Source organism: Serinus canaria, chromosome 3, assembly GCF_022539315.1.
Source record: "Serinus canaria isolate serCan28SL12 chromosome 3, serCan2020, whole genome shotgun sequence".
Lineage (NCBI taxonomy): Eukaryota > Metazoa > Chordata > Aves > Passeriformes > Fringillidae > Serinus > Serinus canaria.
The window spans coordinates 104,593,393-104,665,481 of record NC_066316.1 but is presented as its reverse complement, the minus strand read 5'-3'; positions in this window follow the sequence as shown (position 1 = coordinate 104,665,481).

Genomic DNA, 72,089 nt, shown 5'->3' with positions numbered 1-72,089 from the left:
ATTAACCTTATTTATCATTTTCATTTGAACCAGAAAATTAACAGGAGTGGAGAAAGCAATCTAAGTAAATGAAAAATTTATATTATGTTCACATCACTGTATACCAGAAATGCCAGTGTATTTTATTCAACATTTCAGATATTATGATGCATGTCCCCAGAGCTTCCATAGGAATTTATTTTATCATGCAAGCAAATGATGATTTTGACAAATGACTTGACATAATTTCCTTTCTTTTTTGAATTATCAGGTTCTGGGTTTTCATAGAAGGAAAAAGATTTTGATTGTCCTGTTGTCAAGGAGTGACAATGGGAGATGGATGACTAAATATTTTTTGAATATACAATATTGCATACATGTATCATGAAATGTGTTGAGAAGCCTGTTTAATGAACTATATTTCCTAGTTAACTTTTGAAGCATTTTAGAAATATGATGAATTCTATTTATTTTGAGATACTAACAAATCATGGTTTCCTCAAATATTTTGTAGGATAATATTCTAACTACTGTTACTGAAGTATATTTAGTGAATCATCTATTATTCCCTTAGATTTCTGAGGCGATATAGATTCTAGTTTTTTATTGATTAGCTTTGAGTTTGTCAGGTTGTCATCTCTCAGTTTTTTTCTAAGTACAAGGGAATGGTCAAAAGACACATGCAGCTGTTTACAGAGGTAAGGCAGAAAAAACTCTTCAATAATATTTTAATGCCTCAACAGAGAGGTGGTTGTATATTGATGGCTTTCCAGATCTTTGTTGAACTTTAAATTTGTCAGCTGCTTGCCTCCTACAAAACCTCCCTGTCTCATCATCATGTCTGCTTTTTCTCATAACATGAATTGCTCAACATATGTAGGAAGTGCTACTCAGAGCAATTTGATCAAGAAGTAAACCCCCAAAGCAAAAAAACCAAAAAAATCTTGGCAATATGATTTAACAAGAATAGTATATGAAAAATATTGATTTTGCCCCTTCAACTGATAAGAAAATTGCTGGATGAAGTGGTAATCAGCACTGCCACCCTTAAGTGCTCAGCTCAAGGAGGGGAACTCATCAGGCTGATGCACTTTCCTTAAGGTCTCTCTGTAAATGGACAAGGGTTATTTGGTGTCTCTACTGAGATTAGCAACACCCACCATGCTGAACAGTAGGAAATGTGTGACATTAAGAAACATAACAGATAAAGGATCAAGAGATACCAGAAACCCTCTCTCTTGACATTGGGAATTCTAAACTGGGTGCTCCTATGAAACCCAAAAATGTGAGTGATGTGGACAGCATGTCAGAGTTTCCTCGTAAGGAGGATGTGGTAGTTGTGATTTTTGGTTTGGAACTGCAGTTACATTGGGTTCTCATCCTGGAAGGTTCTGAATCTACATGATGGAGAAAAGCCATTTGGCTGTGGAGTATTATAAGAGAATGTATTTCTATTCCTCTCATTAACTGGCCCCACTGTGCAGGCAGGAGCACAAATGATGGGATCATGGAGGGAGAAAGAATTGTTTCTCCCATATGTTGATAATTCATTGACCTAAGGATGAAGCATGCTAGGCTGTTTATACATTTAATGCCAAAACAATAATGAAAAAATAGGACATGTCCCTCTTTCCTGCCAATTTTTTTTTTTTCCAGAAATGACTGAAAAGCAGATAAAAGACTTATTATAGACTGTGCCTACTGGATCAAAATAAGCAAATCTGCTTCTGGTTAGCTATCACGCTACAAGAAGATCAATGCAGGACTGTAGCTCAGTAATTATTTCTTCTCTTTGACTCCACATTCCTTTAGCTGATCAATGCATGAAGCTAAAGTAGCAGCTCTGCAAAGAATGACAGATGCATATCAAGAATTTGTAATGTAATCTATGAAATTCACTCACAGCAGGATATGATTTACCAAAAGCCTATTGATTGAGGAATAAATGTTATTTTACATTTAAAAGAATACATTTCAATAATGCTGGCGCTTCAACTCCTGGGTTTTGATGGGTCCTATTTTCATTCAATATAAAAAAATTCCTGTGCTTTTATTACATCATGCATACTACCCAAAAAACCTATCAAAGTTTCTTCAGAGGTGTGACGTTCCCCATTTTGCTTGTAGTTTGAGGCAAATGCAGTTACTGGCAGGGACTTTTTAATTCTTTGAAAAATGCTGTTTTGGGAACAGAACCTTCACTGTCTTTAACGACCACAGATCTATAGATCAAAGGCACAGAAGCCAATTTGCCAATTAACACTACGTAAGGTCTTGGATGAGAGTGCTGCCTTTTTCACAGAGCTCATCCCACAGGAGCACAGGACACACCATGCCCTGCTGGAATTAGAGAGCCATGTCAGAAAGGTGTTGTGTTAAAAGGCAATGAGAATTTGTCTTGGAGCTCATTAATGAATTCTTCCTTCAGTACACCGACCCATTGCAGTCAATTCTTACAATTCTTTTTTTTTTAAATAACTCAATCTGCTTCTCCTTAGACAGTCCAAGGTTAACAGTATTCCTTATAGTCTCATAATATTTTGCTGATTGGTTATATACCAATCATTTTTTCCACAAAAGAGCTTTCAATTAACCCCCCAGTGATTGGGCGGTGGAATTTCCAGATTAGTGTTGGAGAATTCCACCTCCTGTCACCAGGGGTTTAATTGAAAACTTTTCTGAGAAAAAATAATTGGTGCAAAAACATCAGTAAAATAACCTAAAATTCAATGAACTCTGTTAATTTCTATTTAAAGGAAAGACAAAAAAAAATAGGAACATTGAACAAGTAATAAACAATATTATTACAGCAAAACCAAGATTAAAAGGAAACTTGTGAAATGGCTCTGCTAAGTCACAAAATGCAGGAAAACTTACCCTTAATTTGAGTTACCATAAAGTAAAAGCAAGCAAGAGAAATTAGCCTATGTTAGAAACTGTTTCAGAATGAGGTGATTTGCTTCAGATTCAGAGACATAAATCACATTTTAATAATCTCTCTCCCAGTATGAAGCCTCCATACAATCTGATATGTAGGGGTTTTTAAGTAGGTGCTTTCTTTGCATAACAAGAAGCTGCAATAAATTAAGTGGAGCCCAGGAAATCTTATAATGCAGCTGTGTAAGGAAAGAAAAGGTGCAACCTGAATATACTATTGCAAATATATATATATCTTTGCTAATAATGACAAACATCCAATGTGAATGAATGCATCTGTGTGCAATAAACCTGTCTGAACATTGTATCTTTGGTATTGCTCAAATACATATTTTTCTTGCATTAAGTATAACAGACTTTGACCCGCAAATTATGAAAAAGATTAAGATATGCATCAGCAGAGAGATTTATGTCTAGTGTTGACAAATTATTCATTAAAGTTTGATGCAACAGGCCCAGAGAGAGTATTAAATAAGATTATTATGGCAGTTCTTATAAGTGTATTCATCTTGACTAAGAAGAGGTCGTGATAAAGTTTAGGACTGTTTACTTACAAAGCTTCTTTAATTAGGAAAAATAGAAATAAATGTTCTCCATTTGGCTTCTTTCACTGATTTCATCTTTATTACTTCTCTCTCCCAATATTGTGAAAGATCAACATCAATAAAAGTAAATCTATTACATACAATTTGACAAATCATTTGCTTAATGATTTCTAAATATAGAGAAAATATAAAATTTCCTTCTGAAATTAACAGCACTCTTTTCCTTGTGAAAATAAGCAGACATAGCTTTGTATCTGAAGTGATCATTAGTGAATAAACAAGGTAATTATCTCTGAAAGGAGCTACTTTCAGTGAAAAACAACCATATATTTCTACTGCAAAACACAGCACTCTGTGTTCTATTCTAACATACATTATACTTTTCTGCTGTCAGGTGAAAAATCAGCCAATGGCTATTTGATTACTTTGGAAACATTTGAATTGATTTTTATTACCTGATTTTGCACATTTATAAGGAAGATATATGACCCCTTTTCTTGGAAGAACTGAACAACTTCTCTCTTGGTTTGATGGAACATGTAGCAGGCAGGTAGAAGGAAGAGAAAACCACATTACCAGTGGAAAAAAATGCTGCTGACTTTGGTGGAAAGGAGGAAAATATAATTTTTAAAAACAGGTTTATTCTCTACTAATGTGGCACCTTGCAAGGGTCCAGAGGAACAGGAGTTCCCTCAATAATCACTGAATACATCAAAATCCCTGCAAATAATAATATTTGCAGTACATTAATAATTTATAGCAATTTTTTCCACAATGCTTTTTGTGAATATGAACTGTAAAAATAAAGACTTGATTATTTTGTACTGAATGCTGGTCATCCTAACTGAGACTTCCATCCAGTGGCACTCTCTGTGCTGATTAAGGCTCACAAATAACCTGTTTGAACAGAAAGTGTGGAAGGCAAGGCTTTATGAGCCCACTCAAAGAATAAACACCCCTGAGCTGTACTCTGCTTTCTGGCCTGGCTTTCACCCAGCAAGACATATACTTTATTACCTGTACAAATCAGAGCAAAACCACACATAGAATATTAAAATCTCTTCTGAAAGGTTACAGTGGGAAGGAAGAATGTCCTCTGCTTATAGAACTTCTGTTATCCCAATTGCATCATGGATTTCATTCTACTACAGAACCAGCCTGTACAGGCACTTTAACAACTGCTCACAGGTGATTTCCTGCAAAAACTGGTACAATGGAATGTGGAATTTGCTGTTGTGAGTGGCCCCACAATTTCTTGAATGATTTAGAACAAAAGACAAAGGTTAAAAAGTGGCTGCATTTTTTATCACTGTTCTTCATTTAAGGGTAGGTGCTTTGTGGTTTTGGTTATTTTATCAGGGTTTTGGGGTTTCTTTTGCTTTGTTTTTTTCCCTGAGCCTTTGTATTGCCTTTATATTATGCATTTTTAGACTGTATCAGTGACTGTCCTATGCTTCAGTGTGACATGTTGCACAAGGTAAGACTAAGTGTCACCACAGGCATGAAAAAGATGGCATCTCCTTTTTATTTTTATTTCTACAGTAACACTGAACAAAGAAAAAATCAGAGAATAAAGAAGGCTTTTGTGATATGCCTGTAGGAAAAATTTCAAACTTAGCTTCTAACTACATAGGAATATATACTTTCTTGATGAATTCTGTTCTAGAAGGAATAAAACCCCTTTGTCCAAGTATTTTCTCTAATCCTCTCCGCGTCATAGCCGATCTCGCTCGCCTACTCGCTCGCCTCCATCTCCTCTCCGTCCTCTCCTCTACCTCTCCGATCTCCTACGCTCCTCTCCTCTCCTCTCCTCTCCTCTCCTCTCCTCTCCTCTCTCTCTCCTCTCCTCTCCTCTCCTCTCCTCTCCTCTCCTCTCCTCTCCTCTTCCTCTCCTCTCCTCTCCTCTCCTCTCCTCTCCTCTCTTCTTAATAGCTTTTAGAAAAAGTATTTATCTAAAACCTAAGAAAAGGATAGAGGAAAAATGTCTAATAAGCAAAAAAAAAAAAAAAAAAATTGTCCTTTATATGATTTGAGCAACAGCCCTGGGAAACATGCAGTTTATAGTAGATGATATCGCCTTCCTAATCTTCAAGATTTTTGGAGTTCTGCTTCAAACCTGCATGGAAAGCAGAGATGTCACAATGAGATTCCTTAAACAAAACCCTTTTCTTATGAAAGTAAGCCTTTGTTCTCTGTTTCTCTGGATAGTTGATTGTCTCCTTGGATAATTAACACACTGTCCTGCTCTTGTAGCTCCATGAGAATGATACACAGGCACAATCGTGCACCTTCTCATTAAAGCTGACTCATTTCCAGGAATTAAACACTTGAAACAGTGGCAAAGGAAACTCTGAACTGATCAAAATCGGGTGTCTAAGACCTCATTCTACAGCTATCTGAAAGCATGAGTGGATATATTGGTAAAACTGATCAACTGAGCCCACTTATTTTCTCCAGCATTATTGTAATGGAAAAGTTGAACAATCAGAAATACCCAGTAAGGAGTTACAAAACTCATATTCTGGTGTAAAACTGAGCTTCAGCAAAGGAAATTTTATGCACTCTATGTGTGCAGAATATATGGCATGCAAGTCCCATACATGTCACATGGTCCAAACCCCAGTATTCTTCCCACGCTAACATTTGGAAATGTTCCTGTTGTGCCAGAGATGTCCTAGTGCTGAGCATATTCACTTTTGCATTATCTGTCATGCAGTATAATTCTAGCTATAAGAATTGTTATCTATATTTGTATGTACATTCTTATTTCTGCTTTTTATTCCATCATTTCTTACATTCTACTCTACTGTTTTGACCTTCATTCCTCCATTTGTATATATAATCCCTCTCATATTTTTTATTTTAAATAAATTCCTATAATCCATTACTGTGTAATAGCACTTGTCATCAATAGAAATGAAATCCCCAACACATTGAAAGAAAGAGAATTTTCAGGTACTGGTTTCTAGTAGCAAGTTGTAATAGAAGCAGTGGGGAATCCTATTTGCATAAAAAAATCCATATTTGATGCAAACTGATGCAACTTTCACAATGGGTATAAAATTTTCCTCTACCCTTGCACCATGGGCACAAAGTAGATAATGCTGTATGACAGTGCTACAGAATTATTTTTCATGAGCTTTAGTCTGAGATCTATAATAAAAGTAGGAGTGCCTTGATAATTAACAAGACTGGTTCCAAGCCTCCAACTCTCACAGTGTAATATTAGAAATTAAGTATAATGCTACAAATCCTGATCACAGGAAAAAGGTACAACATTTGGTGAGGAGAGTGGAATGCTTCATTGTGAAAAAAAAGAATACTTTCAATGAAGTTTGAATAAAATACTTAACAGTAAACAAAAAAATATTTAAAATAAATGCTGTTAGACCTGACAAACTATATCCTCATGTCATTCATGGATCCAGGTATATTTTTAGCTTCTGAATGACTGACAAGTGACAGAATCTGAAAGTCCAGGCATAACTGAGCAACAAATATATGAACATATAGATAGGGTGTGTGACGGAGTCTGAAATCACTAGATTTATCAGCACTCCTCCACCAAACTAAAAGTGGTGATCCAAAAAATTCCAATTTCTCCACTCCATGTCAGCAAAGCACTGAGATTTTCTGGCAGTACTCATGGCATGATTCCCGTATCTTTGCATATGGTAAAGGAAGTCAGGTTTCCCCACTGAATGCATCAGCAGAAAAACAAGCAATTTCATTAAGCTCTGGCTGAATTTCACTGGGTGTTTTTCAAAAGCAATATATTCCTAATAAGCATTTTGGTCTTGCTGAATCAGCTCCTTCTGGGAAGAAAAAACTCCTAAACAACTTTAATCTGTACCCAATAGATATTTCACCTTGAGGATTTGTCAAGTTAATAGAGCCTACCCACTTAGAGAAAGAGGAAGGAGGCCTTTCTAATTGGTGCCTAACAGCTTACACTTAAGGGTCATTAAGACGAAATACTGGAGATAACAGTCTTAATGGCTCCAGTCCACTCTCATGGGGGAGCACTCAAGGTAGCCTCAACAAAAGGGAACAAGACTGAAAGACCCAAAGACACAGCAGGATCTGGGCTGGCTAAGAGGATGAAGATTGATTTAGTTCTGCCCCAGTAACTTAAGAGGAGAATTTATCTCATTTGACTGGTAGTGAAACATAAGATTAGGTGTGAATAACTACGAGGTGGATGGAGATGTAGGATATGAAACATCATTGTTTTAAAGTATGTGTTTTCTGATATATGTTGAAAACTGCTAAATAGAATTGTTGGGTTTTAGGCAAGAAGTTGGCCGAAAAACACTAACTAAAGTTTCTGAATGGAATAAAGCACAACTGCTTGAAACCCATTCAGTCCAACCCACAAAGTGAAAAGCATTTAAAAACAAAAATTGAAGACACTGAAGTTCAGCTCCAGACCTGTCTCATGGCTGTAATATGAAATACAACAGCCCCAGTAACTAAGGCCCATCAGCTGTGCAGACATCACGCCCCATTGGAGACCACAGTTGTGCTCATCACCCCAGAGGTGCAGAGGTTCAGCTCACCCTGTCCTGAGATGGGTTGTTTCTCATAACTCTTCTCTGTAAATACCCAAGACAGCTATAAAAAAAAGGTGAGGCTGAAGGGTCAAACAATTAGCTTTCCTATTTGTGAAGAAATAGCTTTTCTAAGCTTATTAATGGAAAAATACAGGATGAGATCGCCAGTTACTATAAATCAGTATAACTCTTCTGATTTCAGAAGGACTGTGCTGTCTTATACAAACAGAGATTGCATTGTCTCTAATATTGAATAATAATAAAAAGTCTTACACTGAAATAGTCTTGTTACATTAGCTGAAATACATGCTGAAATGCCATATGCACATTTTCCTAAGCAAATTTAATTCAACTTTCATACATCTTCCTGTTTCCTTAAAAGTTATTTGTCTCCTGTAGGATGCCTGCCTATTTCAGTTCACCTGATAGATAGTCCTCACTGAACAGATTCCAAATATTGCCGAGCTCAGAAAAGTTCAGCTTATCTGTTTTCCTCTCTACAAGCCTTAGACTTTCACTCAGTAGATCCCATAATGAGTCTAAAACCTTGTGCTTGCTAAAGCCTGCCAACTACAAAGATATCCTGCAAAAGGCTTGAGGGTTCAAAAGCTGTGGGATAAATTTTCCCTATTTCCTTCTTCTGGTGTATGACCTACTCTGGTATATAGTTTATCTGTCAGTCAAGTATGTTAAATTATGAGGTGAATCTCCCCCTCTACTCTGCTCTTGGGTGGCCCTACCTGGAGTACTGCCTCCATCCTGGGGACCCTTAGCACAAGGAAGGAATGGATCTTTTAAAGCAGGTCCAGAGGATGGTCACTAGGTATTCAAAGGGATGGAATATGTCTCCTTTGAAGAGCAGAGGGAGTTTGAGTTCTTCAGTCAGCAGAGGAGAAGGCTCAGGGAGATCTTATTCTAAACTTTTATCATATAAAGTTGGTTTATAAGATGGAGAGAGACTTTTTACCAGGGTCTATAGTGGCAGGACAAGTGGTAAAAGTCTTAAAGTGAATGAGGGTAAATTTAGGTTAGACATAAGGAAAATATACTACAATAAGAATGGCAATGCACCCACCACTGCAGGTTTCACAGTGCTGTGGATGCCCCATCCCTGGAAGTGTTCCAGGTCAGGTTGGATGGGGCTTTCATCAACCTGGTCTAGTGAAAGCTGCCCATACTCAGGGGAATTTGGGTCAAACTAGATGTTTTTTGAAGGTTCCCTTTCAACACAAACCATTCTGATTCTACAATTCCATGATCTCTATTTGCAAAACAGTATACCTGAGTTATAGCAAAAATACTGTAATAACAAACAAAAACCAAAAAACCCAAAACCCAATAACAACAACAAAAAAACACCCAACATATTTCAAAATCAATCCTGACATTTTTTCGAGTGCTACTAACACTGCAGCACTGAGGGGCTTTGGCTCACAGCTGTAAGCACTGTAAAACTTTCATCCCTTAGGAATGTGCAAATTAAAAGTGATATATAACATTTACCATTGGTTACTATGGACTTAACCAGAGATGTTAGTACATTAACCATACTCCCAACAGAGCCATGTAATACTTCAGCCAGCATTCTGCAACTCTGATAAGAGCATTTCCTAATGACAAAGGATAATATTTAGTTTTAATAACATATCCTCTCTAAGTATGTGGCTTTTTGGAGATTAATCATGTGTGGAGCGTGATTATGGCTACATTTCATAATCAAGACTTATTTAAGAAAAATCATCTAAACAGAATTTTGTGCTAAGGCTATTCTTGACATCAGAACAAGGAAATCTAAGTAAAGATGTCATAGCAAATTGAAGCATAAAGTTAAGGAAAGCAATTTTGCTTTCACCTTCATAACAGTCAAATAAAATAATTTCTCAGGGTAACTCAAATGCCAAAGTCCTTTGTTGTATTCAACTTCATACGTTTCAAGTCTGGGGCTTCACTTTTCGCAGCATGCTTACAATTTCCATCACATAAATCACAGAAAATGAAAATGGATAGTATACACAAGCAGTTCCTTATGACATTTCCAGCACACAGTCTTCATTATGTTTCTTCATTTTAAATAAAAATTAACTATGCTTAGAGCTAAGCAATTACGTCAATACATTATGCATATAAAACCAAGACCAATCTTTCAAGCACGTACACCTATTTTGGACTGCACTAACTATCTGCAAAGAGAGAGGATGATGACATTAATACAAAACTGGTTCTTCCTTTGTTGTTGCTATATGCCAGGAAAAATAGCTGAACAGATAATGATGTTAGAGGGATGGCCTTCCAAACATACATGCTTTTTATTTTTTATTTTGTAGATTATGAAGAGTGTTTCTATTTTCTTATATTTCACTTGTTTTTCTGTTTAGAACCAGAAAAGTCACAAAATAAATGTTTTGTTTAAAAATAGTCAAATAGTCTAGCATAAAAAATGAGAGAGGGAAAGCATTTGAATGAAAAAAAATTTATCATCACTCTCACCATTAGGAGGCTAAAAAACCCCCAACACTATTTGTGTTTTTCTCAGAACACAAACCCAGACATTCTGTTTTGGGGAATGTTGACATTATTTGTATACCCTTCTTTTTAAAAAAACTCACTTCAATTTCTCTTTTCCTATTTCCTTCTCTTGCAATTTGTTTTGTTTAGCTCACTTTCTCTTATTTTGACTAGAAATCTTAATGGGTACATTTCACAGAAATAGGCACAATCCTTTGAAAAGATGCTGATATGAAGAGTTATCATTTTATAAGTGGAATGATACCAACAATTTTTTGACTGAATTTACTTTGAAGTCCCTCACTGTTGCCAAAGTGGCTTTGATCCTGAAAGATCTTCTTTTCTATGGATTTCACAGAAGAACTGGAAAACAGACATATTAAAGTCCAGAAAAGGACCTTGTCTTACTTATAGAATAGATATCTTTTTCTCAAATCATTGTGTAGACTTCTTAAAGCAAAAGAAGATTAGTCCAAGGAAGCAGGCAGATTTCATGCAAGATTCATTTAAAGGATCCAGCTATATAAGGTGGAAGATTTTTTCCCCTTTAAAATTGTAGTTTTATCTTCATTGACTATCAACAGAATATAAAAGGGTAACTTAGACCATCAGATTTTCTGTTGATATTTCCTGTCCCAAGTCAGTGTCTCGATAATTGACAATGCAAATGTATGTGACTATTGTTCTGGGATGCAGAGTTCCAAGCTCTTACTTAAAACAGAATAACTAAGATTGCACAATAAATAATAAAAGTATATATGTGAGTATAGGTACTACATAGGAGCATACATATTTACACGTGTATTCATCCCATTTCCATACAGTCTCACTTCATATGTGAAATGATTTTAGTATCATGCTAATTCTGCCCCTCTAAGAATTAGAAGTGATTTTTAATGTCACAAATAAGCATTCAAGGATAATAATACAAGTATGTTAAATGAAATGTCAAATGACTTACAAAAAGCTCTTAAAATTAATAAATATGTATGAGATAAATGAGTCTGGTTGTCAAGTATTCCACGCAGTGATACAAAAGATTTCCTTTTTTTCTTCAGCTGGATTCTCTTGCCACCTAAATTCAAATGAAATTCACTGGGTCAGTCATGGTTTTGCACTATGGTTCCCAGGAAAGGCATATTTTCCTCAAAAGGAGGTTGGGATGTCACAAACATGAATATCACCTACTGCAGCCAATGGAGCATTTAATTCTTGCTCAGCTGTGCCACTCCTGTGGCCTGTGGTCAGCAGCTGAAGGAGGGACACCAGTAAGAGATTACCTATTGCAGGTTTCTGGAATTTTTTCTACTGCTTAAGTTACTTCATTTAAGCAGTAGAAAAAACTCCTTTCTAGCTTAGGACACCTGGGAAATATATGTAGTCAGAGAATAGTGTTAGTCACCACTTGGACATTATGAGAAAACTGCTTGCACAGAAAGTTTTACAAGTAGGAACTTGAGTGAACTCCAGTCAGTTTCAATTTAAACCTCCAGAAAAATAGGAACAATGGTATTTAGAACATTTTCTTCTAGAATTGAAATTCTAATTTATCAAGTGTTTTGTGATCTTTGGTTAACTGCAAGATTCAAAGTGCTATATGGCTCATTATTTTAATGAAAAATCTCATGTAGGTAAGAGAGGTGTTACTCTTAATAAAGGGAAAATATGTAGGAAACAAACTACTGCATTATGAAAACATATGCTGGGGTATGAGGTCGAATACGACTGTAAGGAACCTTCAGTGGGAAAAATATGTATTCTATAAGGTAAATCAGAAGCATGGATAGTGTCCTCGAAGATTACAACCATATGTTCACTTCAAAGGTTGAAATGCTGGTGACAGCATTTCTGTATACAAAATATGAGAAAAAATTTATGGCATAGATTTTTGCTTAATTAATTTGAATACTTAATGTCTTCAATATAACACAAAAACTCAGCAGAGAATTTCCCTACTAATTTTTTCTTTCAGAGAATCATAGAATGGCTTGACTTGGAAGGGGAACTTGTACAGATCTTACCCTCTCTTCCATGGGGACCTCCCCCTGGACCAGGTTGCTTCCAGCCCCATCCAGCTTGGCCATGGACACTGCCAGGGATGGGGCACCCACCATCTCCCCAGGCAACCTGTGCCAGAGCTTCACAACCCTCACAGTAAATAATTACTTTCTAACATCTAAGCTAAACCTGACATCCTTCCATTTGAAGCCATTGTTCCTTGTTTCATCACTTCAGGACCTGGTAAAAAATCTGTCTCCATCTTTGACGTAAACAGCATTTATGTATCTTTAGGATGCAATAAAGTGTCTGAGCTTTGTCTTTTACAAGCTGGAGAATTTCAACTCTCTCAGCTTTTCTTCACAGGAGGCATATTCCATTGCTTCAAACATTTCCATAGCCCTCATCTGGACCTGCATTAAAAGTTCTGTGTCTTGCTTGTACTAAGAATCCCAGAGCTGGATGAAATACTCCTTCTGAGACTTCACAAGAGCAGAATAGAGGAGGGCAATCGCCTCCCTTGACCTACTGTCCACAGTTCTTTTCATGCAGCCCAGGATACAGTTGGCTTTCTGGACTGTGAACACAAATTTCTAGCTCACACCTCCTTTTTCATTCACCAGTATTCCCAAATCTTTCTCGTTGGTGTTGTGTGGAATCCATTCATCACCCACTGATAGGGGTGTGTGCCTTGACTCGTGCAGGACCTTGCACTTGGCCTTGCTGAATTTTAACAGGTTCACATGGTTCCACTTCTCAAGCCTTACAAGTTCTCTGGAGATGACTTACCACACAGCTTGGTGTCATCTTCTCCTAATATATGAGGCATTCTGTGCTGCTAATGACTCTGCTGGCCCTTCACTGCATCATTCCTAGTCTTGAAGTGTCTTTGCTGTAGGGGGGAGGACAAGATGAGTTATGGTGGCCTCCAAAGCGAACTCACAGGTGGCAGACACCAAAGAATTATCACTTCCTTCAATCTTCTGGTATAATATAGTTTAATCTGCCTGTCAGCCATAGGGGTGTTCTGCACACTTCTTGTCCATCATGACCTAGTCCAGGTCCTTTTCCAGGGGGTTTTCAACATGGGAACCTGCCCTGGTGCAGGGGGTTATTCCATCCCAGGTGAAGGAGTCTCTGTTTGCCCATGCTGGGCTTCATGGCATTTCTATAAAGCCAATTATCCAATTAGCTTGTTGAGAGGCTCTGCCTTTCCCCCATCCACAGCTTCACTCCAACATATTGTCACACAAAATTTCTGAGAGTGGAGTCCATCCTGTTAACCTATGATTAATAATTATATTAGACAGTATCTGTCTTGATATTGACACCTCAGTGCTAAAAAACCACCGCTGGCTGAAATTCAAACTGCTGATCACTGCTCTGGTGCATTTTATTCACTTTTGCTTTTCATTTCCTATTCATGTAACCACAGACTCCGGTGGGTTTATATTTTTTTATATAAAAAGAATGAAGTTTATATGAAATATAGGTGAAATGACAAGTTTTTGGAGACAATGAATCCAAATACAATATAATTTTGTCTCGGGGTTTTGACATTCAAGTACGCAAATTATGGATAAAATCCTTTGTGTACAACATTGTGTCTAAGCTGATGATAGAAAAAAGCCAATTCAATGGCATAAAGAAATACTATTCTCTGTTTCCTGGAAAAATGTGGTTAAATTAACATTAAAAAAGTAGAAAACTATCATAATACTATTCCAATACTATTCTGATAAAATATATCAGAATGGTTTCAAATTTCTTTACCTTTTGTTCTATCTACAGCAATGCAAGAATTACATTAAACATTTTCACCATGATATAATCACCTATAAGCCAGTTGCTGATGATTATTGCCAGTTTAGCCTGCCACTGATCTTATATTTAAAATGTGCTCTATGAATTACAGACTTTGTAATGATGTAAAATTAGGATGGACTAGAATTGCCAAATTATGCCAGCTGAGACAATGGTAATTTTCCTAACCCTTTTTTTCCTGTCTCTTTTATAGGGATCTTTTCAAAGTGGGATTTAAATAACCCTCAAAAATGCAGTTTTCTGGATCAACAAAAGTTTGTAATAGTACCTCAGAAAATTTTCTGTGAACTGAGATATAACAACGGAAAAAAAAATCAAATAAGGTAGGTATTGATTCTTGGAGATGGATTGCAAATGTCTGGTCAGAGTGAAAGAGAGGGAAGGAGTTTCTGTGTACTTTTGTCCCATGATATGTGAGTCACAAGAAAAGTCACTTCAGTATTTGATCTTTCTCCTGAGTAAGTTCTCCATGCTCTCACAACACAGAAAAAGAAGGGAGAAATAGAATGATTTGCCCTATCAAGTGCAGAAGGGAAATCCCATTTCTTGAAGGGGTGAGATGTTCTATTATGTATTTAATATATGTAAATTAGTGTAAAATTTGAAAGTATGTGAAGAGATATTTATCGGAGGGGAAAAAATGCATCTCTGCAGACCCTTAAGCAGTGACATCTTTGACCACGATTGCCCCATCTTTGCATTGGGTGTTCATTTGCATTCTAATCTTTGTGGATATAATGTTGTAGCTCTTTTCAGATTGCAATATTTATGCACAAATCTTATTGAAATTAGGACTTCCCTTCTAAGCAAGTTCTTCTCAACTTCTGAGAGTTACAGAATAAGCTCATAGAGATTCCAAAGAATTCAAGATATTGGATTGTGTGAAGGGATAACTGGATGAAATTTTGCATTAAAGAGGATCACAGTTTGGATGATCTAATGGTTCCTTCTGGCCATAAAAACAACTAATCTATGAGAAAAACACTCTGAGATCCTATGATGCAAAGCACAATGAAATTGGCAAGTGTTTTCTTGATGTTCCCATTACAAATCCCCTGAGCAATCTATCTCCCTTGTCTTCCTCTCACCACCTCCTCTATCAGATTCCAGAAGAACACACGCTCCGTTAGATTCACTGCTGCTAAAACCATTTTGATAGCTGGCTCCACTCAGTCCCATGCTAAATCCAGTGTTTAAGGCTGTGGGAGTGTTGAATTCATAAATGAGGACACATTTCTCCAAGGCATTTTGCACTCTCTTGTTCCATCAGATTGCTCAGCTAAAGGCTTTTTCAGGACTTTATCAGTTATTAATAATTGTGATGATTCATGATTTATTCATAACCATTTATACATTTGCCATATGCTCCCTGCACACGCAAACTGTTTTCATGAAGCACACAAATGTGGCACAGTGCTTCTTACAATTCATACCCAGTAAACAGATGAGAGAAAAAGATTAGTGAAATGCAAAAAGACAATAAAATATCCTTCAATGGCTTCAGTTTGGTGCTTTGGAATTAAACTGTGCAGAGTAATCATTTTTAGCAGTATCAAAACTAAAATAAACAGGAGGAAGAATAGTGTGAAAAGTCAAGTTTGACACCAAAACCAGCACCTTATTCTATTTCTATTCTGTCTCCCATAATGACAATTACAGGGAGCAAGAGTAAATCCACTCATCTGGTAAGGTACAACTCAGGACAAATAATGAGAGTATCTGCAGTATCATCTTTGATGTTCTTTTCTTGCTTCCGTATTAGTCTAAGTATTCTTCTGCAATGAAACACTGTAATAGTTGCTTGGACTGAGGGAGAGAGGGAAAGATCTGACATGCAAATCCTTCAAAATGGTTAATAGCAAACTCTGAATAGATAATGTTACTCATTGATTAAAAATAAGAGGCTTTTTATGGTGATGTCACTAATCAAAAAGTCATTTCTCATAGGCCCACTATGACACCTTCTTCAGTGTGCTGCTCTCCAGATGAAGTGCCTGGCTTTTATGAGAGGGTAATTTTTTAACATACATAATACTTTCCTGGTTTTGAGTGAGCAAGTTCATTAATGGTGAGGTGTGCCCTGTGGAGGAAACGATCAGTGTCCCAGGGCAGGGTCCCAAAACAGAAGGGGCAGCTTGGGTCTGACTCACATCTCATCCTTCTTTCTGTTGCATTTAGTTGAAGCTCTTGGAAGAGAATGTTTAAATTTTTACTAACAGCCTTGAAAATGAACATCTGAATTTTTACTAACTGACTGTAATTGCTTACTATTAGCACTCTGTAGCATGGTCTAAAATACATTCAGGCCCTTGTCATGCTACAGAATGCTATGGAATGCATCCAAGACTCCAAGAAATGTTGTTCCCCCATGGCAGGATCAATGTTACCTGTTTCATTCCTGCATTTTGACTGCCCACCTGTTTCTTGAGGACCTTCACTAACTTTACAAAAATCTGAGACAATACCTTCCTTTGTTTCACTTTCTTCACCATTATATTTTTTTTCCCTCTTGTGTAAAATAAATATAACTTGTTAAAATATTATTTCTTTTTTATCCCACCATGAAGTCACATAAGTGATATTTTCAGAAATCTTTGACATCCCTAATAACATTCAAGCACTCTTTCTTCACAGTGCTTGACAATCCTAAGAGTTACTGGAGGCACCTACCAAATGTAGAAACCTTTCATTACAAAACTCATAGGAAGAACACCTGAAAGACCTTGAATTTTCACTGCACCTTTTACGTGAGTGGAAGTTAGATGATGGTTTTCAAATTCAGAAGCTCAGGTCTTCAGTACGATAGAACTCTGGAGAGAAGTTTTGAAACCATCTTCAACCCTTCATTGCTTCCATAAAGAGCAGGTCCAGTCATACTTTCTGGTAACTTCCTGAATTTCATATAGGTTTACAGAAAACAAATCTATTACAATTTTGCGCTTCTTATCTGAGAAACAAGCAGACCCAAAGAGCTCCACACTGGACAAAACAACAATAGTTACCCTATTTGTTTCTTCCTGGTATCCTTAAAAAAACCAAAAGAACCAAAAATGAGGCAATGGTTATAAGGTGTCATGGTTTAACCCCAGTCAAAAAGACCAAAACTTTGGTCTCAAACTATGGCTTTATAAAAACACAATGACATTGCACTTTACATGTCCTCACTGGAATGCCTGTACAATCATGTTTCAGTGAAGGTCACAGACAAAGGTTTACTTAGACATTTCCTCTCCAGGACCAAAGTTATTATAATGCCTAGCTTTTTTTTTATTTCCTATAGTATATAAAAGAAACTACCAAAATACATAAAAATAGCAAGAATAATCTTTTAGAAGAAAAATGAAAAAGAATAATTGAGATGCGTAATTTCAACTCATCAGAAATAGTTTCAACTCATCATATGCATGTGGGTGGAAAAATGCTATTTCATTATTCATTTGCAGCACATATATAATCATTTCACAAATTCAAGCTGATCTTCATTTATCATCCATATGATAGTGAATTTCTACATCTTGGGTTGCATTTACAGGATGGAGAACAGTTCATTTAGAATATTTATTTGTAATATCATTTTGCACTCTGGGAGTTATACATTAGTTTTAATCTGTTTTAACAACAGTAATGCCAAGATAGAGAAAATAGACAAGATATTTGAGCACTAATTGGGCTTCTTGTTAAGTTATGACTTGGTAGTTTTTAAGAACTTGGCTGCAACGAATTTTCAGGCATTACTGTCTGTTCCTGTCCATGCTAATCAGTACCCTGTAGCACAGTGGGTCTTACATTTAATGGAGCAGCACGGAGCTCTTGCCAGCATTCAAGCAATTGATTCCATAGAAGGGGCACAATATAAATCAAGCACAGAGCAAAACTGCTGTGTTCTACAAGCTTGGAATAAGAGCACCCTTTGTCATATTCAAGGCACTCAAAGACTCTCCTGCTGTGCTTATGTTGATTGTACTTCCTTTATCTTCTGCTCAGGTTTGTTTTTCTCCCTTTTTTTTTTCCAGTTCCTTTAGAGTTATTTTAATGTGGGTTCTGACCAACCAAAGTTCACTACCATTTTTTCCCTTCAAAAGTTTGAGAAGCTGAGGAATGGGTTTTTTTTTCCCACCTGATTGTTTCTTATAATTGTTTCTTCCTCATAAATACACAAAAAAAAAAAAATCTAGTTATCAGCAAAATACTTAATTTATTTGACCTCACTCAAATTTTAAAACTCCTTAAATTCTTGTTGTCTCAATGTGTTCATCAGATTTGTACACAATGCATTACTCAAAAACTGGCTAGTAACCCAGATATATAATTAAGAATAAAATGTTATTCAGCTGAGGATAGATGATAGATAGATAGATAGATAGATAGATAGATAGATAGATAGATAGATAGGTAGATAGATAGATAGATAGATAGATAGATAGATAGATCGATCAAGTGTCCCAAAAGTGTGTCTACCTGAATTCTTGTATTTAATATTTTATCAACAACCCGCAAGAAAAGTATAAAATTATAACTGATGAAGTATAAGAGTAACACAAAGAAATTAAGACTACTAAAAAATATCTCAGCAATAAAATTTTATGCTACTCAGAATTACATTCTTCTGAGGGGAGTCAAATGTATCATGTACCTGGGAAACAGAAGGGTTTTAGACTACTCCTACAGAAAATATTCTAGAAAGCAATAGCTTTGAGAACAACAGATGCTGTCACACAGACAAAAAAAAAAAAAAAAAAAAAAAGAATTTAAACACTAGAAAACAACAACAGGTAAAAGTAAAACTTTATGGGCATAAATAGTATTTACTTTTGGTTATAGCACTTGAGGGAAAAGAAAAGAGTATTTATTTCTAGTGCTCACCTTTCACTGCCAATACTGGAAAGTTTTGGAGGTTCAGAAGAAAACTGCAGGAATAGAATAGAGCCTGAATAAAAAGTCTAAAGAGCTACATCAACATTGCATCCCAAAAGCGTTTACATGGTGACACAGTCACGGTCCATAATAACCACATGGGACAAAGAGAACAAAGTCATAACAAGAGGCAATGGCCAAGGAAAGACATTTATTAACAAATAGAGAAATAGCAAAAGCATTTCCTGTAGGAATTACTGCCTCTCTTTTTTTTTTTTTTTTTTTTTTTTTTTGGTGAGTTTTGTGGGTTTTTTGGAGGTTTTTTTGGGGTTTTGTGTTTTTTTTTTTTTTTTCCTTTTATTTTCTCCACAGGCTTCTGGACAGGTCTGGGAGAAAGCTGAAGCCAGAAAAAAATTATATCAGAACTCAGATGCATGTTTTAGCAGTGAAATGAATATCTGAGCTACTTGATGGAGGAAATCCTGGAATTTGCTGGTAAAATTTTTTTCTGGGGAGAACTCTAGTGCTGGGGCGTAGTCTACACAATGTAAGCATTGAAATCTACATCTGAGCTCTCTTTTTTATCTAGAAATTCTTTGTATTTATAATTCGCCTTCCATGGTTTAGAAATCTGTCCCATGAATTAGACCCAGTGTAATGCAGTGCCTACACCTCAGATATCCAGAGCATATGTATGTGTTTGACTCACAGACATCAGTTGATCAGCTGATGTAAGACAAATGACTCATCACTTCTTTAAATTAAGTCCATTGATCAGAAGATCTGGCCTTGACAAAAACAATAATTGAAGAAAATGATGGGATTTGTGATATTCACGACACCAAATCAGAAATGTCTTGTGCTAGCTTAGCAGATATGAATGTAAGAACTCCCTAAGGATCTTTCCTTCTTGAAAGTAAGAAGGATGAAGAAAGATCCACCTATTATGTTTGTTTGATGCTTCTTTTTTCTTGTCAAATGCCAAAGCTACATTGCTCTTCTAAATCTGACTATATGTGATTGCAGACAATCTATACAGGATTTCTTTTGTAAGTGAGATGAACAGAGAAGGGAAAAAGCATCCTTTCCTGCTGATGTTTCTGAGAAAACAAGAAAAAATGTAATTCCAGACTTACATTTTACCTGAGCCTATAGCACTGGTAATAGATAAAAAAAACATGGTATAATTTTTTTCTCAGGGCTGTTACTGGAAAAGAAAATTGCCAGTTTGTGAGTTATGAGTCTGGAGATGGGGCCAAATTTGTCTTGTATTCACACCAATGGAACCTAATTGAAACCAGTGAATTTGCACTAATGCAACTGTGAGCAGAAATTGACCTCTTGTGCCTGCTGGAGCACAGCCCAAAAGCCACTTGACTTACTTGTGCTTAAGCTTTGCTCTGCATGAATGTCTACTGTTTTACTAGCAGTAAGTTATGTAATATTCATGGTTTAATGGTGCATATTCTACTAATAGACTGGGTAGATGCCAGCAGACTACATCCAAGCAGTACTACACATTTGCTTTGTTGACCTCTGTACTCATTCAATCACATGAAGTAGTTACAGCTGGGACTCCAGTAAGGAATTCCAACTTCCAAAATGTTCCCACTGCCACTATGCAAATGCTAGCAAAGAGCCTCTGTTGTAATTAGCCTAGATTTCCTTACAATATCTAGTTACAAAGGAGTACCATGAATATTCATGGCCAATTCATTTGAATTATGAACATTCATGAATAAATCATTTGGCTGAGAACAGGGTACCGTATGTTGCATTTCATGGCTCCTGTGATTTATTCCATAGTGTTACAATTTGTAATATTAGCAGCTATCATAAAGTTTATTTTTCAAGCCTTCATTTCCAGCTGTGACCGTGGCACTCTGGGGATCAGATAAGCCTTTTCTTATACCCCGTAAGGTCAGATCACAGCCTAAACACATAATGCAGATTTACTGCTCTTCTACTACACATTCTCATTAGTGCTTCTGCAAGGTGCCTTTGTTCTCTGAGTGTATGACACCAGCCTCAGACAAAGGGGAAATGCAGCAGAGTTTCTGGGCTGACATTGAGAAGGAAGACACAGTGCTGGAGGAAGCAGTGGAGGAGAGTGCCCAGAGACTTTGTGCAGTGTCCATCCCTGGGGGTTTTCCAAAGTGAGATTGGTTAAAAACCTTGAGCAACACAAGAACAGGTGTGATGTTAACACTGATATCTGTGAGCTAAATGGTTTTTATATGGCCAGCAGTAAGGAAGCAGAAAGTTACTTATATTAACAAAATTTATCATATCTCTGTTTTTGCTTTGTCATAAGAGAAGACAAACAGTATCCGTAGAATTTATTGTAATACCATCCTTTAGAGAGAGGGCCAGTCACTTTTTCTTGTATCTTGTCTATTATCTTCAAGTACAGCAATTCTGCATTTTGGCATTCTGAGAAATGACAGAATTATTAATGATTTATTCATTACTTTTGCTGGTCATTAGCTGAGTATGAAGGGAAGAGACAGCATCACATGACTAAACACTGCTCAAATGGTGGAGAGCAAAATTAGGAGACTGAGAGATTCACAGGGAATAACCATTTATTAGTAATTGAGTTCCTCCCATGTGGTTGAATAATAAACAAACGCAAGGCAACCAAGACCTCATTATCAATAATATTTGAGCCAGAAAAGAGAATATGTGTTTCTGAATAAACTAGCAAATGTGTGAGGCTTAAGCATTCCCTGTTAACTGTGTAACTACAGAAGCACGGAATCAGCCCATGCTGTTCTATAAATCCTTCATTTGGGTATGGTATCATGGCCTGAGGACAACTTGCTTGCTGACAGGTATTGCCATCTATATTTACTTGCAAGAGATAGAGATGCTTCCATTAAAATCAGTGTACTCTGAAGAAAAATATTTAAAAATTAACAAACAAAAAATAGCCCACCACCCCAGAAATCTCACAAAAACATATCACAAAGCAGATACAAGATAAAGGAAAAAAAAAAAAAAGAATAGTGATTTATAGAGTTAAAAGGTCTATGCATAGAAAGTGGGAAACAAGAACTTGAACTCCTGATTAACACTGGCAATTACTGTCTACCCCAAGACCTGCTTGGAATAACTCCCATAACAAATTCCTTTCTAATCAAAGTCACAGTTGGTAGATCACTGATGTTATGGCCTTTTAATGCTTCTGTGCTATGAAATGAAGATTCTGATATGGCATTTCTGGTCATAATTTCACGAGTCTCAGACATATAATAGCTGGAAAGAAGATAACTTGTAATTGATTTGAGTTTGAAAAACTGTATTAGAAGTAGAAAAAAAAACAAACTGAAGAGCTCTTTTTGTATTTTATATAATTTCCTTCCATGGCCACTTAGCAGACACATGGAAGAGAACAGTGGTTAAATTATTTGAATTACAAGGAAGACAATAATAGAGAATGAAGCCAAATGCATGACAGGAAATCACCAATTCAACTTTTATTTATTTCAATCGCCAATTGAGCCTATATTTACAGAGGTTAACTCTTTTAGCATCTGTTTTGATTAAAGAAAAAAATCAAAAATTATAACATTGATTTTCAAGTTATAAAATGACTGTTCAGATGTAAAATAGGGATGATATAAACTGAGGAAATTCTGCCTTTATTGGCTTTCTGTGACAGCTGAACTGATTCTAAATGTGAGAATAACAGGTCATCTTGCAAGCAGGCTGAATTCAATGTAAAAATAAAGTGTTTCACATATTGAAATACAGAAGAAGCCCCTGCTTTCAGAAAATAAAATTTTAAAGAACTTAAAAATCTATGCTTTGAAGATGCAGAGCTCTGTTATTGCTGCTCCTTCTCATTTTGGAAGAGAACTTACCAGTGACTTGTTGATTATCCAAACAGTTGACCTGAAATTTGCTCAGGTCTTTGGGAAGACCCAATTTCTAAATTCTGCATAAACAGAGTTCAACAGCAGGGCGTGACAAGGCACCAGAATAAAGAAGATTAGACGAGAGTAGAAAAGACCAAGGGTAAACATAACACATTTCAGTATGTAACAGCACTAGAAAAAGAAAAGTAAGAAAATGTTTCCAATATGTGCTGGAAATAAATGGGAGCTTCAGTAAAGGCAAGGCTGTACATTAGAAAATGTTTTTAAATAGGGATCTTTTAAACTCACTCAAAATGGGAAAAGGACAACCTTATACTGAAATGAGAAAAAAGTAATGAACAGATATATTGGGGTCATCTAAATGATAAACAAACCTTTTTTTGCCAAAGTTTGTGAAGGAATAAAACCACTTTTTAAAAGGTAAAAAATAAATATACTCTTTGTATTTTTGAAGGGAATTGTTACCAAGTGGTTATTACCTTTTTTTTCTCTTTATTTTATTTTCCTAAATTGTATGTGCTCTAATGGAGTAGATCTGTCTGCCCCAGTCTGTTGTCATTATTTCTTGGGGAATGCCTTGGTAGATCTCCCTCATCTTGCCCTGAACCTTCCCAACTTTCCCCTCAAATATATCTGAAAAAATATTGTACCTGGTAGTTGACTTATGGTTGAAGGTAATCAGTATTCATATTTAAATTGAGCAAAACCTTAAACAATTGCAGGGTACTGCCTGAGGGAATTTGTCTTACTGGAATCAGGTATCAGAACAGCTGATGAACACAAGGAGAGCAAAAGGCTTACAATTAAAAAGAATGCTCGATATTTTAGTAAGATACCAAATCCAGACAGAAGGGACACTGTTTTCTTTTTTTTTAACAAGAGGATGTATTGCCCCTAGGTTAAAAAAAAAAAAAAAAAAAAAAACAAAACAAAACAAGAAACAAACAAAAAACTAGAAAAAGACTGAATAAGAGAACTCTTCCCAATTTCAACCATGCAACCATGACCTGTCAGACTAAAAGCAAAGTTGAAATCAGACATGAAAAATACTTCTAAAAGCACTGTACTTTGGTTATACTTTTCAAGAATTGAGCTTGGGGTAAGATGACTTTTCAAAAGGGTCAAATTTTAGAAAATCACATTTTTAAGAGCTTTTTTTTTTTTAATTCTATTTCTCTTGAAAGATTGTTTATTCTTTTATGAGGCCAAATGCCAAGCCTAAAGATACTCACATGTCTCATGAAGAAAGCAATTTCTGGGAAGGAAGTGGTGGAAGGAAGGAAGGAAGGAAGTGGTGGAAGGAAGGAAGGAAGGAAGGAAAGAAGTGGCGGAAAGAAGTGGTGGAAGGAAGTGGCGGAAGGAAGTGGCGGAAGGAAGTGGCGGAAGGGAGGAAGGGAGGAAGGGAGGAAGGGAGGGAGGGAGGGAGGAAGGGAGGGAGGGAGGAAGGAAGGAAGGGAGGAAGGAAGGAAGGAAGGAAGGAAGGAAGGAAGGAAGGAAGGAAGGAAGGAAGGAAGTGGCGGTAGTGGCGGAAGTGGCGGAAGGAAGGAAGGAAGGAAGGAAGGAAGTGCTGCGCTGCTGCTTTGAAGACCCTCGACTCCCCACACGGTGGGGAGGAGGGAGCGCCGGCTAGCTGGGGAGCACAAGCAGCGGCTAGCAGCGGGGGGCACTGCCTAGGCGAGCCAGGGGCGTCCAGGCAGCACCTTCGGCAGGCTGGAGCAGCGTTCGAGGAGCAGCTTTGGGTGAAGGAAGCGAAAGGAAAAGAGGACCTTTACTCCGGGATGCAGTCCAGAGAGGGTTTATTGTCTCCTGGGGGAGTCCAGGGAGCAAAGGCAAGGAGGGACGGTGACAGTAACTTATAAAGGGGGTGGAACATAGGCAAAGATACAATACATGAACCAATGAGGGAAAACTGAGGAGGGGTATTGCACTTAACAGACATGAAAGGCAACGAATGATATTTGAGCCAGGGAGGGGCCCAGAGCACCTGCCCAATCACTTCCTAGGGAAGGGAGAAGTCTCTGGAAGGATGGGCAGGGCCCTGGGAGATGGACAGGGCTTGGGAGGGGAGAAAGTCGTAACAAAATGGAGGGTTGCCAGGGGAACGGGGGTGGAGACAAGGGGTTGGCAGCGTGCCCAGACAGGGAAGGTACTATCTGGGGAAAGGGGGAACCAGGGCTGAACCATCAAACTGAAACCTGGGGTTTAAACTGGGGAGAACATTACAAAATGGGGAGAACAATACAAATTAGGGGAGAAACATAACTGGAAATTGGCCGCGCACCGCAACATCTCACCCTTTTTTAGTTTAAAAAAGGAAACGAAATTAAAAACCCAGTCTTTAAAAGTCAGTCTCTGAATCGAGTGATGATTGTTGTTCTTCAGTATCATCTGGACTCGAGATTGCAAACCACTGTGGGGATGGAGGAGGGGGGAGTGGTTGCATCTCTTCGTAAGGTGAAGTCTCTCGGCTCGAGTTCAGAGCTGCTGGGAGGGAGACGTGGTTGATCTGCGGTGCGGCGGTAGATAGAAGGCGGAGGAGCAACTTATAAATGATTGAAAATCTTGGGATAATACATAGGAGGGTGAGACAGAACAACAAACTTAAGCTTGCGGGTCGGGTTGTAACTGAAATAGACGAAGAAAATAGGTTAGCACAGAGGGTTCTGGGGTGGATGGTTCAGCTCGGGGGACACCGGACACGACGTTGACTTTGCGTTTCCGCCGGAGGGCGGGTTGAGTGACTTGAGGGGCGGTGTTTGGATTGTGTGCCTTCCCTGGAAGGAAGGGCTTTACCCACTTCGAGGGGACCCATTTGAGCCCAGCGGGGGTGGACACGCAAGCGTATCCACGGCCCCAAGTCACTAGGTCAAATGGCCCCTCAACCTTCCATGTCTCTGGATCCTTAATGAGGACGGGTGGTCGGTCTCTGAATTGGGTTGTGCTCTGGGTGTTAAAGTGCCTTGCGATGGGCGGGTTGAGGCACTCGAAGCTGCAATTTAAAAAGTTGATCGTGAACAGCGCCCTGGCCAGGCGGATTTGAGGGGACTCTACCTTCACTGCCCCACTCTGATGTTCGAGGGTTCTTTTGAGGCTCTGGTGGGCCCTCTCAACCATGGCCTGCCCTGTCGGGGAGTAAGGGATGCCGGTTTTATGACTTACTCCCCACTCTTGCAGGAAGCTTCGGAACTCCCTGGAGGTGTACCCTGGCCCGTTGTCTGTTTTGACCTCTTTAGGGATCCCCAACACAGAGAAGGCATGCAACAGATGTTTTTTGACATCTGCTGTCTTCTCCCCTGTGTGGGCAGAAGCATACACGGCCCCAGAAAAGGTGTCCACAGAGACATGCACATACTTGAACTTGCCAAATGAGGGGATGTGGGTGACATCTGTCTGCCAAATTTCACAACTTTTCAGCCCCCGCGGGTTGGCGCCGGCATTGATGGCGGGAAGTTGAAATGCCTGGCACTGTGGGCATGTGGCCACAATTGCCTTTGCCTGGTCCCTAGTCAGCTGGAATTGGCGGACCAGGCCGGGCGCGTTTTGATGGAATCGCTGGTGACTAAGTTTTGCCTGCTGGAAGGCATCGGGGAGCGGGGCCATTTCAACAGGGGCAGCTAGGGCATCGGCACGCCGATTCCCCTCTGCAATGAACCCCGGAAGGTCGGTGTGAGACCTCACATGCAACACATAAAATGGATGCTCTCGCCGGGAGACCAATTTTATGAGGCGCGAGAGCAATTTGAACAGGGTCACATTGGAGACCTCCTGGAGAACTGCGTGCTCTGCTCTGGACACTACACCGGCTACGTAAGCCGAATCAGTAACCAAATTGAAAGGCTCGGAAAACCGTTCAAAAACCCTGACAACTGCGGCCAACTCAGCAATTTGAGGTGAACCCTCAACAGTGGCAACATCGGTCTCCCATTGCTGAGTTTGGGGATCTTTCCAAGTCACCACGGACTTGTGAGATGCCCCGGACGCGTCGGTAAAAACAGTCAAGGCTTTTAAGGGCTTCCGGCTCTGAATTCTTTTTAGAGATAATTTGAATTGGTTATCTTGATTGAATAATTTGTGTTTGTGTTTGTGGACCGAAATTTGTCCGGTGTAGGAATCCAGAGCGAATTGAAGAGCTTCATTCTCCATGAGGAGGTGTTCCAACATGGCTCTGGTCAGTTGGCCTGATTTAAGCTGGAGTGGCATGTGTATGCATGTGAAGTCGACGCCGGCCAATTCCCTGATCCGGAAGCGAGCTTTCCGGATCAACTCAGCCATCAGCTCTTGTGGCCGCGTCATTCTTTTGGACCGGTGGTGGCTGAGGAACACCCACTCTATGATTAAGAGGGGGTCTCTCGAACCAGGGTCCTTAGATGTTACAATTGAATCATCCCACTGAAAGATCAACCCGTGGAGGTGTGGCAGACTCCCTAGGATGATGAATTGAAATGGCAAGTCTGGGTGGTAACGATGTGCCTGTCTCTGCGAGATGATTTCTTGCACCTTTTCTAAGGCTGCTGCAGCCTCTGGGGTAAGGGTCCTAAGAGAACTAAGCTCTTCTCCCCCTTTCAAAAGATTGAAAAGGGGGGCTAGGTCTTCCGTGGGAATTCCCAGCCAAGGTCTTACCCAATTTAAAGTCCCACACAGTTGTTGGGCTTCCACTAAAGAGGACACTTTAGTGTTGATTGCCAATTTTTGCGGAACAATGGTCCGCTTGGTAATTTCAAGGCCAAGGTATTTCCAGGGCGGCATCTTTTGAATTTTGTCTTCCTGAAGCTCGAACCCTGCAGAAGTCAACACATCGGTTGTCAGGGCAAGAGCATGGGTAAGTGCATCATCGTTAGGAGCACAAATTAAGATGTCGTCCATGTAGTGTAAGATGATTGTGTTTGTTGCTGCCGCACGGACAGGGGACAGCAGGGAAGAGACGTACCGCTGGCAAATCACCGGTGAATTTTTCATGCCTTGAGGCAAGACTCGCCAGTGGTACCTCTTCGCTGGGGCTTCACGGTTGATGGTGGGGACCGTGAAGGCGAAGCGCGGGGCGTCATCTGGGTGTAGGGGAATTTGAAAGAAGCAATCTTTAATATCTAGTACAGCCAGATTCCAATTTTGGGGGAGCATGGTTGGGGACGGCATCCCTGGCTGGAGAGCGCCCATGTCTTCAATAATATTATTAATTTGGCGGAGGTCGTGAAGGAGTCGCCATTTGTCTTTGTTAGGCTTTTTGATAACAAAGACTGGGGAGTTCCATGGAGACATGGACTCCACGATGTTACCTTTTTTCAGCTGCTCTTCCACGAGTTCCGAGAGCGCCTTTAATTTTTGTTTATTGAGCGGCCACTGCTCTACCCAAATAGGTTTGTTTGATTTCCAGGCCAATTTTTGGGTAGGGCGCTCTTCAGTGGCCGCTACTGAAAAACCTGGGGAGCACTAGGTAGGTCAATTTTGGCTCCCCACTGGGCTAAAACATCTCTCCCCCACAGGGGTTCCGTGTAATCTAAAACAAATGGGCGGATCGAAGCCAATTGCCCATTAGGCCCCATAATTTGAACCACGCTCTTTGATTGTTTGGCCAATTGAAAACCCCCTACACCTTGGATTCGTCCAGCAGCGCTTTGCAACTCCCATTGTGACGGCCACTCCTTCGCAGGAATGATCGTCACATCTGCCCCCGTGTCGAGCATCCCATTAATTTTTGTGGATTGGCCATTCCTGGTGATTTGACACGTGAGCCGAGGTTTGTCCTGGCCCAAAGTTTGGGACCAGAACACTTCAAACAATGGTGGCAAAGTGTCAGGGATGGGCTCACAATGCCTATTAGATGAACAGGCAGGAATGGCCTGGGCGATGGCTTGGCCCTTTGGCAAGGTAATTGGGGGATGCGCACAGACAACAGAGATATTGAATGTGTCTGTGAGTGCAGGCAGCACCCCCGGAATGATGGTGATTTCCGGGGGAGTGAAATTTGTGTCTCCTACAACGACACACTTACATCCGCGCTGGAGCCAGGTGTTCGGTGCCTCGAACCCGACCATGGCAGGTGTTGGTCGTGAATCTGTGATGTCCAAAGGATCCACGAGGCACAACCTGAAAGGGAAGGCACACGAAGAATCGGTTAATGTTGGCAAAGTCGTAATCGGTGGGCATGTCATGTCCGGTAGGGAAGTGTCTTTAGGCGGGTTGGTAGGGGTATGGGTATGGGAATGGGGTCCCCTCCCTGGGTCTTTGGGCCTGATGTTAAGGCATCCCGCCTTATTTTTATCGTCGCGCAGGGGGGGACTGCGCTTCGATATTAGTTTTTTTGATGATTTTCACTGGATGCTGCCTGCTCCTTGCGAAACTGGAAAAATTGTTTTCGCAAGGGGCAGTCGGGCATCCAGTGCTCCGGGTCGCCACACAAGTGGCAGTGTCCTTGGCTGGGCCTCTTGTTCTTTGGAGAAGCTGGTGGCTGTTGGGCAGCCATCACGTCGCTGTCGTAGGTGGACTCAGCGAATGAGACGCGGCGGGTTGGGGGTGGCGTCTTCGGGTCCTCCCTGGCCAGAGATGGTGCTTTCTTCTGGCATGCTTCAATCATAGATTGGATCGTCGGGGGAGGATCCACGGGGAGGCTCAGAATGACTGCCTTGCATAATGCATTAGCATTGGCGCTTGCCAACTCGGTCAGGATTCCCAGTCGAGCGCTCTCCGCTTGGACTTGATGGTCGATAGCCCTGCGGAGACGCTCGACAAAAGTGATGAAAGGTTCCCCCGGCCCCTGATAAATTTTGGTAAAGGTCGGCTCCTGGACGGTAGGGCGGAGTGCTAAGAATGCCCGTTCGGCCATTCTAGCACTCTCCCGGAGCGCTTGACGGGGGATGTCCTGGGCTTGAAAAGCCCCGTCGGCCCAATTCCCAGCACCGACCAGTAGGTCGGTACAAACCGTCACACCACTAAGGGTTGTGGCTGTGTTAGGGTTCTCCCACAGCTGTGGGAGAATGTCCCTGACTCCCTTTTTCCACGCCTCCTCCCACACTAAAAATTCGGTGGGGTTGAGGAGACATGAAAAAAGCGTCCGCAAATCGGCGGGAACTACATTAGTCTCTAACAAAGAGGCCCGAAGGAGTCCCCGGAAGTATTCACTCTCACGAGAGAACTCCCTTTGGGCCTTGCACAACTCCTTAATCGTGGAATGGGGGAATGGGGTCCATTGCGCTCGGGGAGGCCCTACACTGTCGTGGTGGTACGTGACAGGAGCCGCTGTGATAATTGGGGGGAGGCCGCCACCTCCGGCATTGGTGGCGTGGGAACCGGAAGGCGGGGCGTGGGAATCCGGAAGCCGGGGGGAGGGGCTGACCGTGGGAATCAAGGCGGAGCTTGGGGGTGGAGCTGATGGAGTTGGCTCCGCCTTGGGGGCAAGCGTGGGAATCGAGGCGGAGCTGGGAGGTGGAGCGGATGAAACTGGCTCCGCCTTGGGGGCGAGCCCAGAAGGCGGGTTTTGGAGAGAGGGAGGGGGAAGGGGCGTGTAAGAGGGTGGGGGATTAGGAGGGGCTTCGGGATAACTCGGGGTGGGGTTAGGGAAGTGGGGGAGGGCGGAGAAAGGATTGGCGGGAGAGAAGAAGGGATTGTGGGGAGAAGAAGGGTTGGTGGCGGGAAAAGCCATGTGGCTGCCACCATTTTGGACTCCACGGGAGCCATCTTGAGGTACAGTCTGGGGGCTGCCACCCTCAGGGACTGCGAACCGAACTTTGGACGGACAACTGGGGACGTGGGGGAAAAGGAATTGGGGGATTGGAAAGAGCCCTCCGAAGTCTGGCCAGGACTTCGGAGGCGGGGGGTCAGGGAGCCCTGAGGAGAGCCCGGCGGGTGGTGGAAAGCCGGCGCGGTGCTCTCGCGGGCTGCTCTCCTAAGGATCCCTCGATTTCTAGGGAGAGAAGGGGTGGAACGAGGGTCCGGAACACGGGGACAGGGAGAACAAGAACCGGGGGGTGGTTGTTCTCTCAATTTCCTATTTTCTTCAGACTTTTGTTTTTCTTTTAAGGCTGTTATAATTTGAAAACTCCAATACACTAATCTTTTGTTTCGCCATCCCTCATTTGGGCCCAATTGAGACAATTTTTCGCCAACCGAATTCCAAAAATTAACATCCGTGACTGAATCTGGGGACAGCTCAGGAAATTGAGTGAACAACCAAATAACTAACTGTTTTAACTCCCTTTTAACAACTTTAACATCCCTCCCCTCTAGGGTACCCACAACTTGGTAAAAGACTCTTTTCTGAGGGACGGAGAGCTTCGCACCCATCTCCGCCCCCGAAAAGCGACAACCACGAAACGAAATAAAAGAAAACGTTAACTAAAATCCCGAATCACCGGCCCCAACCTCACCGAGCTCAGGGCAGAACCTGAGACTCGACCAGGGAAAAGCTGGGAGATTGGGCGGGGGTAGCTCACGAAGGTGGGGAGCTGGAGCTACTCACCCAACCGGTGGGACGTAGGGAAAAGCTCCGTGGGCCGCAGCTTCCTTCAGGAACAGTTCCTGGGTGAAGGAGTTGGTGTTCCTATCCCTGCCCGGAGCGCCACCCCTAGAACGGGGTCTGCTCAACGGAACAGGGTAGCTTGACGGCCACGGAGCGATCGGCAGACGTCGAGGCGAAGTTCCTCGAAGCTGCTAGACTCCTGCCGCAGGGCGAGGGGGTCTTCTCTCGCCCCACGTTGGGCGCCAAGCTGCTGCGCTGCTGCTTTGAAGACCCTCGACTCCCCACACGGTGGGGAGGAGGGAGCGCCGGCTAGCTGGAGAGCACAAGCAGCGGCTAGCAGCGGGGGGCACTGCCTAGGCGAGCCAGGGGCGTCCAGGCAGCACCTTCGGCAGGCTGGAGCAGCGTTCGAGGAGCAGCTTTGGGTGAAGGAAGCGAAAGGAAAAGAGGACCTTTACTCCGGGATGCAGTCCAGAGAGGGTTTATTGTCTCCTGGGGGAGTCCAGGGAGCAAAGGCAAGGAGGGACAGTGACAATAACTTATAAAGGGGGTGGAACATAGGCAAAGATACAATACATGAACCAGTGAGGGAAAACTGAGGAGGGGTATTGCACTTAACAGACATGAAAGGCAACGAATGATATTTGAGTCAGGGAGGAGCCCAGAGCACCTGCCCAATCACTTCCTAGGGAAGGGAGAAGTCTCTGGAAGAATGGGCAGGGCCCTGGGAGATGGACAGGGCTGGGAGGGGAGAAAGTCGTAACAAAATGGAGGGTTGCCAGGGGAACGGGGGTGGAGACAAGGGGTTGGCAGCGTGCCCAGACAGGGAGGGTACTATCTGGGGAAAGGGGGAACCAGGGCTGAACCATCAAACTGAAACCTGGGGTTTAAACTGGGGAGAAATATTACAAAATGGGGAGAACAGTACAAATTAGGGGAGAAACATAACTGGAAATTGGCCGCGCAACGCAACAAGGAAGGAAGGAAGGAAGGAAGGAAGGAAGGAAGGAAGGAAGGAAGGAAGGAAGGAAGGAAGGATAGGAAGGAAGGAAGGATAGGAAGGAAGAAGGAAGGAAGGAAGGAAGGAAGGAAGGAAGGAAGTGGCGGAAGGATGGAAGGAAGGAAGTGGCGGAAGGAAGTGGCGGAAGGAAGTGGCGGAAGGAAGTGGCGGAAGGAAGTGGCGGAAGGAAGGAAGTGGTGGAAGGAAGTGGCGGAAGGAAGTGTCGGAAGGAAGTGGCGGAAGGAAGGAAGGAAGGAAGTGGCGGAAGGAAGGAAGGAAGTGGCGGAAGGAAGGAAGGAAGTGGCGGAAGTGGCGGAAGTGGCGGAAGGAAGGAAGGAAGGAAGGAAGGAAGGAAGGAAGGAAGGAAGGAAGGAAGGAAGGAAGGAAGGAAGGAAGGAAGGAAGGAAGGAAGGAAGGAAGGAAGGAAGGAAGGAAGGAAGGAAGGAAGGAAGGAAGGAAGTGGCGGAAGGAAGGAAGGAAGGAAGGAAGTGGCGAAGGAAGGAAGGAAGTGGCGGAAGGAAGTGGCGGAAGGAAGGAAGTGGCGAAGGAAGGAAGTGGCGGAAGGAAGGAAGGAAGGAAGGAAGGAAGGAAGGAAGGAAGGAAGGAAGTGCGGAAGGAAGGAAGTGGCGGAAGGAAGGGCGGAAGGAAGTGGCGGAAGGAAGTGGCGGAAGGAAGGAAGTGGCGGAAGGAAGGAAGGAAGTGGCGGAAGGAAGGAAGTGGCGGAAGGAAGGAAGTGGCGAAGGAAGGAAGGAAGTGGCGGAAGGAAGGAAGGAAGGAAGAAGGAAGGAAGGAAGAAGGAAGGAAGGAAGGAAGGAAGGAAGTGGCGGAAGAAGTGGCGGAAGGAAGTGGCGGAAGGAAGTGGCGGAAGGAAGTGGCGGAAGGAAGTGGCGGAAGGAAGTGGCGGAAGGAAGTGGCGGAAGGAAGGAAGTGGCGGAAGGAAGGAAGTGGCGGAAGGAAGGAAGTGGCGGAAGGAAGTGGCGGAAGGAAGGAAGGAAGGAAGGAAGGAAGGAAGGAAGGAAGGAAGGAAGGAAGGAAGGAAGGAAGGAAGGAAGGAAGGAAGGAAGGAAGGAAGGAAGGAAGGAAGGAAGGAAGGAAGTGACAGGAAGGAAGGAAGGAAGGAAGGAAGGACGGAAGGAAGGAAGGAAGGAAGGAAGGAAGGAAGGAAGGAAGGAAGGAAGGAAGGAAGGAAGGAAGGAAGGAAGGAAGGAAGGAAGGAAGGAAAATATTTAAGAAACTAGCTACAAGTGTTAGAAGGTGTGGACTACAGAATCCCACAGAAGAGTAAAGCCTGGAAATCAGCTCCAGGAATCTAGTTAAAGTAGTTAGCTAGAGAAAAAACTGAGTTGAGATCCACTTAGTGTGAGTTGGCATTACAGGACAATATTAAGTTTTGATGTGTGTCCAATAAACCATGGAAAAAGATCCCCTTTCCCATTGTCAGGTGGATCTAAGCTTCTTTGTTCAGGTAGATTAACTAGGCTGTTAACAACAAAAGGCTAAAGAGCCAGCTGTAGTCTCCAAGTCATACCATAAGACATGATCTCATTACTCAGGCTGCTTTTGCTATAAATGGCAGATGGATGGTAACTAACAAAGGAATTGCTGGATGTTACGAAATGCCTTCCTTCTCTCATCACAAATATTTCCCTCTTTTAACGTCCTTCTGCAATTTCATTGAAGTAGATGTTTTGGGATTTTTGGGTGGAAAATTATTATGATGTAGATAATTGTTTTAACTTAAGGATGAGGAAAAGTTATGTTGAGGAGGTAGTGCATTTCCTTACCAATAGGGTGCAAATGATTCTACGCATTAGTGATCAGAACATAAATTGGTATGAGTCTCCTGCCAGAGAAAAGAGACTGTTACTTGATTCTAAACTTTCTTGTTCCCACTCTGCATAGTACATTAAATGAGCTCTGATTTATATTGGCTCTGATTTACATTTGGCACTACTCTGGCACCAAGCATTACAAAGAGCTTTAAACTGTGAGTGAATATACAGCTCACTGTAATTTAAAAACATCTTGAGGTCATTTTATGCTGGCAGAGTGTAAGATATTTGGGCTTCTGGTGTCTAGACTAACAGGGCAAAAAGGCCTCCTACAATTCTGACAGAGCAAAGATTGATGAAAAAAAGAGACAAGCTGCCACCTCACCCTCACCCCAACACTTAGCATCAGGAGAAGCATCTGAGCCAGGCAGCTGGGGCACATGACCCCATGGACAGGAACAAAAACTACTGCTGCTCAAAGCTGTGTCAGGCAGACCCAGCATTAAATCCACCCTGGGCACAATTCAGATGACCCTGAAGATGCTGACAGCTACAGAGGACAAGACTGGATTCTGAGCTGTAAAACTATTCCTAAGGCCTGGAATAGCTTCCTACTGAACTGACAATATTAGTATGGCTATTAACCCAAGACTATATTAAAAATTATTATTATTATTATTATTATTATTATTATATTATTATTATTATTATTATTATTATTATTATTATTATTATTATTATTATTATTATTATTATTATAATAATAATAATAATAATAATAATAATAATAATAATAGTAGTAGTAGTAGTAGTAGTAGTAGTAGTAGTAGTAGTAGTGGTAGTAGTAGTAGTAGAAGTAGTAGTAGTAGTAGTAGTAGTAATAAAAAACCAACAACAACAATAATAGTAGTGGTGGAATCCTGCTTCATTCTTGTTACTTTTATTTTCTGACACTGAAATAATATTTGCCTATGGTATATAGGAGCAATGATATTTAAGATATATCAGATATACTGAAGATATTGCTTATATATCCCCCAAGACAGGTGGGTCCCTGGAAAAGGGCTTGGAACTAGATTATCTTTAGGTTTCATCCAACCCAAGACATTCTGTGAGTCTACAGTATAAATAATACAGCTTGAGTCATCCTTGACCTCATGGATCTTAATTTTATTCTTTTTATATTATGAAATTCTCAGTTGTAACAATGCTTAAAAATATTTAATGCTTGTTTTTAAATAAATACAGGTTGCATTCTCAAAAACTGCACACTTTTATTCCATTGAAATTTAAATTGTTTCCTTTTATGTCTGAGAGTTGTAAAAACAAATCAAAAGAAAAATGTCAAAACATTAATGGATGTAATCTTGCTATTCTGAGGCTATTGTTCTCTACTGGATAGCACAGAATTATTCAATCATAACTCATATTAGGTCCCTTCAGATGATGAGGGTTCCTTTCAAATGAGACCTGCCTTTCATTCCCACAAGGAAATAGTCAGTACAGCTCTTTCCATCCTTCCATGTAGGAAAAAACTAATACTGAATTTGATCGATATTTTTCTTCATCCCAGGTTCAAGAGTATCTTTTTGAGTCTTTAAATCCTTTAAAAATTAACTATAAATGTTCTGGCACATCAGGGTTAGTTGAAAAAGGTAAAAATACACATCTGAATCACAGTTTTATGAGCATTTCTTCATTTTACCATATGATCAAATGGCTGCTATGAGTATCAATAAATAAGTGTAATGCAAGTCAAATACTGTCCATACACTAATAAATCATCTGACAGAAAACCCATTCAAATTCCACAACAGCAGCAACACTCACAGCTATACAATAAAATATGACATATAACTCACAACTTGGAACTCCCAGATGTATTTCTCCACTATTCACAGTCTCATAATATCCAATTACTTTTACAAATGCAATTTCAAAAAGTTATGCCAAGCAACTTTACATGTTTGTATCCACTGAGGATTTGTTATAAAATTGCCAATCTCAAACACGTCCTTAATCTCATTAAAGAGTTATCTATTCACCCGGGGAACTTTGGCAAAATTAAAGGTTTAGTTTCCTTTATGATATGACTGCTATTACTTTTATTGGAGGAACTTTTATTGGAGGATCTCAAAGCAGTTTACAAACTTTAATAAATTAAGCTGCTTATCTCATTTTTCACATTGATAAGTGTTATTATCCCACCTTTGTAGATACAGACAAGTGAGGTATAGCAGTCCATAAATTTCTTTATAAGGCTAAGCATTCTCTACAGCAATGCTTACAGATTGTGACAAAAAATTAAGTTTCCCAGAAAGCTGTAGTATTTAATATCAAACATATTTTTATCATGAATGAACATGAAACAAAATATCAAGTTCAGTTCATAATTTGGCATCTGACTCTGAAATCAAAGTGTATCACCTTGAGAAAAACACTTTTCTTCTTCCAAAAATATTGTAGGAAAGAAGCCAAACATTATCTTCTATGAATAAAAGAATGAACAACTAAGCCAAATAACAAAACACTCTATCTATCCAAGATGCCAGGTCATAATAAATTACAGTTTTATCTTCCAGGCCCTTAGCCAAAATTATCCACACACTATAAAGGTAAAAAAAGCAGCATAATTTTTTCACCATTTATTTATAAAAAGCTTTTACAGTATCAGAGCACTGGGAATGGAATGTTATGTGTTAAGTTATATTTTACAACTCTTCACATCAGATTTTTCCTTTTCAATGAAAAGCTTTCTATAAACTTTATCAGTGTTTCTGGTTCTTCTCTGGAAAAACAATTTAAACTGTGCAGTGTCCTGTTCTGTCTCTTCAGGTTCTTCTAGTGGTCTTGTTGCCTTGTCATTTCAGTCTTTTAGTCAGTCACCTTCAGAGAGAGCTGGAAATGATGGGTGGCCAGAGGAAATGAGAAGACTTCTTGTGGTCTTGGTCAATCTGCCACCTTAACTTTAAGAATAAAAAAAGTAGTGATAAAAAATCAGATCTTCGTTGGTTTTTACTCCAACAGCAACCAAAATCAGCAGGGTTTAAAGACACAGTAGTTGCAGACAATGCTTCACCATCCATGCTCGAGTTGTTTCTCAGGAATGGTCTCTGTTCATTTAGTAAACACTTAATTTGTATTCTGTGCACTGAATCTATCATTGCTTGAACCCAGTGAAGCCCCAGTTCCAGGTCATACCTTCATGGGTCATTTAATACAAAAAGAAATGATTCTCAGAAGGCTGGTCCTGAGGAAAAAAAAAAAAAAAAAAGGAAAAAAAGAGGGAAATGTGTGGAAGTTCTTCACTTAGAAATGAACTATAATATTAAGTGAGGCAGAGAAGCTGATCTTAGCTCACTGACCAGTGAATTGGCCTGAAATATAGAAACCAGATCCACACACTTCATGAATTAATTATTTGTTTCTCATTATAATATATGTCAACCTTAACATAAAACAGAGAGAAAAGAACCACTAGAGTAACCAAAATACTACAGCTACATTCCCCTAAAATCAAAGCTTCAGAATGGGGATTTAACAACTTGCACACTGAAACTTCCTCAAACACAAGATTCCAGACTGTGCTTTCACTACCTGTCTTTTGGGTGGATTGCACCTCCTGACACTGTGGATAATCTACTTGAAAGTTCCTGGTTCAGATTTTAATAATTCACAGCTCAGTCTAGGATACAACTTGATTTAATTTCTTACCTGTGAGACAATTATTATTATTTAGGTATCCTTGTGCACATCCACCATTTGAAAACTTGTTGCCTACAAGTTTAAAAAGCAACTGTATTTTTTTACAGAATGCTGTTATTACTTAGATCAAAAATCTAGACACTTTTATGTACAAGCCTGCATTTCTGGACCTTGGACCACTGCAGTTTCTTTATATTTGCTTCTCAGAAAACCTATTTGGTTCATTTCTGTCAAGGGGACAGGTATAACTTCTCTTGGCAGAAGTCAATAGTTGTTTTTCATTTCCTTGCATCAGCTGGAAAAAGCCCTGCATCTATTTTGTAATTCAGTGGCTAATCCTGAGGGGTCCTAGAATTTCACAGCATTGACTACAAAGGACCAAAGTGCATTGGGTCTGTATCATCCAGAATACATATTTTCTGCTCATGAATTTGCTAATCTTTTCAACGACACAGAGTGAGAGCTATTTAGAGAATTCTGTGCTCCAGTCCAGTGTCTGCTCATGCAATGCATATTGTTCAGCTCGTTCTCTGTGTGAAATGGCCCTGCTGGCCAAGAAGCCTTGGCCATCATGCTGGAAGACAAGAACACAGCGCAGAGTATGAGTGATTAAGCCTTTCTATCCACCCATTAGCACTCGGACCTTTTATTTGGTGCTTGAAGAGCCTTTTTTCTTCCTGCACTCAAATATTTTCCCAGATAAGCTTTGTCTGGTGGGACTTTTGATAAGATGGGAGATACATGGCTTCCGCTTGATAGATTCAGGACGACGAGCATCTGTTTTTTCCTATTATTCTTTCATTGACTGGAAGGTGTCAGTGGGTCGTGTGTATCTTTCCCCGTGTGTCCATATAAAAATGGGCATTCCTTTGTTCTGACTTTGATATTCATATCTCAGCTGTGTATGGAAGGTACAAATATTATGCTTTATGTTTTTATCAACACCATTAGCATAAGAAAAGTGCTTGGAAGACACATAAGAATTCACCTCGAGTCTCTTGTACAGCTGGGTCTTGACAGCAACAGCATTTATGTTTCTATCCGTTCTCAACCAGAAGTTAAAGCTCTTAACTGTGAGATTATACTGCTTAGTTTGAAAGCTTTTGCGAGCCTCTGTAGTATAATAATTTTACTTTAGGGAGCATGTAATTTTAAGTTCTTGCATAACACCACACATTTTTATGGTATTACTAAAGTTTGTAATTTTATTTCCCTGTGACAATTAAGTGCACACCAATATTATGGAATTTTTCCCTCCATCACAGTTGAATGAAATTGGAATGGAGTATTATACGGTAGGGTGGAAGTTCTGATCTCTGGAAATGTTAAAGGTTTTCTAGTTCCCTTGTTACGTATCCATTTCACACATAACCAAATCCATCAATTTGTTCATTTTTCCCTTCAGCAACCTACAAGCTGTAACCAGAAAAATGTAACAAAAACATATTCACTGTGTACTTCTTATCCAGTTCCTTTTCTACAGGTACAGCTCAAAGTGCTAAAGGAAATTAACTCTGATGTTTCACAGATTACGTTTTTCAAAATGCACCTAATGTTAAACACTTGACTGCTCTTAGAAGCCCCTACAGACCCGTAGCGTAAATGTTGTCTTGCTGAGGTGAGATGTACTTCATGACTTGACCTGCTGCCAAAGTCAAACTCCAAGTCAAAACACACCTAAAAGTCAATCTTGGTGTGAAACAAAGATCCCATGTGTCGCTGCACTGTATTTAGGATGAGACAGAGAAAAAATTTTGGTGCTATGACATGAGCCTAGTCTAACTACAAGTCACACCACATCTCACATAACCCCTCAGAATTCAAGCAGACAGCCTGTCATAAATAATCCTTTTTTTAAAATGCTATTTTTAGTAAAGATAGTTTCAAGGAACCATAGAACAGCTTGTGCTGGGAGTGACCTTGAAGATCATCCATTTCCAACCCTCCTGCCATGGGCAAGGACACCTTTCACCACTCCAGGTTGCGCAAATCCCCATCCAACCTGACCTTGAACACTTCCAGGGAGTAAACTGTGCCAGTGCCTCACCACCCTCACAGTCAATAATTTCTTCCTTATACCGAATCTAAACCTCTTCTTTTTCAGGTTAAAGACGTTCACCCTTGTCCTGCCACAACATGCTCTTGTAAATAATCCCTCTCCATTGTTCTTGTAGGTTCCCTTCAGGTCCTGGAAGTCTACAATTTGGTCATCTCAAAACCTTCTCTTCTCCAGACAGAACAATTCCAATTTTCTCAGCATTTCTTCGTATGAGAGGAGCTCCATCCCTCCAATCCATGTCAAAAGCTTTATGAATTCCCTTGTTTCAGCTCTTGGCAAGTTTTTTTTTCCCCCAGAAACATTTATTTTTCCGTTTCTGATAAACCCACTAAAAAAAAAAAAGTTTCAGCAATGTTTTAATTCTGTACATAATTTTTATACTAGTATCTCAATAGTATTTTTCTGGGAGGGGAAAATATGTTGAATTGCTTTTACTTACAGAAAATAATGTAACAGTTATCTTGTCCTGTACGGCCAACCTCAAATGTTAGGCCATCAAATCACTGATACTGTAGGAAACAGTACCAAGTCATGTTTAGATATTGTTTTTCCACTTATTATCTAGCCATCACATACATTATTCAAAATAATCAATTATACTATGAAAAATGAATAAGACTTTCCCTCTGGGGTGGGTTCCTACCTCCAAGCTAGCTAATCTCATACAATCTACGGTCAGAAGAAGCAAGAAGAACAAAACAACTAAACCCAGGGAATCCAAATCTCTGGAGAAATATTCCTGTAAATCCATTTTAAATATATACTCTGCCTAAGGCTGAGATGTACATACATACACATATACATACATATATATGTTAGGGACTCAATTGACTACAGTGAGACAAAAACTCTGGTATTGGATTCTTTTATTGCAGTGAATACCCAGAAATATGGAAGGTGCTACACCATCTTAATTAAAACTGGAAAAGATGAGAGGAAATTAGACTCTTAGGTGGCATTTTATCTCAGTCATGTCTGTTATTATGACCCTGAGGATGACCTATTCTACCTGCCTGCGATCACAATATACAGAAAACCTAATAGTAAATATAACTGTATATGAAATATAAGCATGAATATTGTTTACAAAAAAAAAAAAAGAGTAGGATTTCTGAATTAAATTAACAATCCTTATTTACAGGATTACAGAGCTTACTGAATTACAGAGTTCAGAGAAGGCACCTTCTGAGTTTTCAAGCCCAAGCCCCTGCCTTTTTTTTGTCAAATATATTATGTAATATTTCTGGGATGCTTAAAACAAAGACTTTTCCCACACTGGCCATTTTGAAAGGTTGTTGAAGAATTTCAGTTTATATGTGGTTAAAAACACCTTTCTGATTATCGGTGCTGATGTGCTCATTGCAAATTTATGCTTATTTTCTCTCAGATAGGCCTCACACCTGATTTGTCACCTGTAAATAACAATAACAATCTTTCTTTAGTCTTCCATCTTCAGCCTAATGGACATAACACTTTCAGCTTTAAGTAATAAAATACAGAGTCCTTGCACTTTTTCTTTTAGTCCTTCTCCAGATAGAGGAAAGAATATTTCCTTAATTTCTTTGGCTATGCCTTACACATTTTGAGTTACTCACTTCCATTTGCACATTGTTTTGGGATCAGATAATATGTACAGATATTTCTCCTCCTCACTTATTTCCAAAGGCTGGTCTCCAAGTAAAGCAGGTAATCTTGGAATTAGTGTAAAAGTGCATGACCATGCACACAGATATATTAAATTTGCCTCTTTTCTGTGCGTTCAGTCCTCAAGGTAATTCAGTTTCTCCTGTATGATCTTTTCACCCCCCACTACATATATGATGCCTCTCAACATCATTTCAACAATGAATTTCATGAATTCATATCTATTTTGCATAAAGTCCTTCATGAAAATATTTAATAAGATCAATCCCAAGATCAGTATTTAAAGACTCTGAAAGTAACTTTCCCCCATTCTGAATTGTCCTCTTCTAATAATATATATTTTTGCCTCTTTTGGCCAGCCTATTTCTTGTATTACAATTTTTGTTCTGATCCCTATATCACCTGCTTTAACTAGTAGCATAATATCTGACACCATATCAAATGTTTTACTGAAAACCAGAGAGATTAGATCTATTATGTGTCTTTTAATTAGAAAATCAGCTATTTTATCACAGAAAGCTATCCAGTTACTATGACACCATCTATCTTCATAAAACCTTGTAATATTTTTACCATATTTTCCAATTGCCTTCATGTCTTTATTACCACCTTAAAAATACATTAATAAAGTCTATTCCCTAGGGAGGACAGGCTCTCAGAGCAGCAGCATTGTGAACATATTATTCTCCTTTCTGATGTATAGAATATTCACATGCACACCAAAACAATGTTTCAAGAAATATGAACAATCCACTCTTTTTTTATATCTATGAGTGTGACTAATGAAAAAACAGTTTCCCCAGTAACTAGTGATCTATGTGAGTATGTCCCATTCTTCAAATTTTCCTTGAAGCTACGAGTTAAAATGATTCAATCTCTCCACATACCATGGAAATGCCAAAGATGCCTTCAAGGCTATATATTTGTCTGCAACGAAAATAAGTGAGGTAAACCATTTCACACAGCTGCAAAAGTACACCACTCATAAAAAATAACATGCAAATTCCTAAATTACTTCAGTATTTTTCAAAGTGTTATGTACAGCTTCTCCTGGACTGGAGAGAGAAGCAAATTCCAGTTGTGCTAGCTTACTTCCTTTGTAGATGTTTTGGTTAGTTAATTAATAAATAAATTTTTCATCTGTCTGTCAGATGAAAGCATCCATTAACATACAAATTAACAATGGACTTATCAGATCTTTCACCAGTTAGTGTTTATTTAGTCTCCCAGGCCACAGAACCGTGACTGAAGCTATGATATGAGCCAAATTCTGTGACTGGCTGATCACTGCCTTCAGGGAAGTTGGCAATCAGCAGAAGGGAAATGCAGTCTCAAGAACTCTCATTTTACAAACCAAGGCCAGAAAATTTGAAAGACTTTTTTAGAGTACTTCTCACCTGAATTTCTGATTCAGGTCAGGCATGGAATTTTTTAGGAATGGGCATTTTATCAGTCATTTGTAAATTTTCCATCTATTTATTTTTTACAAAAACAAACATTCCAACTGAGGAAAAAAATTCCCAAACTCCATAACTGTTTTCCCTAATGGCTTTTTTCACTGAATTATTTTACTGCTTTATAAAAAAAATGGTTCTCTTGCCTTGAATCCCAGTCCTCATGCATGGCCTGGTTTTAGAGACTGGGTCACTCTTTATTCCACTAAGATACAACATGTTAATTTTGCAGCACCACAGGTCACAAAAAGAATGAATACCAGAGGAAAAGAAACACAATTTCTATAAAACATCTATGCACTTCTTTGGCACAGAAAAGTTTGAACCCAAGACTTTACAAATCTCAGAATTCAAAATTTATGGAAAAATAAATTATATAGGAATAGTAAAAAAACCAAAAAAGAAAGTACAAACTTCCTTATCTCTAAGTTTTATTCCTATTTTTGTCATTATATTTTATTTTACGTAAAACAAGAACTAGGATTTTTTTCTTTAGCTGCCTTTCTGATTTAGGCATGTTACTCCCACCTTCACTTTGGATGATGGTTTCCTTAACCTGACTCTCTTCAAGCAGTAGAAAGAGTTTGGAAAGCTTTGAAGGATCAGTTCTGTTCAAGACTATATAGTTTACTTAAGCAAATAATTTATCTTTCTGGTAACTTTTAAAAGGCACTAACTTTTCTCCATTTTATGAAATGGAAAATAAAGAACCTGTTTTAGATAATTCCCCAACTGGGAGACTTGAGCTAAGGAATTGATTAGATTAACTTCAGCTGTCTCTTATTTTCTATCTTTATTCTATATAAAGGTGTATTTATTCTAAATAAAGTTATTCATGAATTGAAACATGCAGGGGCCTTGATGGAACAGAACACTTGATGGCAAGCTGAACTTCAAACACGAGCCAGAGCTTGGTAGTCAGAGGGATTATTTCTGCAAACACTTCAGTGGACTAGAGACAGCATTTAGGAGCCAAGCCTTGCTATTACAGTATAATACACTAACCATTGGAGAATATGCCCAAGTTTTAAATTTTCTGCTTTATAAAGGGTTTTATTCTAAAATGTTCAATGGCCTTTTCAGCTGAAACTCTGTAGGGCTAAGAAGGCAAGCCCTTCTGTGCATACCATATTAGTTCTATTAAAATGATCTGAAATACATGAATTTCCAGTGACCTGTCTGCAAGCCTCTTGCCAAAAAATGTCACAATTAGCAGCAGACTCCTGCTGAGGGTTTGATTACACAGTAAGGAACTAACTTTGCACCTCTGGAAGTTTGACTTTGACTGAAAATGTCTCTGTTGGTTTCAATTTATTCCCCACTGAGTACATGTTCATACCACAATATTATCAAAAAATTTAGCATGATGAATGCAGCAGCTTCTCAGGGAGGGAGCATGAGGAAGAGAAAGGGAAACACCCCAGATCAGTCCTTAGGCTGAAAATTATATCATACAGAGATTAGTGCCCTATATAAAGAAAGAAAAAATGACAAACAGATGGGTAGGCAGACAGCTGGAGACTAGTGAACATACCAAACAGTTACCAGAAATTTGGAGTAAAATGGAATGAGATTTGCACCATTCTGCACCAAATGGAGTAATGCTAGTTCCTGATGCCCTTGGAAAGTTCCAGCACACCCACCTCTAAAAAGGATTGCATTTTTGTAGACAGGGTGCTTTAGGGTGCTGTAGACTTAAAGAAGGAATTTGAGGAATAAGTCTAGTAATTCTTGTGTCTTACCAAATTACTAAGCACCAAGTTAGTTGTCAGAAATTCCTGTATTTATGTTTTTGGTCTGCTGCAATCAGGAAACCCTGCACCTTCAACTAGTATGCAGCAAAATATATCTTGAGACAACGCTCCTTTGCAGCACATTTGAAAAGCTCTAATAGCATTGAGCTGTAATGGATCAGATTAATCTTTTTAATTCACTGGGAGACACACATGCCAGCTGCCACTTGAAGTTTTAGATCCCAAAGAGCACTGAAAACTCAGAAGCAGGATAAGTTCTCCATATGCTCAGTTACTCAGTGTCTTGTGTACCTGAGCATGTACTGAAGGACTTGAGGTCCTGATGTCTCATAGAACCTGCTGAAAATTAGAAACTCCATAAGGACAGAGCCCAGTTCCTTGATGTTTATAATTATGAGTCGTACAGGCCCCCCTTCAGGTGAAAGATCAATTGTCATTAATTACTTTCATCCACCATCTAATCTAATTGAAATTAAATCCTCATAAGTCCTCTGAAGAGACCTTGCTACCATCAGGATTTCTGTCTTTTCTTACTGAAATACAGTGGACCTCTTTCCTCACTGAGAATTTTTTTCTTCAATTTCCTGAATCCTGCATGAATTTTACTTAGCCACTATGGCTTAGAGACTGTTTCTTGACTTTTTTTGCCTATGTATTGCTGTGACATATATTCATTGAATCATTAAAGTAGAAGGGAAGGCAAAGAGTGCCCCTCAGTTCAGTGGCTGCTTGTTGGAATAGTGAGTTTGCTGATAGAAAGGTGAGCTCAGATGGTGACAAATATACTTCACACAAACCAAACCTCAGCATGGTCCCACATGTCTCTGGCTACTGCAAACACTGAGGTGAGCAAACCCTGCAGAAGAGGGTTAGTGCTTGTCTTTCAAGCTCAAATCCAGTGAACAGGCAGTCAGTCATATGTGTTGTCACATCCATCATCAGCTTTGTTTCCACTTGAAAAATTTAATGGCAGCAAGAGCTTTTCCTGTGGTCATGCAGATTTTTTTAGTGGCCAGTGTATGCTGTGGTGTCATGAAGGGTGTCATGTGGTCTGTGTCTGGACTTCGACTCCCATTCAGCATCCAGGTTTGGGCGTCACCTCTGTGGGACCATTTTCAAAGGCAGCCTGTGTGAGCTGTGCCACCTCACAGACAGGAAGAGAAGCTGAATGGCCATGAGGCTCTTGCCTGTAGAGCCAGAGAGTGTCTTGAGTAATTTCATTCACTGTTGGAGACAGAGCATCCTCCATGCAACCTGTGAAACAGAGGTTTAAGTACGAGCACACAAAAGAGGAACCTGAATTCAGGTCTGCCATTTCCCAAATGGATGTGACAGTTATTATCTCCTTAGTTAAGATTTCTCCCAGAAATGTGACTTGAAGTCATTGGCTTTTCCTCCTGGCTCTGTGAAATGGCTTTCTGAATGATGTCTGCTGTTATTTTAACCCTTCAGTCCTGAACTCTGCTGGTGCTTTGTTTTGGGGCTAACTCAGGAATTTTTTTTGGGTAACAAAGAGCCTGGAAGCTTCCTCCTAGCATTGGGATCATACTTTTTCCTGCCCTTGTCAGCATCCTGAAGGATGAAAGCTAGATGTTCCCTATCACTGACATGTGCAAGACTTATAACCAGATATAGCCTGCCTGGCTGAAGGCTTCATGAATAATTATGGCAGATACAGCACAGCTCTGTACTTTGGTCTAGCCTGTTTTACCAACCTTTCCTTGCCAGATCAAATTTTCCTACTAAAAAAAGCATCCTTCAGTTAATTTAATTTTTTTTCAGAACAATCAGATTTTTCCGACATTAATTAGCACATTTTGTTTTATGAGTCTTACATGGAAAGAAGCTGGGGAATTATTTAGCTTAAGAGAAAATATTAGAACTTGTCAAGATCTTTGCTGCTGCTGTTGTTGTTGTTGTTGTACTATGCTCTATTAATGCAGATGAGCAACAAATATGCTTCTATAAATTGAATCTGACTATGGCGGCCCCAAGAATAACCCAAGGCAGAAAACTAGGAGAAAAAAATACAGAGACAGAAAATCTTTCTCATTATTTTACTATAAAAATCTTAATTAGTCCCAAAGGTTTTTGTTATAAAATTCAGGTAGGTAAGGCACAGAAACTTTTTGTCAAGCAGACTATGAAAAAGTAGGACAGTGACACAAAAAGAGTTGCAAATGAAGCTAGACTTGTATTCTTACAAGTGAAATATTTATAAACCTACACAGTTATCTGCCCATAGAGCAGGTAAGGTAGTATAAATAAATTAAATTTCAGAAATTAATATATTCTTTTAATTGAATTTATCCTTGAAAATTAATAGAATTCTACCAATCTTTGAGGAAAAACTCTCCACACGTTTGCTTCTATATGACAGGGGAAAGATTATTAGTGCCTTGTAGTATGGTGGTTGCAAATTAAATATGGAAGTTTGCAGCAATTTGAATATCATAGGGAAATTATCTTCTCCTGTCTATATCTTTCAGCCTCTACGACTAGGATTTTTAAATTAGGCTTATAATATTTTTACTTCCCTGAACTATTACCTACAGCTATATTACAGCTAATCAAAAAAGCTCCAGTTCCAGAAATGCACAGAACAACTCAGTAAATGCACGGTAGCTCCTGGCACCTCATGACAAGAAATTGGTGCTCGAATATTACACATAAAGAAGTATATCTTGAATTCATGCATTATCTCTCAACTTGACCTCTGTTTACAGTCTGTGATTAAGTGTTCATGCAGAATTGTGTCCCACCCCAAACTTGTATTTGGTGTATGCACTGGAAAACAAAAAGCTGCTTTGCTTGCTCAAGTGATGAAGTCCTCTCATTGTAAAACCTGTCTGGAGAGCTGATTTGATGTCCTTGTTTACCTTCACTGTGATTCAGCAACAGTTCTGACACACTTACCATGTCTTCTTCTGAGACCTAAACGTTGTATGACAATACTTTGGGGTTTTGATTATAAAATTAATAGGCAGTCTTCAGAGCTGTTTCCTGTAGGATCCTCTAGCATTTCTCAGAAGAAAGCCAGTTGTAGCCTGAGCATGGCAAGGACATCTGCTGCTGTGAATGATAAGGGAGGAGCATCTACCCTTTCCACAAACCCCTCATGGACTGAACTGTGAGATGGGTGTGATGTCAGCAAGTTGTATTAGATCATAATCCCAGTTATGGCCTTTAACTGTTTCAAAAGAGACAAGGTAGGGAAACAAATAGCTGTGAGAAAAAAGCAATCTCTATTTATGGCAATACAGACATCAAAATTGCTTTACCCAGCAAGAATTCCAGAGATGCACAAGCATAGATCAGTTAAACAGCAGTTCCTAGTAGGTTTTGATGCAAAAGAATGGACTTTTCCTCAGGCATTTTCTTTCCCATCAGCTCACACAGCATTTTCTGTTTATTCACTCAGTAGTATTCATTGATCAATTACCCAGCTGTACTTGGCATAAGGAAAGTAATAGCTCACTGGTGAATCAGAAAATAGCCAACACACTTGTATTTAGTCTTTGTGCAGTTAAATAACTATGCACTGAGTTTTATTTCCTGTAAAGTATCAGATGTTTCATAAGTGATAATCCAATATTATTTGAAATAGGAAGCATCCATTATTTCAATTGCACTGACTTTTTTTTTTTAATGTATATCTAAATAGAGTGTGGAAGACTAATTTATATACAGGGACAGCAGGAATCAACTGTTAGATAATCAACTTCAAAGCAAAGACATCTAGAATTGTGATATTTTTGTTAGATGTTATCTTCCATATGTATCAGTCACTAGTTAGGATGGCAGTACATTTGGAGTGTTCACAGAATCATAGAATGGTTTGGATTGGAAAAACCTTAAAGAGCATCCAGTTCCAACACTCCTGCCATGGGCAGGGACACCTTCCCCTACACCCCAGGTTGCTCAAAGCCCCATCTGACCTGGCACTGAACACTTTCAAGGATGGAGCATCCACAAGTTCTCTGGGCAACCTGTGTCACTGCCTCACCACCATTGTCTTATACAGTTATTGAATAAATTATCTGTCTGTATCTATGTTTTTATAGAGAAAAAGACATTATAATCTAGGAATGCTTCAGTCCTGTTCCAAACAGGGCAAGGCTGAAAAGCTAAATTAACGAGGGAACAATGCTAATGTAGAAGGGATGAAATCCCTTTAGTTCTTATTGGCAATTCTTTGGTGTCTGTATTTACAGAGAGAAAGAAATCTACCTTGAAAACTTTTTAAAAATACTTAAGGAAGAATACAATGCAATAATGAAGAAAAAGGGGAAAACACTTTGTAAATAATAGCACACACAGAATATACCTTACTATTACAGAAAGGAATACTTTAATAAATATAAAAGTTCATAAGGCCTCGAGCCAGGGGAAGGCCAATTACATAAAATTCTCTCAACATTTTATTAAAAATGTAAAAATTAATAGAGATTTCTTTTTAGAAAACCAGACCATAACTCCCATGAATCCCTTTATGAATATGAAAATATTTGCAGAGTTTTTCCAGCTGGAACGTTTGAGAATGTAACTCAGTTATTTCAAATTTATTGTAAGGAAACATGCCTGTATCAACCAAAATCCAACATCCATAGTAAACATCAAAAGCAGAAAAAGGAGGTCAGTTACAACCAAATCTCTACATGTCTATGTTCTCTGGGCTGATCAATTTAAGTTGTTGTACAACTCTGACAAAATGCAACAGATTTTGATATCATTTCCTGTAATCAAGAAGGACTTTACCTTTCAAATAAACTTGGGCTGGGTCACCTAAGTAGGTTTTTTATTATTATTTTTAAAACAAAAATATTTTTTAATTTAAAAATAATTTTAACTTTGAAAAAAAATCAGCCCTCAAAGCCTTGTAAAGCTGTTTTTTTCCAAGTGCAGGTAGCAATAACTAAAACCCCTCAGGTTGATTTTATGATACAAGGGGGGGATTTGAGTTAATTAAAGCAAAACACAAAAAATATAATTTCACCATTACTTTCATAATCCATGGTCCTTGCTGGGATGTTCAATTTTTACTTATTTATTATCATATTCATTAATCAGATTGCTCAGTCTTCCTTGGACACAAAGTTTTCACCTCTCCATATATGTGTGTGAGTATGTATATGTATATATGTATATGTGTATATGTATATGTGTATATGTGTATATGTATATGTATTACTAGTAGGAGTATGGTGAAAATTTTCAGCTCAACACTGCTAACTTATATTAGCTGCTCTTCCTGAGAATCAAATACTTAACACCTGTGCTTATTTATGACTCTATAACAAAGAAATAGAGTTTGGAATAAATTTTGCAGACTTCTAAAAGTTGTTTACATTTTCAGTTGTATTTCTTTTCTGTGAGATGGAAGTATATATCAGTCACATGTAACTCCTCATCTTTTTCTTTTCTTCTGAAGAGCATAGCACATTACATTAATTTTGCATAACCATTTATCCATTATCAGTCCTGGGTAAATTATTATCTGGAACATTAAGTAAATTTTTCATACTTGAAACTTTGTTAAGGAAGGTCGGTTCCATTGCACTTTAGGATCAGGGCAATTAATCCCATCTTCATTTTTTAGAGCTGAATCTGCTGGTTATCCCCTCTCCTGGGTGCAGGGAAAAGCAGATCTGAGCCTGTGTTATGGAGGTTTAAATACACATGCATACAAAGGAGGTGTGCACTTAACAGACAGCTCTATAAACCATACACAACTCAAATGGGCCATTACCATTCCTCCTTCCCAGCTAGCCAGACTCATAGCTCACTGGCGGAGGGCACACAGGTCCTGCCCTGCCCTAACCTCCAGGCACACCATTCTCCTCTGAGGATTTCATGGACTCAGTTAAGACTCCATCCAGGCACTGTGCCCAGGATGCAGTTTCAGCTCTCCCTTGGCTCTCACCAGAGTCTGGCTTTGTCTGCTGGCTGGCCTGCACCGCCCAAAGTTTGCTGGGAAATGTTTGTGTGGATGTGCACACACATGGTTCTGCACACACAAGCAAGAGACCCACAAATAGGTTGGAATAGCCTTGATCAGGCAGATCAGAGCACAGTGATCAAGTGCAGGCCTCAGGGAGGCAATCACTTTCTTACTTCTCCCCTCAATCTCCCTTCTTCTCTACATTTATTTTCCCTGATATACCTTAAACATTTATTCCTTCACCCTTGTCCCTGTTGAGATAAAAAATCTGTCTGTAATCAGTTTTTCCCAAAGGGCCCATTTTGGCTACATCAAGTTTGATAATTCTAACACTATTACCTAGGTCATTTTGGTCTGACATGGCAATATTTATTGGTTATGTTATCTCTGTTGGCCTTGCAAGACTGGTCCCCCAAAGGCTCACAAAGTTCCCTTGCAATTATTTGTGAAGTTCAACCATTTCTCACATAATTCTTCCTTAACCATCTGTGAAATACATCCATCCCTCATGGCACTATCTGTTATATTTGTCAGCTGTCTCATCCAGCAAACTTTCATATTGAATTCAGTAATTTCCTATATTGCATTTAGTTTGCTAAACACCAGGAAAAGGCCGTATACATGCATACTTCAACAAAATTTAAATTTTAGCTGTAATTGTCACAAAAATATTTTCACAATTTCTTTTCTCTCTTTATTGTATTTTTCTGTAAGGACTTTTCTTCTAATTAACTTGAATATTTGAAATCTTGGTGGGTTTTTTCCAGTTTGTTCACATGCTCGATGTATTATTTCAACAAATAGTTCTCTAAGCCACACAAAATCACTGAGAAACTGTTATGAAATAGAACAGGAATGAGAGCTAGGAAATAACATTACCTGATAAAATTCTTTCAGGCAATTGGTTATTTCAAAAATATCATAGAATTGTAGAATATTCTCAGCTGGAAAGGATCCACAAAAATCAAGTCCATCTCCTGGCCCTGCAAAAGACACCCCAGGAGTCACACCATGTGCCTGAGAGTGTTATCCAAATGCTTCTTGAACTCTGTCAGGCTTGCTGCTGTGAGCACTGCCCTGGGGAGCCTGTTCAGAGCCCAGCCCACTCTGGGGTTGAACCTTTTGTCCAACAGGTAACCTAAACCTCCCCTGAGAGGATTTCAAGCCATTCCCTGGGGTCCTGTCACTGTCTCCACAGGGAAGAGATCAGTGCCTGCCCCTCCTCTTCCCCTCTTGAGGAGGTTGTGACTGCAGTGAGGTCTCCCCTCAATCTCTTCCAGGCTGAACAGACCAAGTGTCCTCAGCTGCTCCTTCTGTGGCTTCACCTCAAGCCCCTTCACCCTCTGTTTTGCTTAGTACTCACCCACAATAAAATACTCTATGTGTGCAGTCAAGCAATTTTATTTTAAAAATTATTTTAGGACATCTAATCAACACTGTTAGCTAACAAATTTTTTCTTCTACCTTCCAAACGCCAAAAGAGGCATGTTTAAGATATATGATGGGTTATTCTTTGCCAAGGGCTATCTTTGTTCATAGTGACTGACAAAAGAGACCAAGGACACTCCAGTCCCTGGGTTTATGGACTCAGCTCTTCCTAGTCAATGAACATGCCAGAATCTGTGCTAAAGAAGACTATTTCTTTAAACATTTAAAACAGGACACAGACAATGGTATTTTGTATCTGTGAGTCAGACAGGAAGCATCTCAGTCTATGCTCTCCTCTACATGCAAAACAAACTATACATTAAATTGGGAAGAACTGAATTTCACAGTGGGTAGAAAGCATTAGATTAAAATGATACAAAATCACAGATGTATGATACTGTGCTTAGGCATGTAAAGTGTTTCAAGAGAACTAAGACACAGGTATTTCAAGAAATGTTTATTTGCTTTATCATTTACAAACAGGTGAACAGGAAAAAAGAGGCTGGCAATCTCCTTCAAATTAATTTTCAGCTGAGGGGTCTCTTGTATTAAGGTGATAAGCAACTTCTGCTGAATTACTATACAAAAAGTTAACTATCTAAAGAACTCTTGAATCAAAGGTTATCTAAAAAACAAGAAAAAAAATTGTATTTATGAAGAGAATAGTGATAAGAAATGTGTAAATGTTCTAAGCCAGATAAGTTAACCATGTAATGTAAAGGACTGCAGAAGCCCTTTAACTGAACTCAGGAGCAATGCTTAAAATGTGGAATATTCCCTCCTATTGCTTGGTAAATCTTTCTCATTGCAGTTACTAAAAAGTTCTCTTTCTAATGATTGTTATTGAACCTGATTTATAGAGACCATTTCTCCCCCATCTTCTCCCAATTCTGACAATCTTTAACTTAGGAAGAGGGACAAGTACTTATTTTTCTTGTTGGGCTGTACAGAAAAGCATAAGTGCTTATTTTTAAAAGGCAGGATTGATTGAAATCAGGGATGGTTTAGGAAAAAATTCATTGGAAATTCCCCTACCTGACTGCTATAATATCTGCTCTACACACTCCCTGTTCTCTTTGTCTTTCTCAGCCCTCTTTATAGAATATATCTTGTTCCAGTTACCTTCTAGTAGCCTCCTTGCTCATTTTTATTCAGACACATGACAAGACTGATGAAAACATAGAGACTTGAGATGATGGAACTTGTAGATTAGACAGAGACTGTAGATCCGTGGTTAGTTTCACATTCCTGAATGCTGGTGATGTCTTCAAATAATGAGATTCCCTTTGCCTCTATGCTGAACTGCTCTGAAACAGAAAGATCATTTTCATTGCATTATATAAAGTTACTGATTTCTTTTAAAAAACCTGCTTGACATAACCTTCTTCAGGTTTGAGTTTTCAAATGATTTCATACATTTTTCTCCTGAACAAGCCCTATGTCACCTTCGGCAAAAGTTTTCTGTTTCCTCACACAAGATTAGGCATCTTTCCTCTTACGGACGATCATGGAAAGCAGCTAATTTTATCTGCATACTGTGAACTCTACAGAGAGCAAATTTAAAGAAAGCCCTTTAAGGAAACAGTAGGATAAAAAGGTCTTTTAGCCTCCCTGAGTATCTTGTTCAGCCTGATTCTTCAAAGCCTGAGTCTGATTTCCAGTCCTGCTGTAAGCTACATGTCATGACCTTGCTAAGTGGGTGGAGATCACAGGGAGACAAATAAGAAAAGGTGCAGAAGAAAGAAGGAGAAGGAAACTCCAATTACAGTCTCAAGAACAATGAGTAGTTCAAAAGCAGAGCTTCTATTAGTTCGGTGGATAGGTTTCTTTTTTTCTTTTTTGAATGCAGTCTGAATTATGTATTCCATAAGAGCAACCCAAAAAATTCAAGTGTTTCTCTTGAATTATTGAATTATCTGCTTATTCAAATCCATGTATCTCCTACATCTTCCCCTTTTCTCATCCCTGAATTTTCCAGTATTGTGATTATGTCCCGGGATCTTAAATAAATTCCACATTTTTGTACATTTACATGGATATTGTAGAGTAGACAACATCTTGCCATAACATTCACATTCTACAAAATACTGGAATCAGCAGGGCTTCAATCAATGTGATTTTGCTGATTTGAAACAAAGAAAAATAGAAAATGTAGGGCTGATCCTAGCACATATGTACATGGAAACACAAATGTTAACCTAAACAAATAAATTCTCACAATTATCTCCAAGATGACATTTTGTAGTCATTCTGCCACTGAAATGAAAATAATTTTTGAACTGACACTATGGTTAAAAAAAAAGTGTAGGAATCAATGTACATGAGATTATGCCGCTAAAAAGATACAGCTCTCCTGCATAGAATTTTATGCTATTAAAATGAGAACAAGAACTCCAGCACTGATGTTTTTAACATGGTTGTTACGGAAGATATCACTGCATTAATTTGCACTTTGAGCTTCTTGCTCATCTGCAGCCATTGTGTCTGAGACAGTGAGAAGCAATATAGCAGATTTTGCCTGTCTGTGCCCTATATCTGTTATATTTTCTACAGCTATTTCACAGCCATGAATGCAGTCCATGTAAAGCTTTGAGAGGTGGCTTTTGTGAAAATGTGAGCTCTGCACTGAGACGAAGATGGTCAGAGATTAATTCATCAGGAGATGAATTCATCACATGCTGGGGAGTGCAATGAAAAACAAAAGCCAGTGCAATGAATTCCTCCACATGCCCTGAACCTCACATCAGAGGGGACAACCTGCCCTGGTTTATCTGATGGTCCCAGGGCACAAATGACTGGTGGAACTTGCTGGAGACTTCATCCTGAAGCTTAATGGAAGGTTTGATGTTCCACCTTTAGTTCAGTTGATTATGAATACTCCAAAATTAGGACCTGGTATTTTCTTTCCTATTACTGTTGTCTACAATTGGATTTACAATATAAAGGTTTTTCTTCCCTTTTTCTTATTCACCTTTGTGTCCTTAATTTATTAAAGCCAGTTCTTCAGTAAAGGCAAAGTTAGAGGAGAAAATTAACATAAAAGAAATCTAAAGATTTTGCAACTTTAGAAATTTGATTTGGACTTGTGAAAAAGTTTGTTTCAATTTTGTTGGAAGAAAGGTATCAAACCCTTTACATTTCTAGAAAAGTAGTATATTCAGTTCTTTGAAGAAAAAAGTTAAGTAGTGGAGTCTTTAAAAAAAAATTCAGTGCAAACCAGATGAGAATTTCATTTTATTTTGTTACAGCATTATTTTTTTGTTTTTATACACTGTGATCTAACAACCAAGTAGAAATTTAATGAACAATATTCCATGTTCATAAAAATATTTTGATGTTTCCCTGAACAATTAAAATAATCTTTAAATATATGTAAAAATATATATATTTATACATACCTTTAATTATGTATTCATAAATAAAATATATATATATGTCTGTATTTAGGCTATATATAGCATATATATATATATATATAGCGTATAAATATATTATATATATGCATAGCAAAATATTTATTTTATATATATATGTATGTATATATATGTATGCATATATATATATGTATATATATATATATTTATAATTTTTCCCTCATTATTTGCTAAGATTGTTTCTGCAAAAAATATCTTTATCCAATCAACTCATTTGTTACAAGAAGAATCTCCAGAGTCAAAGGATGTTAAGTGGAGTCAAAGTATGTAAAAAGTGTTCTCTGATACCCTGGATGATGGAAAATCTGAAGTACTAGATGGGAATAAAACAATAAGAATATGTATCTCTAAAGATGTAGTTCTGATTGAAAGATTTCAAAGTGCCTTGAAAATTATCAGTGTCACTGTGCCCAAAATCGAGAACGCAGAAAAGAGACACAGAGGGAGGAGACTTTGAAATTGGCCAGCAGGCTTACAGGAGAAACAGCTGGGAATACTCTTCATATTCCCTGCCTTCACATGCAGCTCTCATTAGTACTTATGATGTTTCAGTGTGACAGGGTTAAAGATGGAGAGAGGAAGTAATGTCTTTCTGGTTATTTTTCATTTTGCAACAGTGCTGTTAAATGTTGGTCCTGGTTTGCAGCTTTGACTGTTTTCAATGCTTCATTCCTCAGATGTGAGTCTTAGCCTTTGCTTGAAAGGCTATGAAAAACTATATAAATGAATGAAACACAACAGCATTACATTTCATTATTTTTTGCCCTTTACCACATACAAAAAAATGTCTCATAAATAAGTTACAGAGTGCAATCCTCATCAACACAGCCTCCAGCACTCAGCATTTGGAGTCTCACTCATCAAAGGGCTCACTACAGTGGTGCCTGGGCTGAGGTCATGGTCCAGGGGAGAAGAAATTTTCTTCACATAGGCAGATGATAAAATTGTTCTTTTGCTTCTGTTTCAGTGTGAAATATACATTAATTTATATAGTTATTTTCATACTATCAAAATCTGTGATAAGAAATCTGATCTTGGGAGGTGGTAGCTTTTTTCCTATGGCTTCAGGCTATCTCTGAAGACAGCAAATGTTGATTTGTAAACTTTTCTCATGTATACATTAGAACAGAATAGAACAGAATAACAGGACCTCATAAGACGTAAAACAGTATAACTACATCAATATACAGCAAGTTTCCATAAAGCTTTTCAAAGCAGAGCTCTTAGAATATATCTTTCTCTTCATAAAATTCCATATACATATTTACATGTTTATATAAAAGCTAGTTATTTATTTCCATAGAGCCTAATCTGGCATCTTTACTTTTTGAAAGTGTTATGGTGACAATTACATCCAACCACTACTCAAAATATTTCAGGTGAAATCACTTGTGTGTATTCATGAAAAGGAAAAAGTGCATGGTTATATCACCTGTTTCTCCAATTATCCTTATCTGTTTCTTTGTAGTTTAGCAAGTACTAACAGACACAGAGATATTGATGGCATGGCCACAGACCTCTGGCTCCATTCATGGAGTGTTTGGCTTAATTTTTCAGAAGTGTGTTTGAACCTGGATACATTTTAAACTTTTATTTGTCTTTTATATTATTACTATTGTATTTTTCCCTGCAAAATTTATATTTCCACACAAATTTCATGACAGAATTCAGTAGTTCCTATAGGAATTTTCCATTAAAATGTGCATATGAGTATAATGTAATGGTCTGACTTTAAAGCTGCAGTGGGAAATTTGTTTGATATCTGGTTTTCCAATATGAAAAAAAAATCTAAGTTGATGCATGATTCCTCAGGATTGGATTAAGTTTTATATATATTTATAAGCCGGGAGACTGTGCTTTCTCAATTTTATAGAAGAGTTTAAGACCAAAATTACCAACTATTTGTACTTCATCAGATGGAATTCTTTGGTTTTATAATACAACAGAAGTAAATCCCATGTTATTCTCATATGCTGCTGTTATCTACTTAATTTTACAATTACAATTCACATTAAGCAGTAGTATTGCTGTTGTGCCTTATTCTTAAAACCTGTCACTTTTGCTGATGGATTTAGGTATAGTGCCTGATTATCCTTCTGAAAAAAAAAAGAAAGAAAGATAAAAAGCTTAATAGTTTCAATAATCTTCTCAGTGAGAAAATAAAGAAATGTTGATTCATTCTGAATAAAGAAATGAGTGCAGATGCTCTCTTGAAATTGTAGCCTACATTTTGCACGCAGTTCCTTTTATTTTAAGCATTGAGGCAGACAAACCAAGATGAATGGTCACTTTTACCTCTGTTACTTGGTACCTCCTACAGCTCCAAGGAGAAAGCCTCTGTGGATTTTGATCCAGGTCTCGAATGATCCCTTCAATTACTCACCTTTTTCCCTAGACCACAAGGAGAATTTTGTTAAGGGTTATCTAATAAGTCAAGTAACAATTACGTTTCAAAATACAAAGAATTAACCAGGACCTATGATTTTACTCTCTTTCATATTTTTTTACAATTATTTAGTCTCTGGAAGAAGGAATGTGCCTGATAAGCTAGTAGTGATTACAAAGGCATATCTGGAACTTCACAGTTCTAGCCTTATCTCCGGTACTTCCCATGGTGACTGGTAAAACTTCCCCGCTGACACATGGAGCATCCCCCAACAGCAAGGCATCCCCTTTCTATTGAGCAAGTTCTTTTGTTGTAGAATGGAGTTTTAGCAGCTAGGTTTCAAAGGTTAAGGGTATTTGTGGTATTATGCAGCCCACTGCAGTCTGCTTTGCTCCTTTTTGATTTTCCTAGAGCATCCATCAATTTAGCTGAAGAATTCCAGTGTATGTGCTCAGTTAAGTCATACTCTTCATGTCGTGGTGTTACCAGTTTTGGTCTTCTTACTCTCCTGGTCTGCTGATTTGCACATGGCTGGTTGACAGCTTCTTTCCTCTGTTCCTATTTTTTATATAGTGTTAAGGCTCAAATCTGTTTGGAGGGATTTGTATACAAGTAAAATCAGCTAGCATCCAACTCTGAATCTAATAATTAGAGATGAATGAGTACTCAAGTACCCATGCTCTCCACAGGCTTTCTGAACCAGCAGAATAATTAACAAAGCACCTCAGGCAGGCTTTCTTTGAGAAGAAGAAAGTTCCAGAAACATAATGCTACAGTCCTGTGATATCAAGGCTGTTTTCCTTAGCTGAAAAATATAGAATACATTCCCTCTCCACTTTGACAGACATTTGGCTTCTGTCTAATTACTGCTTTTTCTCTTAGATCTTAGTCATTTGCATCACACTTTAAAAAGCAAGAGATCAAAGATCACAGAGTAAGGAGATATAAAATATGTTCCTTAGCTCACCCATAGTCATGTATAAAGATGCACATAAAATTTGAGGCCTATGGGGGTTTGCCTTGCTCTCAGCACTGGAAAAGCTGTGACAAAACAAGGGGTTATGGATTTAACTCTTTCATGGATAAACATATTCTTCAGTCAGAAAACAACCTTTTATAGGCACTATAGGCACCAAAGAAACACAAAAACTTACTGAGGGATTGCTCTTTATTGTGCATACTGTTATTATATGAGGACAGAGGGAAAACCAGAAATATTGTGAAAAATAATAAAAAAATATAGAAAATTTTCTTGCCGATCTATCTGGTGTATCATAATCTTATTTAGCTTATTGTTTCATCTGAGTAAAATCCTCTAGATTAAAGTTTTAAGTTAATGTGCAGTTGCTTTCAAATTTACAGCTTGATTTATAATAGAATGTGGTTTTCTGATCAATCTTGGAAGCATTTGAAAAGATAATTACTGTAGTTATTAATAAATTTATATAGGACATGTTCCACTGTATATATTTATTATTTTTCCATGACTTAGGGGTGTGAAAAAAAATAGGACAGAACTGTGAAACTAAAAAGAAAAAAAATATTCCAGCTCTGTGGAATATTTTCTCTAGAGGAACAGTTAAGTAGTGTAGATATAATCATCCTGGAAAAGAGATGACTTTGGGGTATGATGGGTGGTGGTCTGAAAGATGAGTATCATGAAAGGACAGTAGGAAATGACTGCTCACTGTCTTTTTCAGTATGACAACTTGGGTGTGTCAAATGAAGCTACAGGAAATAAGAAAGAAACTTAAGATATTTCTTTGTGGAAACATGCAATTGCCTGCAGACACAAGCAAACACTTCCTACTGTAAGAGTGGTCAAACACTGGAACAGACAGCCCAGAGATGTCATGTCATCTCCACATATTCTTTCAGATATTCAAAACCCAATCAGGTCCACTTCTGAGCAACCTGCCTTAGTTGATTCTGTTTTCAGTGGGGAGGTTGGACAACACAACCTCCAAATGTCCCTTACCTTCTTATCCCCTCTGTGAAAATGCTTGGCACATAATATGCATGAAAACTTTCATTCTATTTCAGGCACTACCCACTTTCTGTGATTTCCTTCTTCTTGGTTTCATGATTTACTAGAGCACTTTTGATCTTCTTGCTGTCAGTGGTAGACTGTGCACTGTGTTTATGTGTTTACAAGAGAAAGATCTGCCCAGGTATGAAAATTCATGACTTAAAGATCAGGATGCCGTCATGAGTTCAGACCTCGCAGCTGTGTCTGTAGAAAAGGCAGGCTAGGTATGTTGTAAAGCTTGAACAGCCACAGATGACAATATTTTTTCCCTTCACAATGTGAAGGAAACACAACCTTCACATTGTGGTTATCCTATCCAGCACCATCTTATCTTTAGAAGCTGTTATCTTAGTCAAGTCAATGAACTTTTTTGGAGGAACTTGTGAAACAATTTCGTGAAGTTGCCTAAATGTACTCATATTAGACACCTTCAGAGAACAGGACACTCATTTAGCATCTTTATTAACAGAGATTTAACCATTTGTAATGTTAGTGTGTTATAATTAAGGAGTGATGAATAAAATATATGACCAAAGGGAATTTCATGAGGTTTAATAAAGCCAAGTGGAAGGTGCTGCACCTGGGTTAGGGCAACACCCAGTACCAGTCCAGGCTGGGGGATGAGATCAAGAGCGGCACTGGCAAGAAGTAATTGGCACTACTGGCAGATGAGAGGCTGGACATGAGCCAGTGATACAAATAGATCGGGTGCATTTTAGGTAAAATGGGTTCAGTTTCTCCATTTAAATCTATGAAATATTAATTCTTATATGTGTTTATGATGACTTGATTAAATATGGTCTAGAGAGGAAAATAAATTAATTGTGTTCAGATGCACTTTTGAAATCTCTTCAGGCTCCTGTGTATGGGCTTTCCTCACTCTAAGAAGACTAGATGTTTTGTCTTATTTTTCTCAACTAAAAGAAATGTTAACAATAGTATGACAGAAGGGTCTCAGCTTGATAGCCTCAGGAGAATTTGGAACTGTTCAGAAACTGTCCAGACACCCTCATTAACTTTCCTTTGTGTACCTGCTCAAACCCTGACATTTCAATACTGAGGGCCACTACCCAAGAAGTATAAAATGTTTGTACCATTTGGCTTCAAGTTTCATTGAGAGCTGATTCTCTGTCTTTCAAATGACTGAGACCCATTTTGAATCAGCACTAGCTATTTAGGCAAGATGTGCTACTGAAATAAATTGACAAAGTTCCATTGACCACTATTGAATATACCTGAAATTGTACAGGCAAGTGATAAGTAAAGAAGTACTGAAGAGAAATGAAAATGCTGTAATTGCATTTGTAGTTGAATATCAAACTGGTATTTACTGAGATAAATCAGCTTGTAAACAGCCGTCCTTGCTAATTGCTCTTGTCTTTGTGGCTATTAGCAAAGTAATACTTTATTTAATTGTTAAATAAAATAAAACTTTAATAAATAAATATTTTAAGGATAAAACAACAAATAGCTTGTGAGCTGCTTAAACCCATTTATTTTTTCTTTATTTAAATAAAAAAATTGGAGGATTATCACTACATTATAATAATGACAACTAAAACACAGCAATCAATACAAAGCGAGTGGCACAGGGGAAACTGCACAGTACAACCTGTGTACTCTGTACCTGATGTACCTGTGCCCAGTACATCAATTAACTCTCACCATTTTGATAGAACATAGTCAGTCCTTCCATTCAGAGATGATAAACAAGGATGTTTTGCCTTTTCCCTACTGTGCAGTGCCTCTGTCATGTTTTCATCAACATGGTTTTGCTGGTCAGAAAATATGTTGCAATGTTTCTGTGTACCACTCAGTAGACCAGACCTAAATGGGTTTGCTTCAGTCTAGAGGCAGTTGCTTTTAATTTCAAAAATTTTGTCATAAAACCATGTTGTGGAAAAAAGCAGGCTACAATCATCATCCTTATGCTGATAGCAAATACATCCAGAGAAAGAGCTACAGCACAGCACGAGAAATTTGGTTTGAGACACACCCATACTGCATGTACAAAGGGATTCCTAAATTTATCTTCCAGCAACTGTACTGTCAGTCAAGTAACTCACAGTAAGAACTGTTCATAGAATCATTGAGAAATATAATTTTTAAAAGGGTATTAAAAACCATTATTTGGGAATAGTTTCCTTAAAGTAAGGGAAGGAAAATGTAGGTCATTCTGGATTAAGAAATCTCTCATTTGAAGTTCTAATCCCCTCTCCAGTACTGCTCTCAACATAAATTTAGTTTGGACTTTATGAACAGTATGATATGTTTTTAAATGACAAATGAATAATGAGAAATAGTCCTGATCACCAAGAAAATAATTTCACCAAGATGTATCGCTTCTCTGAGAGATTATTTCAGCTTGTACCATACAGTTCTCTGTTTCAGTGTGCTTTTGTAAGTCGCATCTGCACACAGACTGAGCCTAACAAATGATAACAAGACCATCATACATGAGTAATATAATGAAATTAATTACAGCACTTCCCTCAGAAGCAAGGTGGAGTTTCTGTTAAGAGTATATAAGAAAATATATTATTGTTTGTTTGTTTACTAAATGACAAATAGCTTTTGGCCAGAGCACTGACTTAAGCAGCAGCAAACTCAGTTGATTTGGTTCTTTTAAGCACTTGCTCTAGGGAAGATAAAACTGATAACAGAAGATGCAAGAAGAGGGTATGAGGTTTAGTCTTCTCTTTTGGAATATTGCTCTGCAACATGGGACAATGCCAAAGCAGAGATATTGACTGCCTGGCATGACAACAAATAGAATCTTGAGTGGATCTTGTATGTCCTGCTTTGCATTGCTAGAATCTTAGAAAGACATGTTTCATTCTGGGGAAGAATGGGGCTGTTTTGAAAACACAGGGATTTCTTTGCTGTGAAGGAAAGAAATCCCTGGTAATTGCTTCATATCTGGTTGGGATGTTCAACACCCACCTAGGTGGTACCTTTGCAGATGACTATGAAGATTATTGTCTAAATGAGAGGGAGAGGGTGTGTGCATGCATTTAGAACAGCCAAAGTATTTAAGTGTTTCTTCGTTGCTAATTTCAGTAAGAGTTGAGGCTTCTTTGAGATAGAGATTCCAGTTAATTTTAGAACTCAGTTGATTCAAGCACCTTCTAACTTCAAGTAAAATAATCACTGCAGCATAGAGATCCTATCAATCATAGCAAGGTTTGCATGCTTATTTAGCTAGCTTGTAATTAAAGGCAGCTAAAAATATCATGCATGAATGGCAAGTTTCTACTTTTTTATTTAGCTCATCTCCTTCAGAGAGAAGACACAAGTCCCATCAATCACACAGTTGGTAACTGAAGTCATTATCACTAAAATTAAGGCAATTATATACAAATGAATATTAATGAATCTTCCAGTCAAAATCCAGGTCAGTTTCTAAGAATTTTAATAAAAATATAAAGAACTCCTCTTTTCCACCTAATCTTTTGTCAAATAATCAGTACCAAAAAAGGACACACCTTTTGTATTTAGCTAACATCATGGATTGAGGTTTTAATGAAATTAATAACAGTATTTTTCCACCATGGTGCAAAGTGATGCGTTAATTAACATTGTTCTCACAAAAAGTGACACAATGTTACACTAACTTAACTCTGAAGTTGTCATTTCCAGTTGCCATTAGCTCTATTATAGGGAGAAAATGGATTGTCAGTGCACTGTGCTCAGCCAGAGAAGTAAAACAAGACTGCATTATTTTAAGGTCTAAAAAAAGAAAAATCACAAGATCTGAACTCTCGCAGATCGATCTCGGTGTCCCCCACAAGGAAAGACCATCAGAAAATTTCTCCCCTCCTCTCTAAGTCAAGTCACGTTTACTCACAGCTGAGCTAAAGGTAAGGAAAAAGGGAATAAGTCAGAGTAGCTTTCTTTGAACTGTGCTTCACCCCATGTCTTTGGAAATGATCTCAATTGCTTTAAGGTAGGTTGTGACAACTGTTAACTGCACTTGGATACAGAGCACGATAGTAGAGGCAACTGCATCTCTGAATTATTTAAGGAGATAGAAAGTAAGGCATTTCAGGCAGCTATAACAGACTTAAAGTAACATTTCCCTATTATATCAGCTTCTTATTCTGAAAGTGCACTTAAAAGATAATTTAATTTTCATTTATTTACCTGTTTACAGTAACTGAAAGTCATGCTGATGATAGCAACAGTGAAGGTGTCCTTCCTTCTTTAGAACAATTAAAACCAGGAGTGAATCACCTCTCTTTCAAATGCAACCACATATTCAAATGTTCAAAAAACAGAAGAAAATAAAGATCTTTTTAAAATATCCTTGAAAAATATAATTCTTTTGCCTTGCTCCATGGGCAGATGGAGTCACTGCTATGCTGATGTACACTTAAATGAGTAAGATCAGCTTCAAATTCCTCATTACTATAAGTGTAGGGGAAGATTAAGTAGGAAGAATGTAATCACTCAAGCTTGTGTTTTGTTAAATACAGACCTGAATAAAATAATAATTTAACTTGTAAATCAACAATCCTTTGCTATTCTGAAATTACATTATACTCAGCAAGAAACAAGAGTACGTTGCAGGGAAACAAAAATTCTATACCTACAGAGAGCTCAGGTTTCACATTTAATCTTTAAATTAGATAAAGTATCAAGAAATTCCATCTACCTTCATTTTGAAGTGTGCAAAATAGAGGTGGACTTGAGAGTTAACATGTTTGCTTTTCTTTTTTTTTCCCCATGCTGGTTAAAGTAGAAGAATTATCTGTCTTGAGACTAACATTACCTTGTCTAAAATGGTTTCAATTCATTAAATAAAATCCACAGACTGGGAAAAAAGTATTGACTGTAAGTTTCCTAAGTCCCAAGAACAATTGCAAGTGACCCATGTGTGTTTACACCCTAAAAAAACATTAGATGGGCATACACTTTCTTTTATTTAACCTGCTAACAAATTAAATCACAGATAGATATTCTGTTTCATAATTATTGATTGTCTTATTCAAGGAAAGAAGTATTTTTCAGAAAAACCAACTCTTCATGGTCACAAGTATTCCCAGCTCATATTTTTTCCCCTTAATGGAAACAAAATTTTGTCTTTAAAGAAGAGAGGTTCTTATAAATATTGCATATGACTCAGTCCTGCTGAGGAACACTTTCAAGCAAATAAGACAGAAACAGATAAAAAAGCTAAAGGGATTGGTAAGCAGCAGTGGGAAGAAACAATAATTTCAGAGTAAGTCTGAGGTTCTAGTTTCACAAGTATTTGTTTTGGCATCAGTGTTTGCTTGTTCATTCCCTAAGCCTCACTGCTTATCCCTGTCTCATCTCACTCCCTCAGAAAAAAAAACAGAAAACATTGATGGCACACTGTGAACAACATCAGAGATGCTAATTCAGGTTAAAAACCCCACAGCTTTATGTCATTGGGTTTTGGGGACTTTTGGTCCTGAGAGAAATAACTGTAAATGTATGGCTTGTTTAAACCTGCCCTGGGATTTCTGTACTGCTTTATATTATAGCAAGCAGGATGCTAAATGTTAGTGTTCCAGTTAGGTATTTTAATGGTCACTTCAGATCAAGGTAAATTAGAGATGGTCATGAAAATTTTGCAGTCCCATGACAGTTTCCTCAGAGCCAACATCTATTTCTAATCCCCGTTCAGACTGGAAAATACTTGAAAATTCCACCAATCTACATTAACTCATCATATTTATTGTTGTTATAATTGACAGTACTGCTATTATTAGATATTCCTTCTTGACTATATACATACTTAATTTTAGCCATTAAAAATTCCCAACCTATTATACTCCTAAGTGAAACCCATAAATCGAATCAAAAGCCCTTATAATTTGAGCAGAAAAAAGGTAGGCAGTTCCAAAGTGAGTGCTTTGGGTCTGTGACTGCATTGACTTTTGAGAGGTACGGTCACATCTGGTGAAAGAGTTGGCTGGTGGCTTGCACAGGAACAAAACAAGGCTTTGCTTGTCAAGAAGCTTCGCATTTGCTGCAGGCAAAGGTCAGGGGCATGGAGGATTTCTGGTTATGACATGTGGCCACTTGTAACTTTTTGATAATTTCCTTGTGTTTTGTCTCTGTGTCTCCTGGTGATCAGTTTGCATTTCCATAACAGCAGTACTGGAAATTACTCTTGGGAGTGACATCCTGAACTACTGAATTCAGGCTCTGCTAAGGTCAATGGTTACATGGTATTATCCTTTCAGAAGTGTTTTTGTTTGATCTTAAACTTTTTTTTTTTTGTCTGCTATGCTTTCAGAATGTTTTTTTCTAATTCAGAGCCTGAATTTATTAATATCTAATTTGGTTCTATTTTATGTAAATGTTATCTTTCTCCTAGGTGTTTCCTCCTGTTTCCATTTCCAAAGCACATAATTTTCAGACTCCTTTGAGTGGAGCAAAATAAGTTATTTTAGGTAAAATAAAATAAAATAAAATAAAATAAAATAAAATAAAATAAAATAAAATAAAATAAAATAAAATAAAATAAAATAAAATAAAATAAATAAAATAAAATGTGATTTTATTTTTTCTCTGTAAGGAGCTCCTATGCTCTCTCTAAAGTCCTCTTGGACCAGTGGTGCAGAGTTTCAGTCCTGTTTCAACTTTCCTGTGTAGCACTGGCAAGCCTTTGCAGGAGTGGTCTCACCAGTGCCTCATGCAATCACACTGCTCTTGGAAACCCTTCTCAGATGCAGCCTAAGAGATGATTTTATCTCTCCAGGGATGCATTATGTTAATGGCCCATTATCACTCTACCCACCCAATAACCTTTCTTCTCTCACAGCAATAATAGGTGAGCTTCTAAACTGCAGTGTGGATTACTTTTCCTTTGTGTTCCCAAAAGACTTTGGACTTGAATTTTATTCTTCTTCTGTTTCTATTACTGCATTTTTAATAGATTCCTGCTCCTTTTAAATGTCATTTTGTGTACCTAGTGTCTTGCTTCTACATGTTCCTGACTTTCTGACTGTAACTAGCATCACTTACTAATACCTATAACTATTAGTAAAGTGCTTGTCTTTTTGTGCCAAATTCATAAATAAAAATAATTATAATTTTAAAATGCCTGAAAATTCTTGTCGTTATCACTAGAATATTTATTGATAATTTGGTAACTATAACATATGAAAGAAAAAAGCTGTTAGACAACATCCAGAGGATGCTGAAGGGCCTTGAGGTGAAGCTTCATGAGGAGTGGCTGAGGTGACTTGGTCTGTTTAGCCTGAAGACTGAGGGGAGACCTCACTGCAGCTACAACTTCCTTGTGAGGGGAAAGACAGACACTGATCTCTTCTCTGTGGTGACAGTGACAAAACTGAGGGAATGGCCTGAAGTTGTGTCAGGGCAGTTTTAGGCTGGATATTAGAAAAAGGTTTTTCCCCGCAGAGGGTGTTCGGTGTTCGGTGGTGTTCACGCACCAAGCCTGAGAGCTCCAGGGGCATTTGGACAATGCTCTCAGGCACATGGTGTGAATTTTGGGCATGATGCTGTGCAGGGCCAGGAATCTGACTTTGATGATCTTGTGGGTCCATTCCAACTGAGAATATTCTTTGTTAATCTAATCATTCTCTTGAATTTTAGACCTCAGCCTAAAGGTGGAATGACAGAGGCAGGTTTTCCACTGCCTTAAGCAAGTTGCCCACTATTATTCTACTGAAAGTTTCTCTTGACACTAGTCTTTTGCATTCCCCTTTCTTTTTACCCTCACATTTCCTTCCCCTAACAGGCTTTTGTTCCTTCAGTAATGATGAAGAAATGCTATAACCATACCTAATAGTTGCAAGAGACAGCTCTTGGGAGCCTGGGATAGCCGTGATCCACAGTATTATTTCCCAGCTATCAAAAGAGAGGAAGGTACGAGGTGCCTCTGTGAATTCTTTCTAGCTTTTATTTAGTTTCAGTCTTCTCTCTTTCAGTAGCAGGCACAGAGCTCCCTCTACACGTTCTGTTGATCAGATAAAACACTTTTGGATCCTGCTACATGCAGCTAGATGAACAGTACTAGACAAACATAAATCATTATCATTAACTGCTACAGCTCTCAACTACAGCTAAAAACCAGGAAACTAAACCAAGCTGTTAGGGACCATCTTAGTATTGATAAAAGAAAATAGTTGGCATTTGCTGCTGGCAGTTTTACTAAGAGATATGTGTGTGCTACTCTAAGAAAGATATCATCAGCTGTGTGAAGTCTGAGAGATCTCAGAGGAAGCAGAAAGAAGAAAGGCCTGAAAAGCACTGAGGTATATTTCCTTTGTGCTTAGAAAGGAAGAGAGCTTCTGAAAAACTAAAACAAGTAATGGGACTTACTGGCAGACACTGGTAAAGGATTTGATGGGAAATTTGATCTTCTCTGTTATGAGTCACGACCTTGAATGTTCCAGCTTCTGCATGAGCAGCAACCCAGCTGTAAATAGAAGTGCTTCAGATGCAATGCCAGCATTGAGTGCAGCACAGAAAGGGATAGATCTAATTTGTCCAAAATGCATGTCTTTTGAAAACACAGGACCTGAACCAAAGGTAAAATTGGCTCTCATTCTTTAAAATATGCATCACCTGCAGTGATATACAGAACCAAAATTTTTAATATGTGTCACTTGCATAGGAGAAAATACATGATTACATAAGGATTTGGGGGCAGAAGAAAATGTTAAATATTTCTTCTATACTTTTGTGACAAAGCTGCCAGCTTATGATCTCTGTTTTCCTGAAGCTACATTGTTACCCATAACTGTAATTGCTCTGCTCAATCTAGTTGTCTTATTTTAAGATAAACAAATAAAATGGACTAGGTTGCTGCCTGAGGAATCAGTATTGAAATCAGATACTTGTCCCAGTTTTGTGCCATCAAGAAACATGCTGAAGGTACACTGTACCCTGTCATGACCATTGGTGAAGCCATGCTGACTTGTCCTGACGAATTTCCTAGAAATTTGACATGATTCAGGATTAGCTGCTCCAACACCTTCCCAGGGATTGAGGGGAGGCTAATCAGCCTATATTTCCCTGAGAGCTCCTTTTAGGGCTTCCTGAAAACAGGAGTGACATTCACTTTTCTCCAGGCTTTGGGTACTTTTCCCTGTCACCATGTCTGATTGAAGATGGTTACGAGTGCGCTGCAGTGACATCTGCCAGCTCCCTGGACTCCAGTGGGGGTGTCCCATCGGGGCCCATGGGCCTCTGAATGTTCAGTTTGCTGAAGCTTTCCCTGATCCTCACACCATTGGTCCATCTTCCTTGCTATAGCTACTCCCCTTGGTTTTTGGGACTTGGGATTCCTGAAGGCCCATCTTGCTGATAAAGACTGAGGCAAAGATGGTGCTCAGTACCTCAGCATTTCCTCGGTCCTCTGCCATCAGCTCTCCTGCCTCACTCAAAAACAGGTCCCCATTTTCCCCTAATCACCTTTTTGACTTCCTGTGTACTTAGAGAACTCCTACTTATCTTTGGCATCCCTGATCAGATTCAGTTCTGTTTGTTTTAGCTGCCCTAACTCAGTCTGTCAATGCTCTGACAGTGTTTCTGTATTCTTCCCAGGTTACCCATTCTTGCTTCTACTCACTGTATGTTTCCTTGTTGTGTTTGACCTCTTAAATGATTAAAGACAAATGTAATGGCTTTCAGGATTAAAAAAAAAAAAAAAACCCAAAGAGTTTTTAAAAAATCACATTATGGCATGTTCAAAATACTGAAAGAATGCATAACACATCGTTTTAGTAAAAATGCAAAATTAGAGACAATAAGAGGAATTTGGATACCTCATTATTGACTCCTTAGACACTTCTAAAATCCATCTTTTCTGTGAAAAAACTGCAGATGTAAGAGTCCCCAGTACAGGGACAGATGGGAGTAACTACTGCCTATTGCTTTGAAGAAATATATTACACTAAAACAGTTTCTCATTACAACACCTTTCCAGTGATCTGGGAGTTTGTTCAAGAACAAAATGGATATTTATGTTCATTGTGCTTTAAAAATCATATTTTAAAAGATTCTTAATGAAAGACAGTCTGTGACCTTTTAGCTGTTTCAATACTATTGTGGGAACAAATTTTCATTTCATTGTAATAATTATGTTAGCAACTTCTACTTTTTCTTTTTTTTAATTGACAGTAAGTATGATTAGGAATACAATAGCACCACCTGAGGCACAGTAGCTGCCTAGATGACTTGTCAGTTCATAAATACAGGGTCAAATTCAGCCTTGCTATGAGTGAGCATACTTTAATTATCCATTATTTATTATAAGTTAAGTTCTGACAATATGCTCTATACTAATAAGAATAGGGGGAAAAATCAGTCACACAGAGCATTCATAAGCCAAGAAGCTATTTTTGCAATTCTAATTTATGCTCTGTTTAAAGCATTGCAGTCAATTAACTTTATTCTTTCAAAATTACAGATGAAGAAAGTTAAAAGTTTGTTCTTACATTCATTTACAGATATCTCAGTAGAAAAAAAAAAAACACCTGAACTTCAAGTGCATTGAAGATCCACAGGGATTTTCTGAAAACAGCAAAGGCTCCAAGTGCCAGTGTAATGCCAAGATGGGTAGTAAACAAGACTCATCACCCAAGTAGGTTTTGTGGTGAGAGTGATTTGAGCAGGAGCGTGGCACCAAAGCATTCAGTCAGGGTACAAATGCAATTTAGCTAAGTGGGTCAGATTCATTACACTGGGAATGCCAGAGGGTGCAGCCCGGAACACCACGCTCCCACTCCAGATGGGTAAACTGGGAAAGAGCTGTGAAAGAGCAAAATGTAAAATTACCCAGAGCTGCTGAGGTCAAATGGGGCTTGTTTGGGCTGCTGGACTTTCTGTCTTAAATGAGCACCCTGTTGTTGTTTTGCAGGCTACATCTTGGGTATATGTTTTGGTAATTAATAGGAACACACAGGACTAGCATGGTGTGCCAGGACCTGAGGGCTTATGTGGCCCAATAAAGATTTTGACCATTCATGTTACCAGGGAAAATAAAAAAGTGCATGCAAAAGCCAACTAGTATAAGAGATGCCTCCTAAAAATACTGAATAATTCCCATTTTACTGATAATAAAATGAAGCTCCTGGCTGTTATTATCATTGTGAAAATCAATGATGGAATAAGTTGCAGTCCTAGAAATGAACACTGCAGGTAAACATTTGCATTAGGTTTTAAATTGGTGTGCAATTTGTTGTGAATAATGCTGCTGGTAAACAGGCATTAAGCAATGATTAATCTGCACATTTTTTCAGATTTCAGACATTAGCAAAGGAGTATCAGTTTGGTTTGTGTAGGGGGTCTTAACTATACTTTTGTTTACTGTTATCTTTTGGATTCCTCTATATAATCCATCCACCAAATTTTGTTGTTAAACTGAACCATATTCTTATAGAAAAAGATCCTACCAATTGGCTAAATTAGAGAGGAATGATCAGTTTTCAAAAAGCAGATTCACTAGAATTTTGCTTCCTGTGAGCAGTATAGAGCCAAGATAGCTGAAACATTATTAAAGGCATCACAGGCAATCATCTAGTTAAAATATTACTCCAATTATACATTTTTAATTTATTTTCTCCTACAGATTCTTTAATTTGATTTTTGTTTTTCATATATGTAAAAAAATGAAAAATTAAGACAAAGCCACTTATTTTGTCATGCCTGCATTCTATGCTAAAGATTATGTTAAAGACACAACTTGCAGTTGGGCAATGGCTAGATGATCAATACAGTAAAAAACCTTCTCTTTGTCTGCTCATTCTGCTACAAGGGAAAAACAGAAAAATATTCTTTGTCCTAATATTCTTTGTCCTAATCAACTTTTAAAGCATTATAAACACCAATCACTTCCCACTACCCTGCTGGGAATTTATGAAAGGCCACTTCTGATCAAGTTGTCTACAATTAAAGTTCACAGGTTTGTTTCTTTCTTTTCTTTCTTTCTTTGTTTCTTTCTTTCTTCTTTCTTTC